The 72,089-nt window shown below is 41.0% G+C and overlaps 3 protein-coding genes across 14 annotated transcripts in view; 1 reads left to right on the forward strand and 2 right to left on the reverse strand.

Annotated features, from left to right (window-relative positions):
* The first annotated feature begins 1,204 nt into the window (after window positions 1-1,204).
* ZNF181 (zinc finger protein 181) lies at window positions 1,205-11,949 on the forward strand. 8 transcript variants are annotated; one of them, XM_086352020.1, is made up of 5 exons: window positions 1,205-1,463; window positions 2,332-2,407; window positions 8,270-8,390; window positions 8,649-8,747; window positions 9,734-11,949. In XM_086352020.1, the coding sequence occupies exons 2-5, from the start codon at window positions 2,399-2,401 to the stop codon at window positions 11,218-11,220; spliced, it is 1,716 nt and encodes a 571-aa protein (XP_086208146.1). In that variant the 5' UTR covers window positions 1,205-1,463; window positions 2,332-2,398; the 3' UTR covers window positions 11,221-11,949. The 8 variants fall into 8 exon arrangements, with proteins under 8 accessions (XP_086208146.1, XP_086208150.1, XP_086208148.1 ...); XM_086352024.1 differs by having other exon boundaries at window positions 10,027-11,949; XM_086352022.1 differs by having other exon boundaries at window positions 8,652-8,747.
* Window positions 11,950-13,594: 1,645 nt separating this feature from the next.
* ZNF599 (zinc finger protein 599) lies at window positions 13,595-42,139 on the reverse strand. 5 transcript variants are annotated; one of them, XM_086351976.1, is made up of 6 exons: window positions 41,646-42,139; window positions 39,340-39,466; window positions 37,808-37,903; window positions 27,660-29,247; window positions 24,146-24,229; window positions 13,595-15,086 (listed from the first exon to the last, which is right to left on the reverse strand). In XM_086351976.1, the coding sequence occupies exons 1-4, from the start codon at window positions 41,661-41,663 to the stop codon at window positions 27,722-27,724; spliced, it is 1,767 nt and encodes a 588-aa protein (XP_086208102.1). In that variant the 5' UTR covers window positions 41,664-42,139; the 3' UTR covers window positions 13,595-15,086; window positions 24,146-24,229; window positions 27,660-27,721. The 5 variants fall into 5 exon arrangements, with proteins under 5 accessions (XP_086208102.1, XP_086208100.1, XP_086208101.1 ...); XM_086351974.1 differs by lacking the exons at window positions 24,146-24,229; window positions 41,646-42,139 and adding an exon at window positions 40,282-40,462; XM_086351975.1 differs by lacking the exon at window positions 13,595-15,086 and having other exon boundaries at window positions 23,918-24,229.
* Window positions 42,140-62,978: 20,839 nt separating this feature from the next.
* The window catches only part of LOC147353629 (zinc finger protein 549-like), a 25,198-nt gene continuing 16,087 nt past the window's right edge, over window positions 62,979-72,089 (reverse strand). The window contains exons 5-6 of the mRNA XM_086352231.1: window positions 65,264-65,390; window positions 62,979-63,061 (exon numbers count right to left, since the gene is read on the reverse strand). Of these exons, the coding sequence (XP_086208357.1) occupies window positions 62,979-63,061; window positions 65,264-65,390 (210 nt within the window). The remainder of the gene's footprint in view (window positions 63,062-65,263; window positions 65,391-72,089) is intronic.

Raw genomic sequence — 72,089 nt, forward strand, 5'->3', positions numbered from 1 at the left:
AAGAGTCAGACACGACCGAAGTGACTTAAAACACATATCTTCAATATTGGTATTATCATATTATGAATCAACTGTGCCTACTGTGTTACAAAAATTTTTGGAAAATTGAGAACAAAAAATCCACTGGAAAGGGAATTATAAATGTTAGATAAATAATAAATCATTCAGACTGCAATACAGAGACAGAAAAATGGAAATTAGAGGAAAATAGAGTGGAAAAATCTACCTAACAACTAACTGGAATTCACAAGAAGAGGAGAAAGAATGGAGAAGAGCCCAATATATGGAGAAGGAAATTTTTCTGAGGACGGGAAGATGCCACTTAACAGATTAAATCTGCTCAACAATCCCAAGCAGGAGAAAAGGCAAAGAATTTCATAAAAAGCATGAGAAAATTCTCTCGTGCTATTTATAATTAAAAGAAAACAGGTAAAATGAATTTAATTAAAAAAGAAAATAAAGGCAACAACCCAAGTTAATACCAAGAGTAGAATGCTCTGGCCTTGATACATCTGTCCAGAGCCCGTGTGGGTGGGCTGGGCAAAGTCTCAAAGACAAAGGAGGGTCAGAGGAGTGGTTTTTCCCACGATTGAGGGTGTTTATCCTCAAAACCCTCACTTGAATCCGATAATCCTGAGTCCTTCGAGGACATGTAATGCACATCACCGCGGTAGTCAGTGTCCGAGCGACGACGTGACCCCACGAACTTCCGGGAAGTGCAATTGGTCCCCGTTCAGCTCATGTTGTGACAGCTCGGATACAGGGTATTTTAGGAAATACAGTCCTGGACAAGTGGAAGCTAAATACTCAAGAGCAGTACAAGCCGAGCAGAGTGGCAGCAAAGTTTTGAATGACAGATCTTCGGCTGGCAGAGGCCACTTCTTGTCCCGCACCAGCAAGTCTACCCTTGTTCAAGGAGGAAAACGTCTGTGCGAGCACAGAAATGACCCAAAAGACGTTTCACGGCCTCGTAATCTTCTGGGAAACATAGGTTCCTGGTTTGGGCTCTCATTATCTTCACAGCGCTTGTAGACGCTGCCGTTGGTTTCGGGAAGCGGAGTTCGCCACAGACGACTGTTGTCTGCATCCTTCCGAGGGGGTCGATCCCAGTGGAGTCTTTAGGCGGTGTAATTTCTCACAAAGCCCAGCCCGTGGTCTCGCGGTGCTCCGAGATCGCGCGACCGCTGAGCCTCCTGGGAAGTGTAGTTTTCCGGAAGGCAACCGTGCGACTCACCGGCAACTTTTCTCCTTGAAGCGGAGGAGTCTGAGAAGTGCCGTCCGGACCGGTGCTACGCCTGGGGCTGCCCGGCGTTTGTCTCCGACCCAGCAGCAGTATTCAAGGTCCTGGAATCGCGCAGGACTCTGGGCAGCACCGTTCCGGCGAGGCAAGCGGCCTTTGTTCGCTACAGCTACGCGGCGCGTCAGGTACGCGGAGGTGCCCGCAGTGGACGGCTTCGGTGCTGGTGAGGGTCTGCTGAGGGGTCAGGCAAGTGTGGGTGCGGGGAGGGTGGCGGGCGCTGGGTACGACCGCCATAACTTCTCAGGTCCCAGCGTCTACCCCGCGGTGTGAGCCCAGGCAGGCCCCTGGCTCCTCTGGGCCTCTGTCCTGCTTTGTAAAAGGGGAGTAAGGATGGCGCTTACCTCTAAGAGCTGTTGTAAAAAAGGAAATGGGAGAGTGAGTGTGCGTTATACGCACTGAAAGAAAAAAAAAATTGTGTAAACCCTAAATTGCTTCAGTGTTGCCGAGTTTCAGTTTTTCTCATCGTTTATCTAAAAAAGAAATCTGGAATAATGTGAATGCCCACCATGCATAGTGGTAAAGATCGAAAGAGCTCGTATTTAACATTATTATTACTGTTGTTTTATGAGTCGGTCATTTATATACGGGCTGCCCAGGTGGCTCAGCGGTAAAGAATCCACCTGCCAATGCAGGAAACGCAGGAGACACCCCCCGCCTAACTTCGATCCCTGGATAGAGAAGATCCCCTAGAGAAGGAAATGGCAACCTGCTCCAGTATTCTTGCCTGAAAATTTACATAGACAGAAGAGCCTGGCGGGCTACAGTCCATGGGGTCCCAGAGTTGGACACGACTGAGCGCGCACATACACACACACACTCACACTCTCATGTATATATGATAGTTGATGTACACGTAGATGCCACCTGGTTACCTCTTGCCAAGGAACACATTGTTAATTCAGGGAAAGGTTGGAACCCTAGAAAGTGATTCCCAGTGGGATCCTCCATGCAGGTGTGTCCTGAGCTGCAAGATTGCGAGATACACCTGATTTGTCATGACTGCTTTTTCCTGTTTTGATCTGCCTTTTCAGGCACTGCCCTTCTATAAGAAGAGAACCTGGAAAGAGGACTGTGTTGACTATTGGAAATTGCAAAGTCATGTTTCAGGTAAGTTGATTTGTCCCCAAATCTTCCTAAAACACCTACTTACCAGGACTCTTGAGTGTTTGCTTTGCCTCTCCTACCAGTTCCCACCTCACAAAGTTCACTTAGGGATTGGATCTTTGATTCCTTTCATTAAAACAAAGCATGGAGCCTGCAAAACTCCAAAGTATTTTCTCTCAGTGCTCTTCTTTTCTATCAGCTTTCTGCTAGAAGCCTCTGAAGAGTCTTGAGCAAAACTTTTTTAAAATTATGATTCAGAATTCAAGTTTGGAATTTTAGGTATTTACTTTATGGTTGTTTAAGTTGTATCATGTGGTGTCTATTAATGGTATATGTCAGTCTTTTCAGTTATTCAAGTCAAGAGATGTTTGGAGTCATCCTTGAGACCTCCCTTTCTCTTAAAATTCACATTCAGACACTGTAGTTAGATCTAAAATATACATAGTATATCTACACAATCTGACCATTGGTTACCACATCACTACCACTACCACTGCCTCCCTGGTCCAAGCCACTTAGGTTATTGCAGTTGTCACCTTGCTGGAATTCCTGCTTCTGCCCTTGACCCTCTTCAGTCTTCACAATACAGCTGTCACAGTGATCCTCTTGTTATATAAAATCCTGTCATTCCTCAGCTTAAAACTCTTTGGTGACCCTAACTCAGAAGTCAGAATTGTGTAGTGACAAAAAACTTTGCACAGTTAGGCTGTCTTATTACTTCCCTGATTTCATCTTCCATCTGTTTCTTTGTTTTCTGGGAGCTCCAGCCACACTGGCTACCTGCTTCCAGGCCTTGGAAGTTGCTGTACCATCTGCATGGAATATTCTTTACCTAGATATATACAAGCTTGCATTCTGACCTCCTTTGTATCTTTGCTTTGTAGTTACTTTCTCAGTAAAACTTCCCTGAACACCTATGTAAAATTGTAGTCACCTTCTCTTGACTAATTGTAGTCACCTTCTCTTGACTAATTGTAGTCACCTTCTCTCGACTATCACTTCTACTCCTCCATCATTGTGTTGTTTTTCATAGCACTCTCCTGATGGCTCAGCAGTAAAGAACCCACCTGCCAATGCAGGAGACACAGGAGTCATAGTTTGACCCCTGGGTTGGGAAGATTCCCTGGAGGAAATGGCAACCCACTCCAGTGTTTCTGCCTGGGAAATCCCATGGACAGAGGAGCCTGGTGGGCTATAGTCTATAGGGTCTCAAAGAATCAGACATGACTGAGCATGCATGCACACACATCACTCCTAGCTGATACACTCTGTGTTTGCTATATGCATATGCTCATTGTTTATCTCTTCCTACTGGAAAGGATATTTTTTGTTGACTGTTTTATCTTTAGTAGCCAGAGTGGTATCTGGTATAGCCAGATACTTGGTAAACAGTTGTTGAATGAAGGAGTGATGAGAAAATGATGGGAAAGAATCATGGAGTGGAAATGAAACCTGTATAGGAGAAGGTATGAGTGGCAGATATGCATGTTGGGAATGTTAGACAATTGGAATTGAAATAAGTCTTTTTTTTTTTTTTTAGGTAAAAGCTAAAGTGAACTAATTGCCAAAATTATTCATTGACTTATTTTCTAAACACTTAACAAATAACTGTTAGGAGATTCTTACATAGGTTTCTGTCATTGGTACACAAGATTTCATGATCTCATGCAGTACTGTCAAAGAGAACTTTCTATAGTGGGGGAAGTATCCTATTTGTGTCCTGTCCATTGTGGCAGCCACCAGCCCCTTATGACTGTTAAGCACTTGAATCATAACTGGAGTGACCAAGGAACTGAATTTTTATTTAAATTTAATTTTAATTAAATTTTATAGCCAAATACAGTGGCTACTATATTGAACAATACAGGACTGGTATAAAAGTAAATCATAAAAATTAAGGTATTTATTTAATATCTAAGTTCTAGGGACAGAGGTGAATTAGCATCCCAGGTTGCTGGGACACTGAAGGGGAAGAGAGAGTTGAAGCATCCCTTCCTGGAGTTGTCTAGGTGGCCCATAATACCAGGGAGGCAGAGGTGGAAGTGGAGTTATACCAAACTGAGAGAACACCTTGAGTATAGGTAGAGAGGCCTAAGAGAGCCTTTCAAGAAAATGCAAAAATTTTGTGCAGCAATGGTTTTCAAACAGGGTTGACTTTGTTCCCCTTAATCCCATTCATAAGACACATTTTCCGGAGAAGGCAATGGCACCCTACTCCAGTACTCTTGCCTGGAAAATCCCAGGGACAGGGGAGCCTGGTGGGCTGCCGTCTATGGGGTCGCACAGAGTCGGACACGACTGAAGCGACTTAGCAGCAGCAGCAGCAGCAGAGACATTTTCAGCTGTTAAAATGGGGTTAGGGAGTGGTTAAGGGGAGTTGCTACTAGTATCTGAAGGGTCGAGGCTAGGGATGCTATTCAACATGCTAAAATTCTCAGGACAGCCCCCACAGCAAAGAGTTGTTCAGCTTAAAATGTCAGTAGTGCCAAGACTGAGAAACTTTGATTTAAATAAAGATCAAAGAATATGCTAGAGTATGTGGGGTTTCTTCTTTGGACTATTAATATTATGATATTGATTAATATCAAAACTTAAAATATGAAATGTCTTTGCATTGGTAGAATAAAACATGGTGTTTTTTTTTTTTTTCTTTTTTAACTTTACAATATTGTATTGGTTTTGCCAAATATCAACATGAATCCACCACAGGTATACGTGTGTTCCCCATCCTGAACCCTCCTCCCTCCTCCCTCCCCGTACCATCCCTCTGGGTCGTCCCAGTGCACCAGCCCCAAGCATCCAGTATTGTGCATCGAACCTGGACTGGCAACTCGTTTCATATATGATATTATACATGTTTCAGTGCCATTCTCCCAAATCATCCCACCCTCTCCCTCTCCCACAGAGTCCAAAAGACTGTTCTATACATCAGTGTCTCTTTTGCTGTCTCGTATACAGGGTTATTGTTACCATCTTTCTAAATTCCATATATATGCATTAGTATACTGTATTGGTGTTTTTCTTTCTGGCTTACTTCACTCTGTATAATAGGCTCCAGTTTCATCCACCTCATTAGAACTGATTCAAATCTATTCTTTTTAATGGCTGAGTAATATTCCATTGTGTATATGTACCACAGCTTTCTTATCCATTCATCTGCTGATGGACATCTAGGTTGCTTCCAAAAACATGGTGTTTTATTCATTTAATATAGTGTTGACTTTTCAGTTTGGCTTATCAGGTAAGATTTGTAAAAGCTGATCATTTTAAAGATCACTGTGGAAAACAGGAAAAGATGGACATTTTCTCAGTTCATGTGATAAGGCTAGTATAACCCTCATACCTAGCTAAGAGCAAATACAGATGGGAAAAATAATTTCCCCTGGTACCAAAGGGAGACCTTCTCCCCTTTCCTTTTCTTAAGAGTGTTTCCTTGAGAAAAATATGTAACTCTGTATCCTTTCCCCTGTCCCTTTGAGATGTTTATAAATCTTTTCAAAACTAAATAAGCCTCTGCCAATTTTACAGAGCATTAAAGTCTTCTTAAGGGCATTGGTGGCACTAGTGGTAAACAACCTGCCTGCCAATGCAGGAGACATAAGAGATGTGGGTTCGATTCCTGAGTTGGGAAAATCCCCTGGGAGGAGGGCATGGCAACCCACTCAAGTATTCTTGCTTGGAGAATCCCATGGACAGAGAAACCTGGCAGGCTATGGTCCATAGGGTTGCACAGAGTTGGACATGACTGAAGCGACTTAGCATGCCTGTGCAAGGGCCTTGGAGACATCCCTTTGAAATCCATCAGCAGAGGAATGGATAAGAAAGCTGTGGTACATATACACAATGGAGTATTACTCAGCCATTAAAAAGAATACATTTGAATCAGTTCTAATGAGGTGGATGAAACTGGAGCCTATTATACAGAGTGAAGTAAGCCAGAAGGAAAAACATAAATACAGTATACTAACGCATATATATGGAATTTAGAAAGATGGTAACAATAACCCTGTGTACGAGACAGCAAAAGAGACACTGATGTATAGAACAGTCTTATGGACTCTGGGAGAGGGAGAGGGTGGGAAGATTTGGGAGAATGACATTGAAACATGTAAAATATCATGTAAGAAACGAGTTGCCAGTCCAGGTTCGACGCATGACACTGGATGCTTGGGGCTGGTGCACTGGGACGACCCAGAGGGATGGTATGGGGAGGGAGGAGGGAGGAGGGTTCAGGATGGGGAACACATGTATACCTGTGGCGGATTCATTTTGATATTTGGCAAAACTAATACAATTATGTAAAGTTTAAAAATAAAATAAAATTTAAAAAAAAAAAAAAAGAAATGAAAACATGAAGGAAGATGCACTTCTGTCTCCCTATCTGTATGGGAGTTTAGCCTAGACTTCTGGCTCCAGGTTCTAACTACCTGCTTGTCATAAAGATAATGAGTTTTAAATTTTTTCTTTGGCGTAAAGGCACCTAACACAGAGGGCTACCCCAATTACCAGGTGAATTTAGGATGAATTATGTGTTGCAATAGTTCATCCTAAATTCACATGTAATTGCAAAGTGATATCTCCAAGGCCCTTGTGCATGCATGCTAAGTCTCTTTAGTCATGTCCGACTCTGTACGACCCTGTAATGGATTGTATCTGACTGACTTTATAAAAGGGTGAGATGTCTTTCTGTCCTTGCAGTCTCATTAATTATTAGCTATTATTATTATGAAGTACATTACAGTCTGGTTTAATGCTTTCTCAGTAATAAAACTGTTCTCTTTTTACACGATAGAGAGGATTTTTCAGCTCAGTAGATTTGATTGGTTTTTAATTTCCCCAACACCAGACAAAGGTAAATTCTCTCTTTAAAACCAAACATCCAAATGAAGTAATATAGTATTGAATCTATAGTTGGAATGAAAAATTTACAGTAGCCAAACAATGTCTGTTTCACCAATGAAAGGTAGTAATAATGACATTTTAAATGCACTGAAGGAAATTCAACCAGCTCCATATTCTTGCCATGGACAGGAAAAAAAAAAAGGAAAGCCCTTGGACCGAGAAGCCTGGGGGGCTGCAGTCCATGGGAGTCACAAAAGGGTTGGACACAACTTAGGAGCTAAACAACAAATGTATATATGTTTTTTCACATATTTTAATTTGACTAGCCAATAAGTTATGATTGAACATTTAAACTTTTTCTAAAATTTTCCCACTTTAAATAATACCATGAATGAGTACTGTTGGCAAGAAATGTGTTTTCTTCATAGGATATTTTCCTTAGGATGTGTCTTATTTTTTCTTTGCTCTTCCTTTAAGGTTCTGTTCAAGGACTACCACAAGGCATGAAACCATCCTTCAGTCCTTTTGCTCAGGAGTCTCAAATTATTTTAATTATAGATTATAAGGGTTAATTATATACCATAAATGTTTTTGCTTTTTGTTTATAAAGTGGTTATATATATGATTATGTGTTTATCTTTAATATAAAGATGTCTTTTTTTGAGCGTATTGGATTCTTTTTTTTAAACTTAATTCATGTTTTATTACTTGGCACATAAGCTATGAAAAACAAAACTAAGCACTTGACTAAATGCTGTCAAATGTTGAATGCTGAATTTTAAAAATTTTATAATTCTGTTCCCTACTTTCCTGAAGCAGAGTTCTTATATTTGTCTCTTACCCTTATTGTATAACAGTGCCAAGCACATAGTTATCCAATTATTACTTAGATCAGATTCTTGATCATTGTGACAACTGCTGGAATCTTTTTCCCTTTCTTCCACACCAGGGTAATTTTACCCTTTAATCAGTGACAGAAGAGGCCTGGGCTATGGTTGAGCCTAAATGTGTTTGCTGTTTCAGGTGACATTTAGTGATGTGGCTATAGACTTCTCTCATGAAGAATGGAGATGGCTCAATTCTACTCAAAGGAATTTATACAAGGATGTGATGGTCCAGAATTATGAGAACCTGGTATCCCTAGGTAAGCATATCTTTTCCTCCCCCTCAATGGAGATCTTCCATCTGCCACTGTGAATTGCTAGAGATCCTCTTTAGTAAATGTCTGAATTTTTGTTTCACAGTCCTAAGGACATGTATAGTTTGTTGTGTCCTGCCTGAAGCTTATCATCCCATTTCAGTGAACATCCTTCAGATCTTTCTTTGGTCCCTTTTATGGTGATGGTCTCTCCATGTAGACCACAATTTAAACAGTGTTTTTTTCTAATATTTTCCCTGCAAGCAGGTCTTTCCATACCTAAGCCATATGTGATTGCTTTATTGGAGGATGGCAAAGAACCTTGTATGGTGGAGGAAAAGCTGTCAAAAGATACATTTCCAGGTAAGTCGTGGTGAATCAGGAAACAGAGATCTTTGGTTAAAGATGCTTGTGTAAAGTATAGAGGCATTTTAGTGTATTTTAGGGATACTGTTATCAGAGATTCCAGACGTAACAAAATCTTACGTTTTGAGGGATGCTTAGATTTCTAAATGACAATTCCTCTACCCTAAATTATTATCTTTCTGTATTACTCATCTGATCAAAAATGGAGGGTTTTGCCATCATTGTAATCCAAATTGTTATTTATTTGAAGTGAAATAAGGCAAATTATTCTTTTATATGTCCATGTAAGGAAAAATATACAAATGGTTTTAGGCTAAAAAAGCTGTCAACTAAATGGAAAATCACTTTACCCCTGAGGCAGAACTTCAAAGATCAAGAGTGAACATAAATGCTAAAGGAAGTAAGGGATATATAAGAAGGTTTCTAACAGTATTTTCTGTCAATAAATATTATGAGTTCACACAGATCCTACCTAAACTCACAAAGCTTAAATCTTTCTGAGCCATAAAGAGTATTTACATTATTTTGTTGTCATTGTAGCTATTTAGTGCAGTGCTGTACATTCTCCATATTAAGCATACTAATCTGACAGCAATTGAGATTAATCAAAGTTTGGAGAACCAAGGCTAAGATAAAATGTAGTCGTTCATATAAGTATAGACACAAAATGTTGGCTTGGGATCCAGAATGCCTTTTGCATTTTCTTTGATAGTTTCATTTTTTTTCCCCACAGACTGTCTATGTATTAATTCATTTCCCTTATTACACTCCGTTCTTGCCTCTGTGAGCTGTTTGTATTCTCTGTGCTCCATTTTAACTTTGTTCAGAAATCATTGAATATATGAGAGTTGTCAGAGCTATGTGTTTTCTTGGCACTGGGGAGAATGACTTTATTTTTTATCCAATTCTCCTGTTTCTAACATAGAAGTTTCCTTTCAAGAAGTTCAGATAAAGCAGTGTTTTGCTCTTTTGATATATTACAGATTGTAAAACAAGATGGGAAAACAAAGAATTATCAATGAAGGAGGATATTTATGATGAAGATTTACCCCAAATGGTATTAAAGGAAAAAACTATACAACAAAATCATGAATTTTCAAATTTTAACAAGGACTTGTATTATATCAAAAAGTTCGAGGGGAAGTATGAAAATCAAGTAGAGCATTTCAGACCAGTGACCCTCACCTTTAGAGAAAGTCCCATTGGGGAAAGTGTTTACAAATGTAATGCATTTAAAAGCATTTTCCATTTAAAGTCTGTTTTTTCTGAACCACAGAGAATTTCTGCTGAAGGGAAGTCACATAAATGTGATATACTTAAGAAGAGTTTACCAGCAAATTCAGTTATAAAAAATGAGAATATCAATGATGGAAAGAAACTTCTGAATTCTAATGAAAGTGTAGCAGCCTTCAGCCAAAGCAAATCTCTTACCCTTCACCAGACTTTGAATAAAGAGAAAATCTATACATGCACTGAATGTGGGAAAGCCTTTGGCAAACAATCAATCCTTAATCGGCACTGGAGAATTCATACAGGAGAGAAACCCTATGAATGTCATGAATGTGGGAAGACTTTTAGCCATGGCTCATCCCTTACTCGACATCAAATAAGTCACAGTGGAGAGAAACCTTACAAATGTATTGAATGTGGAAAAGCCTTTAGCCATGTCTCATCACTTACTAATCATCAAAGCACTCACACTGGAGAGAAACCATATGAATGTATGAACTGTGGAAAGGCGTTTAGTCGCGTTTCACATCTCATTGAACATCTGAGAATTCATACTCAAGAAAAACTCTATGAATGTCGAATATGTGGGAAGGCATTCATTCACAGGTCATCTCTCATTCACCATCAGAAAATTCATACTGGAGAGAAACCTTATGAATGTAGAGAATGTGGAAAAGCCTTTTGCTGTAGCTCACACCTTACTCGACATCAAAGAATTCATGCTATTGAGAAACAATTTGAATGTAACAAATGTCTGAAAGTCTTTAGCAGCCTCTCATTTCTTATTCAGCATCAGAGTATTCATACTGAAGAAAAGCCCTTTGAATGTCAAAAATGTGGGAAATCCTTTAACCAACCTGAATCATTGAATATGCATTTGAGAAACCACACTAGATTGAAACCATATGAATGCAGTATATGTGGGAAAGCCTTCAGTCACAGGTCATCTCTGTTTCAACATCACAGAATTCATACTGGAGAGAAACCCTATGAATGCATTAAATGTGGGAAGACCTTCAGCTGTAGTTCAAACCTTACTGTACATCAGAGAATTCATACTGGAGAAAAGCCATATAAATGTAATGAATGTGGGAAGGCATTTAGCAAAGGCTCAAATCTTACTGCCCATCAGCGAGTACATAATGGAGAGAAACCCAGTAATACAATAAGTGTGGAAAAGTCTTTAGGCCATATGAGTCACTGTGTGTATGAAAGATCACATAATAGAGAAACTGCATAAAGGCAGTGTTCATCATACTATACTGTAGCTGTAGATCTTCTTGGATTCAAAATCAGAAAGTCTATACTGGAGAAAATGTAATGAATATGGGAAAGTCTCTAGCAATGATATAAGCCTTATTGTTTATCACAATTCACACTGTAGAGAGACTATGATGGCAATAAGTGTGGGAAAGACTAGCCAGCGTTAATCCCTTAGTTGACATAAGTAAATCCACACTGGAGAAAAACCCTTTACATGTAACAAGTTGGGAAAGACATTAGGCAAACATGAATCTCTTAAGAAACATTACACACATACAGAAGAAAAGCAGTACGAATATAGAAATTTTGGGAAGTCCTTCAGTTAAAATACATCCTTCATTCTTTACATCAGAGAACTCACACTGAAGAGAAAGTTTATGTAAGGAATGTAGCAAAGTGTTAGTTCACTAAGCTTGCAGGCATCAGAAGATTAATGCTAGAACCACCTGAAGAATGTAGGAAGTATGTGTAAGTCTTTCTTTGCAATGATGCTAATTTGTAAACAGTTCTACAGGAGAGCAAACAAGCATAAATCAACATGCATATCATAAAGTAGCAGCATGCATTTTACTCCAGGTCCTACATAAAAAATAGCTAATGGGCATGTGAAGATATATAGTCACTCAGTGAATCCAGTAAATGTAATAAATGAACATTGCAATAGAAGTAAAAAGTGGTATGAATAAAATTTTTCATCTCTAATAAAGTGGTTTTGTATATGTTGAACTCCTTTGACACACTGATATTTCTTAAGAGTTTTCCACTATTTTTCTCTTGACAAATGAGGATCAGCTTTCCTGTATAGCCTTCGGTGGAAGACCAGCAAACCTAGAAAAAAGTGGCCTGATCTCTGTACTAAGAATGCGACTATTTTGGTGAGGTTAATATACAGTGCATTTCCTGTTGACTTAAATGATGCATTTTAATTTTTACATGTGCTGTGAGAACCCAACCAAGAAATTACATACAGTGAGGGATTAGAGCAGAGTGGATGTGCTTTTTAGTCCAAATCCTAAAGGATGAGTCCTAATTACAGTGACCATCCATAACCGCAGATTCTGCATCTGTAGATTCAACCACTCACAGTTGGAAGTGTTTTTTGAAAAGGTTTCATCTAAAAAGAAAACTTGGGACTTACCAGCTGTAGGCAATTATTTACATATCATTCACATTACGTTTACAACTATTGACATTGTATTGGCTTTTGTAGGGGCTCAGGGAATACATCATATTAGGTGATGATTTAAAAGTATACAGGAAGATGTGCCTAGGTTATAGCAACTATGCCATTTTATTTAAGGGACCTGGAGCACCTACAGGTTTTGGTATCTGTGGAGGTGAGGGAGTATGTTGGTCCTGGAGCCAGTCCCTTGCCGATAAAGGACAACTGTAGGTAAGGCACATGTGCTCTCAAGGATCATTCTAGGCAAAGCAGACCAGCAAGTTCTATCATGTTTGATGCAGCTGAAATGCATTATGTAGTGTCTAGTTTCTAGTTTTGTGGCTTAGGTATTATTACTGCTGGCAGCAATACTAATAAAGCATCAGTTATTTCCCCATCCCTTGATCATTGTTATGGAGGGTTGGAATTGAATAATCCAGAGCCATTCCCACAACTTCTGCAGCCTGTTCACCAATTTTGATAGCACTAGTATCCTGCATCATAGCTTCTGGAAATATTTAAGAGCATTTTTGTTTTTTACACTGAAGCTTGACAGATAAATATAGTTTCTAAGCAGGGTGGCTTCAAATATTCTAAATGGAATAGACTTACTGGCTTCACAATTTCTTGTGACTGGAGAGGTTATAGAGATCAGTGATGGATTTTATGGACACTGTTGGAAGTAAACGGCATTTAAATGCAATTTATGTTTCTGGTTTTATTCTCTATGGCATTTGATAGTTGTAAGTAACAAATTTTAAGAAAGGATATTATATCATTGATACAAGTCTGGTTTGGGATGAATGATAGGGTTTTCAACTTTAAATAAAATACTCACCTACTCTGGTATGTGCTACTTTAATGGAAAGCCAATAGGTGAAGGCACATTCCATATCAATTCTCAGCAGATATAGTGGGTTTGGAATGGGATTTTTAATATTAAGCAGAGATTTATATTTCCTCTGATTAGTTAATAAGATTTTGATATTCTATGGAATGTTGGATCTTTGAGAGGTTTATAATTAAAGGAGCACAGGATGGTATCAAACAAGGATAAGAACATTTATAATTATGGATGGACTGGCCCCTACATGTATATTTAGTTGTAAGATAGTGGCAGTAGCTTTTTGTTTCTCCCATGCTCTGCTCTATTCTCCCAAGTATTGATGCCAAAAAGATGAACCAGTCCTTTAATCTCCCAGATTTTATTTGCTTTCACTACATACAGGTTCATGCCATCTTACTTTGTTATAAGATTCATCCAGATACTCATACTTTTTCATTTAAAAAGCATGAGCATACATATCATAATATTTTGCAATTCTTAAAGTGCCTTCACAGTGATACTGAACAAGGAAAGGAAAGCCAGAGACTTAAAGATAGCGAAGGTTTTAAGGAAGCAATAAGAGTATATACCTTGTTACAATAAGATTTGAGCTGAGATCGTCCTGATGTTATAATATCACTAGTGGAGAATCATGCTCAGTCTTACTCAACCATTTCTTGAGCATCTACTGCAGTCAAGGTAAATAAGACATGTTCCATACAATTTAAGAGCTCAAAAGTGTGTGTGTATGAAGAGCATAGGCTCTGGAGTCATGTTACCTGGGTATAAATCCAAGTTGTGTGTATATTGACTTTGTACAGCCTTGGAAAATTTACCTTGCTGTGCCATCTGTAAAATTATTTTGTCTGTAAAATGATATCTCAGGATTATGATGAAGATTAAGTAGGTTAATTGGTATAAAATGCTTTGTACCTCAAAAGCATTTAAATATTAGCTATTGATTTCATCATTTTCTTCACATGACTGCATTATTCTGGTCTCAAATGTCACATCTTCTAGTGGGTTTTCATAATCACTTGTCACAACTTATTTATTGATTCACCTTTTGGTGGCTTTTACAAGACACTCCCATTTCCTTCCAACAAATCTTCCTTTGGTAACTGAACCATCTTGCAGGAGAATATATTTATTATCCAAAATACCCTGAGGAGACAAGAACACAGCATGGCTACAGGTAGTTGGGAGGGTATACTACACATGTGTTTTGGAGAAAGAGCAGAATGAAAGAGTCTTCAGATCCCTGTGTGGAGTAGAGTAAGGCTTTACCCAGTATCAGAAGCCTAAAGGACTTGAGCATGACCTCTCAGTACAAGGTCCTCTGGGTTGAGTGCAACTGCCCTCACTGTTCCTGAATGGAGGTTCAGTTCAGTTCAGCTCAGTCATGTCTGACTGTGACCCCATGGACTGCAGCACACTAGGCTTTCTTGTCCATCACCAACTCCCAGAGCTTGCTCAAACTCATGTCCATCGAGTCAGTGATGCCATCCAACCATCTCATCCTCTGTCATCCCCTTCTCCTGCCTTCAGTCTTTCCCAGCACCAGGGTCTTTTCCAATGAGTCAATTCTTTGCATCAGGTGGCCACAGTATTGGAGATTCAGCTTCAGCATCAGTCCTTGCAGTGGATATTTTGGACTGATTTCCCTTAGGATGGACAGGTTTGATCTTCTTGTAGTCCAAGGGACTCTCGAGAGTCTTCTCCAACACTACAGTTCAAAAGCATCAATTCTTTGGTGCTCAACTTTATGGTCCACTTGTCACATCCATACACGACTAGTGGAAAAACCATAGCTTTGACTAGATGGACCTTCCATGTTATTGAAGATCATTGATGCCTGGAAAGTGAGAGTAGTTTCAATAACCTTGGGCTTGTCAGATGTTGCTAGAGACACTTGTGCAGTCATTCATAAAGATCCTGAAAGAACTAAGGCACATATCACAGCACTTTGTGGGAGGCTAGCTTTGTGTTTGACACCAAAGAAGAGTCACACACTGTCTTTTAATTCTATGTCTATGTCTATGATTTCACTGATGAAAGACAATGACAAAGTTGTGTGGCTTGAGAGACACAGAAAGTAAGCTCTGGCATTAGAGATTAACCAGGAAAAAATATAATGGCAACAAACAACATTGTTATCAGCAGTGGTTAGTTTCATGGCTATGTATAGTGCACTGTATACCTGCACTGTATGCTAAGGACTTTGCAGCATTCAAGCAATTAAATTTCCCAGTTCTAGACCCAAATTTCCAAGTTTGAATCAGCCTATTGATACTGGCACTTGCTTTCCATTAATCTAAGGAAATTTACTTCTCAAGTTTTGACTTCTGCACCCAAACAGAAATAGTTTCCATTTTATCAGATGGTTTTGAGAATTTACGCATAAAGCAAACAATGGAGTGCCTGGCACATGTAAGTCATTCAGTGTGTTTTTCTTACTTTTATTAATCCTCCCACAGACTATTATATAAATATTATAATCATTTTTATGACACAGTCAGCAACCTGAGACTCAGGCAGTATTAGCAAATATCCCAGAGTCACACATCTCAGGAACATAGGCTGAATTTGTAGCTCTAGTGAAAGGCATGCAGTTACCTCCTTGGCAGTATTGTGTCTCAGAAGACCAAAATTCTTCTGGCAATCACACAGATCTTCTCATGCCTCCTTGAACAAAAAAATATTCCCTTAACCAAGTATTCCCTTTGATTCATTCAGCCTAGAATGTCTCCAATATATTCCAGCCAGAGAGACTAATGTCTACCTTACAAAGTTCATTGTAGTGTCTGACAACAATTCCTCAGACAATAATGAAGAAAATGAGGGGTAAAGAAGTTATAAGGCATTTGAAAATGATGAACAAATTGACAGAAGTTCCTCCGACCCAGTAATTAAATGTAAACGGATTAAACTCACCAGTCAAAAGACAGAGAGTGGGAGATTTCAATACCCTACTTTCAGTAATGGATCAATCAACCACACGGAAGATAAGTAAAGAAACAGAGGACTTGAACAAATCAATTTTAAAAATCTAACAGAGAAGTGACACTCTACCTGAAAACTGCAAAATATACATTCTTCTCAAATGAACATGAAACATTCTCCCTAAATTATTGTATCATCACACAAAGTAACTTAAGTGACTGCAACAGGATGAAATTAGAAATGAATAAGGAAAACTGGAAAAATCACAAATGGAAATTAAAGTGCACACTCTTAAACAACTGCTATGTCCTGAAAATTCATATGATGAAATCCTACTAGCCAATTGGATGGTGTTAGGAGGTGGGGCTTTGGGGAGGTGCTTAGGTCAGAGGGGTGGAACCCTCATGAATCAGATTAGTTCTCTTATAAATGAGATCTTACAGAAGATATTAAGAAGAGGTGGCAAGAGTACACTGAAGAACTGTACAAAAAAGGGTCTTAATGACCCAGATAACCATGATGATGTGATCACTCACCTAGAGGCAGACATCCTGGAACGTGAAGTCAAGTGGGCCTTAGGAAGAATCACTAAGAACAAAGCTAGTGGAGGTGATGGAATTCCAGCTGAGCTATTTCAAATCCTAAAAGATGATGCTGTTAAAGTGCTGCACTCAATATGCCAGCAAATTTGGAAAAGTCATCAGTGGCCACAGGACTGGAAAATGTTTCTTCATTCCAATCCAAAGAAGGGCAATGCCAAAGAATGTTCAAACTTACCACACAGTTGCACTCATTTCACATGCTAGCAAGGCAATGCTCAAAATCCTTCAAGCTACGCTTCAATGGTATGTGAACCGAGAACTTCCAGATGTACAAGCTGGATTTAGGAAAGGCAGAGGAACCAGAGATCAAATTGCCAACATCTGTTGCATCATAGAAAAAGCAAGAAAATTCCAGAAAAACATCTACTTCTGCTTCATTCAGTTTGTTGTGACTATGTAGATCACAACAGACTGAAGAAAATTCTTTAAGAGACAGGAATACCAGACCACCTTACCTGCCTCCTGAGAAATCTGTAAGCAGGTCAAGAAGCACAATTAGAAGCAACAATAAACTCATTCAAAATTGGGAAAAGTGTATGTCAAGGCTGCATATTGTCACTCTACTTATTTAACTTATATACAGAGTACATCATGCGAAATGCTGGGCTGGATGAAGCACAAGCTAGAATCAAGATTCCTGGGAGAAATATCAATAACCTCAGATATGCAGACAACACCACCCTAATGGCAGAAAGTGAAGAGGAACTAAAGAGCCTCTTGATGAAAGTGAAGTGTGTTAGTCATCCAGTCGTGTCCAACTCTTTGCAACCCCATGGACTGTACCCACCAGAATCCTCTGTCCATGGAATTTTCCAGACAAGAATACTGGAGTGGGTTGCCGTTTCCTTCTCCAGGGGATCTTCCCAACCCAGGGGTCAAACCTGGGCCTCCTGCACTGCAGATTCTTTACTGTCTGAGCCACCACAGAAGCCCGATGAAAATGAAAGAAGAGAGAGAAAAAGCTGGCTTAAAACTCAACATTAAAAAAACTAAGATCATGGTATCCAGTCCCATTACTCCATGACAAATAGATGGGGAAACAATGGAAACAGTGACAGACTTTATTTTCTTAGACTCCAAAATCACTGCAGATGGTGACTGCAGCCATGAAATTAAAAAATGTTTGCTCCTTGGAAGATAAGCTATGACAAACATAGTGTATTAAAAAGCAAAGATGTTACTTTGCCAACAAAAGTCTGTATAATCAAAGCTATGGTTTTTCCAGTAGTCATGTATGGATGTGAGAGTTGGACCGTACAGAAGGCTGAGCACTAAAGAATTGATACTTTCAAACTGGGGTGCTGGAAAAGACTCTTGAGAGTCCCTTGGACAGTAAGGATATCAAATCAGTCAGTCCTAAAGGAAATCAACCTTGAATATTCATTGGAAGGACTGATGCTGAAGCTGAAGTTCCAATTCTTTGGCCACCTGATGCATCGAGCTGACTCACTAGAAAAGACCCAGATGCTGCAAAAGATTGAGGCCAGGAGGAGAAGGGGGCAGCAGAAGATGAGATGATTGGATGGCATCACCAACTTAATGGACATGAATTTGAGCAAACTCCAGGAGTTAGTGAAAGACAGGGAAGCTTGGCGTGCTGCAACAATGCAGCGATGGAACAACAACTCTCTAGCCCATTTTGCCACTAGAGGACTATTGAGAAGTCTGCAACCAGAAAGAGAGTCTGACAGTCCGGGCACCCTGATCTCAGGCTTTCAGCATCAAGAACTGTGAAAAATAAATTTGCTTATAAGCTACCCAATCTTTTGTATTTTGTACAGCAGTTTGAGTGCACTAAGACAACAATCCATGGGTCAAAGAAGAAAGCAGAAATTAAATCAGAAAATACTTAAAGACGAATGAAAATGAAAACACAACATATCAACATTTAAGGTACAGAGCAAAAACAGTGCTAGGAGGGAAATTTGTAGCAGTAATCGCCTACATAAAAAAGCAATCAAAAATCAATAACCTAACTTCTGCCTTCAGGAACTATAAAAAAGACAAACTTTGGCCACCTCATGCGAAGAGTTGACTCATTGGAAAAGACTCTGATTCTGGGAAGGATTGGGGGCAGGAGGAGAAGGGGATGACAGAGGATGAGATGGCTGGATGGCATCACCTACTCGATGGATGTAAGTCTGGGTGAACTCCGGGAGTTGGTGATGGACAGGGAGGCCTGGCATGCTGCAATTCATGGGGTCACAAAGAGTCGGACACGACTGAGCGACTGAACTGAACTGAAACCAAAAGCTACAGAAGGAAGAAAATAACAAAAAATAGGGTGGAGATAAACCAAATAGAAAGTAGAAAAACAAAAGAGAAAATCAACAAAACCAAATATTGGCTCTTTGAAAAGTTCAACAAAACTGATAAACCTTTACCAAAACTGACAGAAAATACAAATAACTAAAATCAGAAATGAAAATGGAGATATTACCACCAACCTTACAGAGATAAAAAAGAATTATAGGACAAAATATGAACAATTATATACCAACATATTAGATAAATATGAAAAAATGGAAAAATTCCTCGCAAAAGAAATTAAACTGACTCAAGAAGAAATACAAGATTTCCACAGACCTATAAGAAGTAAAGAGATTGAATCATAATCAAAAACATCCTGACAAAGAAAGCTTTGAACCAGACTGCTACACCAGTGAATTCTACCAAGATTTAAATGAAGAATTAACACCAGTCCTTCTTAAACTTCAAAAAACAAAAACAAAACAAAACAAAAGAACTGAAGAAGGGAAACCCTCCTTAACTTGTTCTATGAGGCCAGTATTATTCTGATACCAAAGACAGATAAAGACATCACAGGGAAAGATAATTACAGATGAATATCCTTTATGAATACAGATGCAAAAATCCTCAACAAAATATTAGCAAATTAAATCCAATAACATATTAAAAGGTTTACTCACCATGAGCAAATGGAATTTACCTCAGCAATGCAAGGTGGTTCAACATAAGAAAATTAATCAATGTAATCCTTCCCATTAATAAAATGAATGGGAAAAAACCACTTACTCATCATGATTTATGTAGAGAAGACATCTGGAAAACCCAATAACCTTTCATGATGAAAATGCTCAGAAAATTCAAAATAGAGGAAAATTTCCTCAACATGATAAAGTTATTTGTGAAAAACCTACAGCTAAAAATCATACTCAAAGGTGAAAGACTGAAAGCTTTCCCCCTAAGACCAGAAAAACACAAGGAAAGATACCTGCTTTCACAGTTACTATTAAGCATTGTACTTGAAGTTCTACCCAGAGCTATAAGACAAGGGGGAAAAAAAGTCATCTAAAGTGGAAAGGAAGTTGTAAAATGATCTCTCTCTTTTTTTTCTTTTTGCAGATGACATGATCCTATACATTAAAAATCCCAAAGAATTCACAATGACTAATAAAGCTAATAAATGAATTCAACAAAGTTGCAGGGAAAACTAACACCCCAGAATCATTAGTGTATTTATAGAACAGCAATGAACAACCCCAAAAGAAAATTAGGAAGCTCCTTGTATTTTACAACCACCTACAAGAATAAGATACTTAGTAATAACTCTAACCAAGAAGGTAAAAGATTTGAATGCTGGGGAAAAAAAAAATAGTTGAATGAAAATAAAGACCTAAATAAATGGAAAGATGTCTCACGTTCAAAATAAAATAGGAAGTCTTAACATTGTTAAGATATCAATATTACCCAAAAGATAACACAGATTTAATGCAATTTTTATCAAAAGCCCATTTTTGCAGAAATGGGAAAGAATTCCCAAATTCATATGGAATTTCAAAGGGCCCCAAATAACTAAAAACAACCCTTTAAAAACATGTATACCCGTGGCAAATTCATGTTGATGTATGGCAAAACCAATACAATATTGTAAAGTAATTAGCCTCCAATTAAATAAATTTATATTAAAAAAAAAAAAAAAAAAACCTTCAAAACTTAACAGAATTCCCTGGTGATACAGTGGATAGGAAATCTGCCTGTCAATGCAGGGGACACTGGTTGGATCCCTGGTCTGGGAAGATTCCACATGACACAGAGAAACTAAGCCCCTGCAACCACAACTGCTGAGCCCACACTCTACAGTCCACATTCTACAGCCCACAAGCCGCAACTACTGAACTCACGTGCGCCACAACTACTGAGACCTGCGTGCTCTAGAGCCTGTGCTTCACAACAAGAGGAATCACCACAATGAGAAGCCTGTGCAGAGTAATGAAGAGTAGCCCCAACTCACCACAACTAGAGAAAGCCCATGCACAGCAATGAAGACCCAGAGCAACCAAAAATAAATAAATAAAAAGAAGTGATAACTCAGTACACATGAAAAAAAAAAAAGTCTGGCACTAACATAAGGACAGACATACAGACCAAAGAAATAGAAGAGACAGCCCAGAAATAAAACCTCATATATACAGTCAATTTTCAACACAGATGATAAGACCATTCAAGGGGAAAAGACAATCTTTGAATAAACTGCAGAAGAGGAAATACTATTTCATTCTATGGTGCCAGAATTGCCCTGACACCAAAATCAGACAAAGACACTACAAGGAAAAAAACAGAAACAAAAAACTATAGACCAATATCCCTTGTGAATATGGATGCAGACATACTCAGAATACTAGTGATAGACACTTCTCCAAAATATATATATAAACAACTAACCATGGAAAAATGGTTGGCATAATTAGTCATTGCTGCTGCTGCTGCTAAGTCGCTTCAGTCGTGTCCAACTCTGTGCAACCCCATAGATGGCAGCCCACCAGGCTCCCCTGTCCCTGGGATTCTCCAGGCAAGAACACTGGAGTGGGTTGCCATTTCCTTCTCCAGTGCGTGAAAGTGAAAAGTCAAAGTGAAGTCACTCAGTCGTGTCCTTTTACTCCTAGCAACCCCATGGACTGCAGCCTACCAGGCTCCTCCATCCATGGGATCTGCCAGGCAAGAGTACTGGAGTGGTTTGCCATTGCCTTCTCCGAATTAGTCATTAGGGAAGTGCAAATGAAACCCATAATAAATTGCTTCTTGGCTTTTTGACTAAGATTGAATACAAAACCACTACCAGGATGGCTATAGTAGAAAAAAGGGCACGGGAGGCAAACAAGTGTTGGTGAGGTTGTGGAGAAATTGAAACCCATTGCATTGCTTATGGGAATGTAAAATGGTAAAACCATCATGGGAAAAACTATGGTGGTTCCTCAAAAAGTTATATATAGAATATTTTCTGTCAATCCCAAATATATATTCAAAATACTTGAAAGCAGGACTCAATTGCTAAGGATTCAGATAATCATTCACAGATGTTTATACCAGTATTATCTGCAATAGCCATAAAGGCAGAAAACAACCCAAATTTTCATTAATAGATTAATGAATAAACAAAATATGGCATGTACATATAATGAAATATTTTTCAACCTTCAAAGGAATGGAATTCTAAACAGGCTACAATAGATGCACCTTGGAAACATTATGCTAAATGAGATTAAGCCGTACACAAAAAAGGCAAATATTGTATGATTCCATTTATATGAGATACCTAGAATAGGCAAATTCATAGAGAAATAAAGTAGAAATAGGTTACCAAGGACTTAGGGCAAGGTGGGAGTTACTGTTTAATTGATAGAGTTATTGTTTGGGATGATGAAAAGCTTCTGGAAATGGATAGTGCTAGTGGATGTACAACCTTGTGAATGTACTTAATACTATTAAATTGTATATTTTAAAATGGTTAAAAATCATAAAAATTTATTATATCCTGCAATAAAAAATGAAAGAAAAAACCCCAATATATAATACATAGTTAGCCTTTCTTATTCTTGTGAAATTAGATGCTACGTCTTTGATTCTAACAGAAGTATGGCAACAAGGAGAATCCTAAGCAAATTATCTAAATCCCATGTAAGATCATGTATATTTCAGGGTGATTTTCAGACTGCCACAAACCATAACTGCTAGCTTTTATCTCCAAAAGAGATACTTTTGGAACTGAGCTAACCTATCTCGATTAGGGCCCACTAGTAGACCAGTTAATGGAAATTACACAAAGTTTCTAAGTGCTCACGGATTACATTGAGAAAAATCTAACTTTCTGGAAGGGTGGCAGGTTCCAATTTGTAAAGAATTGCTTCATTGTTTATAATTTTATTTCTCCTTTAAATTTTTCTTTGTAAGAATAATAGTCTCATACAGGGATTACTCAATAATTAGTATTTATATGAGAAAATAATTAAGTTTACAATCATTTGTTGACCTTAGTTTGTTATATTATGTAATGGTTTAAATTTTGTAATTGATATGGAAAATTACAACCCATTTCCTGGTTGTAAATATTATGGGAATTAAGGCAATAAAATAAGACTCAAGACATAGACACCAGAAATGTTCAGAGAATATCTGAATTTTTAAATAAGTGAATGGATCAGTAGTTTACAATATGTGGCCCCTTGACCAGCAACTTCAGCATCACCTGGAAATCTATGAGAAAAAAAATTCTCAGGACCTGGCAGAGAGGAATATCTGAACAAAGTCCTGATAACTGGACAGACCGGGCTTTAGGGAGGGAAAGAAGGTCTGTTGGGTAGAGCTAGTTTAGGATGGCTGGGAGAGCATTCACAACAGAGAGGGGAGGAAATGGAGCCTAAGATATCTTTCTGGATATAATAGGGGTTTGGATTTCCTAAGAACAAACGGGCACCCTCCCAATGCCCTGGGGACAGACGGGTCATTAAAAAGGGAACAAATGCTGGGCATGGCTATGGTACACTGAAGAGTGGATTCCACCTCCAGGAGTTAGTGTTGCAGGCATCCAGCTTGTACTGCAAGGTCTTCCAGTTTCTCCACAGGAGCCCAGAACCAGAGATTTCAGAATCTGTGTAAAACTGCACAGATTTCCCATGGTGGAAACTGATTCATATTAAAACAAACAAACAAACATAAAAAACCCTTTGGGGAGCCTTAACCCACACCCCTAGGCCAGATGTAGACTCCCAGGTAGTACCTGGTTAAAGACAGAACTGACAGCTTGGTGCTACAGGCAATCCAGTTACACTTCCACATATCAGACCAACAGAAATAGAAGAAGGAAGGATAGAGATTATTATTTGTAATTGTACAGATAAGGTAACCTTGATAAAGTTTCATTTTATTAAAACATAAAAGCTGATCACAGTGATCACTTGAACACCTAGGAGACATGTATGAGGACAGACCCACAGGCACCAAAATGCAGAGAAATAAGAGAGATCTTGATGGCCCTTCTGAGGATTTCACCTTTCATAGGCATTGCCAGAGTTGTCAATTTATGTAACTTTTTTGGTAAGAATGTCAGTGTCCCTACTAAAATACTTACAGAAATACAAAAATATTTCCAAATCACAATGTCTGACATCCAATTAAAAATAAACAGTGACACACAGAAGCAGGAAAATATAACCTAAAATGAGAAGAAAAATCAATCACTTAAAACAAGGCACAGATGAAGCAATTATACCCTAATAAAAAAAATTTTTTTAAACAGGCACAAAACACAAAAAGATGCTCATCACTGCTAATTATTGGGCTTCCCTTGTGGCTCAGCTGGTAAAGAATCCATCTGCAATGAGGGAGACCTGGGTTTGATCCCTGGGTTGGGAAGATCCACTAGAAAAGGGAAAGTCTACCCACTCCAGTATTCTGGCCTAGAGAATTCCATGGACTGTATAGTCCATGGGGTAGTAAAGAGTCTGACATGACTGAGTGACTTTCACTTCACTTCACTGCTAATTATTAGAGAAATGCAAATAAAAAATACAATGTGGTAACATCTCACACCTGTCACAGTGGCTATCACTAAAATGTCAACAAATAATAAATGCTATATAGAAGAACAGATTTAAATGCTAATGAGACAGGCTTGCTTACAAGGCTGTTGGCAAATGAAGCTATATAATGCAAATGGCTTTCAAAGCCTGACTTTGAATTATTCAAGTATTACACACAATTGTGCTATTGTGTGAATGCCAAGGGCAACTAAGTACAAAACCCCTAGTGTTGTCAAGAGCCCCATGTCCAGACTTGAAAAGAAAAATCTGAACCATATGACAGTCCATTGTAGGTGGAATAAAAAAGTTTGAGTGATAGCAGAAACATTCTGGGACTTGTTCCACAACTGCTCATCCAAGAAACTGAATGCTATTTCCAGTGCAAAAACCTTGCCTCCAAGGTTTAATTAATTTTGGATAATGCCCCAATCCATTGCCATGAAGAAGTTGAAAATGCCCACTCCAACCTAGATGTTCTTTTCATGCCCCTAAATTCTATGTTATCCAACCATTCAATCAGAGCATAATAAAAGCACAACCTAAGGGAGCTTTTTAGCAAAACTCTCAACACCAACAAAGAAACCACGAGGATGGACTACTGGGTGTCTGTCAGTATATGCACTGTCACTGTGTTGGCACAACCTGGGATAATTAATAAGCAGACTACTATCATTAACTGTTGGGAAAATGTTTGGCTAGACTGCCTGAAATTTTTCAGACTTAAAGGTATTACAGAAAATATAAAGGACAGTGTCAAACACATAATGCATATCACAAAGCATATAAGTAAAAAAGACTTCAAATGATATGATGGAAGATGTGGAAGAAACTTTGGCAGAGAAGTAAGTAGAAACCACCAACTAAGACCTGGAAGAGAAGGCAAAACAAAACACCGTCCTCTCCTTTGGTTGTCCTGGGTCAATCCAAGGTCAAGAGATTTACCCACTTCAGTGCACTGCCCTATCACACATCCTGCAGTTCTATCAAAATTAGAGTCTTAATGTTAATATTTAATTAAGTTTAATCTTTTTTTCTGCTACTGCTAAGTTACTTCAGTCATGTCCGACTCTGTGCAACTCCATAGATGGCAGCCCACCAGGCTTCCCCACCCCTGGGATTCTCCAGGCAAGAACACTGGAGTGGGTTGCCATTTCCTTCTCCAATGCGTGAAAGTGAAGTCGCTCAGTCAGCAACCCCATGGACTACAGCCTTCCAGGCTCCTCCATCCATGGGATTTTCCAGGCAAGAGTACTGGAGTAGGGTGCCATTGCCTTCTCCAAATCTTTTTTTCTAGAACTTTATTTGCATGATCTACTGTACAACATAGTATACTATACAGTGTTTATGTGTTTACTGTGTAAGAGTACTGCATATATGTATTGTTTGTGTATGTTGGAGTGAAAAGAGTAAAAGCAGTACAGTAACAACAGAATATACAAAAATGATGTCATTGAAGTATTTTTAATACAATGAAATATTGGATGTAACTTCTCAGAAACATTTATTAAATAAGGTGTTCTAAAACAGAAAAAAAAAAAAAAAAAATTCCATAGAGGATTATGTATTGATCGGTTGACGAAAATGTGAACAGATGCTCACAGGTACCTAAATCTGTATTGCCACTAGATGCAATGGTTCAGTATTCACTAATTCAGTGTTTATGGTGAACTTATAGAGGAGAAATATCAATAACCTCAGAAATGCAGATGACACCACCCTTATGGCAGAAAGTGAAGAGGAACTAAAAAGCCTCTTGATGAAAGTGAAAGAGGAGAGTGAAAAAGTTGGCTTAAAGCTCAACATTCAGAAAACGAAGATCATGGCATCTGGTCCCATCACTTCATGGGAAATAGATGGGGAAACAGTGGAAACAGTATCAGAATTTATTTTTCTGGGCTCCAAAATCACGGCAGATGGTGATTGCAGCCACGAAATTAAAAGACGCTTACTCCTTGGAAGGAAAGTTATGACCAACCTAGATAGCATATTAAAAAGCAGAGACATTACTTTGCCAACAAATGTCCGTCTAGTCAAGGCTATGGTTTTTCTAGTAGTCATGTATGGATGTGAGAGTTGGACTGTGAAGAAAGCTGTGCACCGAAGAATTGATGCTTTTGAACTGTGGTGTTGAAGAAGTCCATTCTGAAGGAGATCAGCCCTGGGATTTCTTTGGAAGGAATGATGCTAAAGCTGAAACTCCAGTACTTTGGCCACCTCATGTGAAGAGTTGACTCATTGGAAAAGACTCTGATGCTGGGAGGGATTGGGGGCAGGAGGAGAAGGGGACGACAGAGGATGAGATGGCTGGATGGCATCATGGACTCGATGGACGTGAGTTTGAATGAACTCCGGGAGTTGGTGATGGGACAGGGAGGCCTGGCGTGCTGCAATTCATGGGGTCGCAGAGAGTCGGACACGACTGACCGACTGAACTGAACTGAACTATAGACTATAACTACCGTGAATAACAAGAACTGATTACATATGATGTATGTATATGTATTTCAAGACTCAGGCCTTATGCTCAATGGCAGACATGACATTGACATGTTACATGTCAATGTTTTGTAACAAATAACTTTCAATAAACGTTAGCAGAGCTAACATCCCAATGGTCCAACTCTCCTGACTGTGAATATAAAAAAATACATAAAGGGGATGAGGCCTTAGATCTCTCCCCTTTCAGCCCCTCCCCTGCCCCCACACAAATGACAAATTGTCATAAGCTCGGCAGGGAGATTGGAAAAAAGACACACATGCATTTCTCTTTCCTCTCTTCTACATCTCGTTAAATGCTCTTGAGATGGATTTATAATAAACATAGGAAGAACTGTTACTGACATTTTCCCCAAATGCATGACAACCACTGAGTCTCCCTTATGGATTCTCAGATGTAGTGTAAAGCTGTAGCCAGTGTCAATTTCTAGTATGACCCTTCAGATGACCTGCCATAGAAAGCTTTCACAGAGATGATAATTAGTGTTTCTCTTCTGACACTGAGTAAGATATTTCCCTGGCCAAAAGACCCCTGAATAGTTATATTCAAAAGGAAAGGTACTTCACCTGTATGAGTTCACCTAAATTGCCTGAAGTGAGCAAACTTGTACAAGGCCTTCCTCCATCTTCTAAACTCTGGTGTGAATCTTTTGATGGTGAGTGAAGGATGAACTGTGGCTGAAGGCCTTTCCACATTCACCACATTCAAAGGGTTTCTCTCCAGTGTGAGTTCTCACATGTTGAGTTAAGGCAAAGTTGTCACAAAAGGCCTTCTCGCATTCTTTGCACTCATAGGGCTTTTCTCCAGTGTGGATCCTATTATGCCGAACAAAATTTGCAGACTGGGTGAAGGCCTTTCCACATTCTCTGCATACATAAGGCTTTTCCCCGGTGTGAATCCTCATGTGTCGAGTAAAGGAAGAGCTATAGTAAAAGGCTTTTGTACATTCTTTACACTCCAAAGGTTTTTTCCCACTATGGGTCCTATTGTGTCTGATAAAAATATAATGGTGTGTAAAGGCCTTTCCACATTCACTGCATTCATAGGGTCTCTCACCAGTGTGAATCCTCACGTGTTGAATTAAGGAAGAGCTGTCACAAAACGATTTCCCACATTCTTTGCACTCAAAGGGCTTCTCTCCAGTATGTGCCCTCTTATGCCGGATGAAAGTAGATCTATGAGTAAAGGCTTTTCCACACTCACTGCACTCATAGGGTTTCTCTCCAGTGTGAATCCTCATATGTTGAGTGAAGGATGAGTTGAGGCAGAAAGCTTTTCCACATTCTTTGCACAAAAAGGGTTTTTCTCCCGTGTGGGTCATATTATGCTGGATAAAAGTGGACCGGCGAGTGAAGGCCTTTCCACATTTGCTGCACTCATAGAGTTTCTTTCCAGTGTGAATCCTCATGTGTTGAGTAAAGGAGGAGCTGTAGTAAAAGGCTTTCCCACATTCCTTGCACAAAAAGGGCTTTTCTCTAGTGTGAGTCATATTATGCTGGGTGAAAGAGGAGCGATGGGTGAAAGCTTTACCACATTCTTTGCACTCATAGGGTTTATCTCCACTATGAATACGCTGGTGCTCTGTGAGGTAAGACCTGCGTTTGAAGGCCTTCCCACACTCAATACACTTGTACGGCTTTTCCCCAGTATGAAACCTCATATGTCGAATGAAGTCTGCCATATAACGAGAGGCTTTCCCACATTCACTGCATTCATAAGGCTTCACTCCAGCGTGAATCTGTTGATGCCGAGTAAGGGCCCAATTCTTGCTAAAATCTTTTCCACATTCCTTGCACTTATAGAGGTTATTCCTTGCATCAACAACCAGGTCTCTTCCTGGTTCTTGGGAATCACATTCATGCAGAGCATCTTGTATACTGACTTGCTCCTGTAAAATCCCTAAACAAAGACTATCACCTGTCTCAAAGTCATCATGTTTATGGCTCAACTTCCTCAGGCATGTCTCCTTGTAGGGGTCTGCTCCTGGCCTCCAGTTCCCTTCTTGCATTTCTGACAGTTTTTCCTGATACCTTGCTTGCCCCAGCCAGGAATCCCTTGAGGTGCCATGTGTCACTTGTTCCTCAAAAGGGGCTTCCTCAGTGAGGGCCAGCTGAGAAGCAGTAAGCTCTGTGGTCTTGGGGTTTGCTTTTTCACCTGAAGGAAATCCAATATGACAAAAGTGCCTATTAGTGATGTCAACACAGAACAAAATAAGTGACCACTTTAGTGGAAGAATGAAGATGAAAATAAAGCTTCTACCATCTACGGCATTTTTACATCTCTTAAACCCTAGTTTAAAATCTCTTTCTTTACTAATCCTTGGGCTCTTGACATCTTTAAAAGGTAACCCAAGGAGAAAAGCGGCAGCAGGGAACAGAAAATCTGTAGTGGAGACTCCACCTCACTGTCCAGAGTGGGGAAGGGTGGGCAGAGTAATGATAATGACTGTATTCCAATATCTCATGCTGCTATGACAGCACAGAGAAGGTGAACCTAACTTGGCCCAGATGGCAGACAGAAAGAGGTCAGTGGAGGCTACAAGGACAAGGTGCTACATAAGTTTATTTCCAAAGGTGAGTAGGAATTCCCTGACAGAGGAATTAGGAGAAAAACTGTATTAGACAACTGAAAGTTCAAAGGGTCAGGGCCTTAAGAGAATGCTGAATGCCAGGCAAAAAGAAAAGAATGACAGGATGGTGGAGAGGGAGGCAGAAACAGAGGAGAAACAAAATCTTAGGATTCTGGACTGTGCAGAAGTTGTGGGGAGTCAGAGATAAGCAATTGGGTGGACATATTCAGTCTACTATACCTGAGTAAAGACTCAGTGAACAGACTGAAATGGATAACATTTAGATAACCAGAAAACATATCACATCAATAAAGATTTATTTGAAAAGAGATTCATAATATAAAGTTTCCAATTTCCCTCAAATTCATTATAAATTTAATACAACTTGGGATAAATCCCAATAGGGTTTTTCATGGTTACGGGCAAGCTGATTGTGGAATTTATATAAAAGAACAGAGACCAGGATATCTCTGAAGAAGAATAAAGCAAAAGGACTTGCTCTTTGAGGAATCAGGATGATAATAAAATCATATATAACAAAGTAGTGTGATGCAGCCTAGATATAACATAAGCTGTCAAAGTGTCAAAGGTAAAAACAGAGTTAGGAGCTCTGAAATGTGTATATGGAATTTGCTCAACACATGAGGATTCACACAATTTTGATATATGACAGAAGTAGCAGAGAGGCTAGTGGGAATAAGAAAAGACTATTTAATAAATGGATGTAGAAAAATCATTTGCCACAATGAAGGAAAATGAAGTTGTATTTCTACCTTGCACAAAGCAAAAAATTAATTCCAGATTGATTAAGACTTATTGTCAGAAGCTAAAGATTAAAAACATTTAGTAAATAGTGACAATGACTATCTTTTAGATCTTGGGGAAAAGGAAGAATTCAAAAACAAGATACAGAAGCATTCACTATAAAAGACCAATCAACATGACTAATGTTTTAAAAGTCAATCCAAGAAAAATGGCTATGTTAACATCAGACCTACATTAACACCAGATAACACAGATGACAGAACAAAGAAAATGGGACCAAAAGGGACTTTATATAATGACAAAAAGATCAAGCCACCAGGAAGACATAATAACCCTAAATCTGTATGTACCAAATATCAGAGCCTCAAAACATACAAACTAAAAACTGAGCTGAAAGGAGAAATACCCAAAATTACAATTACAGCTGAAGACTTCAACACTTCACACCCAAAATGAAAACTGAACCACGCTATGAACTGACATTTCACAGAAGCTATGTATTGACTAATCAACATATGAAGAGGTACTCATGGGCAAATTAAGACCACAACGAGAGACTATTTTATATTCATCTGATTGAAAACACCTTTCAAGTGTTGGAGATCCATGGAATTGTTCATACAGAGGAAGTGAAGTGTAAGTGGGTATAAATAATCATGTTAGAACACAACAGGGCATCATCTAGTAAAGTTCTCCTTTTGTTTAATTTATAATTCCCAAATTCCAGTCCTAGGCATATTCTAAGAGAAATTCCTACACTTGTTTGTGAGAATACACACATGTGAATTTTCATGGCTCCACTGTGTATGGGTACAAAAAATTAGAAACAAGAAAATTTCCATGAAAATGGATGAATACATGGTGTTATATAAACGACTATTGGAGAAAAAAAATGAGTGAACTATAGCTGTGTGCATGCTCAGTTACTAAGCTGTGTCTTGCCTCTTTGCAACACCATGGACCGTAGCCCGCCCGGCTCTTCTGTCCATGGGATTTCCCAGCTAAGAATACTGGAGTGGGTTGCCGTTTCCTTCTCCAGAGGATCTTCCTGACCCAGGCAAGGGATCTTCCAAACCTGTGTCTCCTGCACTGGCAAGCAGGTTCTTTACTGCTGAGCCATCAGGGAAACCGAACTATAGTTACATGCATCATGAATCTCAGTAATGTACTATTGAAAGAAAAGTACAAATCCTATAAGATAACATAAACAGATACTTTTATAATGTTCAAATAAAAAAGCAAAATATACACAGGAGTACAATGAAACAAATTTTTTTGAGAATGTCAGTTTTTCATGGCATTATAAAAATGATATGTATGTATCTTAAACTTATTTTTTAGCAATTTTTAATTGTGGTAAAATAAACATAACATAAAATGTACCATTTTGAGATGAAACAATCTTAAAAAGTAATGGATAGAATAATTAGATGAAGTAGATAAATTCCTTAAAAGACTCAAATTACCAAAACTGACACAAGAAAAAACAGACTATCTGAATAGCTCTTTATTTATTCAAAAGACAAATTCTGTGATGGACTGAATTTTTGTGTTCCCCAAAATTCATGTATTGAAGCCAATGTATTTGGAGGTAGGGCCTGGCCTTTACAGAAATAATTAAGGTTAAGTGAGGTCAAAAAAGTAGGGACCTGAGAGGATCAGATCCTTATAAGAGACACCAAAGACTTCTCCCTCTCTTCCCCACCATCACACACCACACTAAGGAAAGGCTGTGGTCCCTGTCTTCGTATACGAACACTAATCCCATCATGGGTGCTCCATTCTCATGACCTCATCTAAACCCAATCACCACCCAAAGGGCCAGGATCATCACACTGGGGCACTAGGGATTCAACATACAGATTTTGGGAGGACACAGGTGTTTAGTTCATAACAAGGTGACATGAGAAAAAGCACATGGCAAATGTTCTGTAAATTGTAGACCACTATCTCTTATCATTATTATAGTTGTGACATTGGTTAATCAGAATGTCAGCAATAACCTGTGAGAACATTTTTTTAGTACTCCAGTGCTGAGAAATACCACTACTGGGCCTCAAAGAGTAAAGGGGCAGATACCATCCGCTCACAAGAATGTGAAGCAATGAGGGATCTTACATATAGCTGGTGGGAATGTGACATGGTGCAGTCACTCTGAAACTGACTGGTAGTTTCTTTTAAAGCTAATCATATAACTACACCATGATCCAGCCAGTCTACTCATATGTATACTCCCAACAGAAATGTGTGCTTATCGGCAACAAAAAATATGGCTAAGAATATTCATAGCAGCATTCTCCATAATATTCTGAAAAGTCAAATGTCCATCAACAGGAACACAGGTTATGTGTAATCTATTAATTCACTGAGCTATTGCACAGTGAGAAACTAACTCCAAATAAAAGCAACCACATGGATAAATTCCAGAGCCATGATTATCAAAAGAAGACAGGCAGGGCCATATTGTGCACTGTGGGGTTCCATTTATAAACCTTCAAAACTAATCTATGGGACTTCCTTGGTGGTCTGTAGCTAAGACTCCAAGCTTGCAATGCAGGGGGCCTGGGTTCAACACCTGGTCAGGGGACTAGACCCCCTATGCTGCAACTAAGAGTTTGCATGGCATAACTAAGAGAGTCCACATACCACAACTAAGACCTGGTGCAGCCAAATAAATAAATAAATGAATATTTTAAAAAAAAACCTAAATCTATGGTGACAGAGTCTAAATACTGGTTAATTTTGTAGAAGGGAATATTAACAAGGAGGGAAGCACAAAAAGCCTGAGAGGTGCTGGAAACACTGCAGTTCTTGACACTTGCAGTGGATACGCTGGTTTATATATACGTAAAATTTCATAATGATGGACCTTTAAGATTTATACATTCACTATGTATAAATTACACCTCAATACAAAAATTCAAGGAAATATTGACTAGTAAAGGAGAGGTCTGTGTAAATGTCTCTTCTGAGAATGAGAAAAGTCCTCTAAAAAGCTTGGTTGTTCAGCTGAAATAGAGTCAACAACTTTTGGATGTTGTTGGAGAGCCAAGAGCATTTTTTTTTTTTAATGTTTCCCACAATTGCAAGAAACTTCAGCATGTTTTTTCTATTGAGCAGAGAGAAGATGGAGATATAGAAGAGGGAGGAAATAAATGAAGAAGCATGTTCTCTGATGCAGTGGGCAGACTCCTGTATGGTTTCCCATAATCCCTTCCTCATGGTGTTCCCGCAGTTTTGATACCCTCTGCCTGAATCCTGGGCTTCCCAGGTGGCACTAGTGGTAATGAACCCGCCTACCAATACAGAAGACATAAGAAACATGGATTCAGTCCTGAGTCAGGAAGATCCCCTGGAGAAGGAAATGGCAACCTGCTCCAATATTTTTGCCTGGAAAATCCCATGGACAGAGGGGCCTGGTGGGCTATAATCCATGGGGTCACAAAGAGCTGGACACAACTGAAGTAACTTAGCACGCACGCATGCTGAATCCTAGCAAAATTTACTTCTAAAGACTAGAATATAACAAAGGCAGTAGAATGTAAGATGTAACAGATAAAGTATATGTGTGGAACCTCTCTTGCTGGAATCTCTTACAAAATTACTTGATCGGAAGAAGTAAGCTGATGTGTTGTAAACTGTCTACAACTACAGCTTTGCAGGGTATCAAGCTAAGCTGTGCCTAGATTTCTGATCCACAGATGAGATAATAAGTGAGTGATATTTTAATATTAAATGAGTGATTTTTACTCACTCATTGTGATCTGGCAATAGATAACTAAGACACCTGAGAAGGTAGGTGAAGGTATGACCTAGACTCTGCTAGGGGGATTACCCATGGCCAGGGATGAGAACTCTTCTGTAGAGGTGAGAAGGAAGCTGCAGGGATAAGTCAGTAAGGATTAAAAAGCAAGAAAAACAAGGGAACCGCCTTTATTTTCTGAATGAACTGGGTCATATGTTGAGATCTCAATGACTGGGGAGGTGGTGATGTTTGGAATAAGGTAAAAGTGGACAGGGGAGTGGATGTGAGACATAGAGCTGATCATGGGGGGCCTATGTTAGCATCATGAGGCAAAAGATGATTGCAGCCTGGGCTAGGGTGATAATGATGGAACTCATGGAACTGGTGGAGGTGACAGATTCAGGAGAAACATATGATGAAATATGATCAAGATTCAGGAATGGCTGCCTCATGGGCATGATGAAGATTGAGGTGTTGTTCAAGTTTGTTTTTGGTTTTCTCAACTTCTTGAACAGCAAGACCATTGACTGAAATGGAGAGATGAGAGGAGTGGGCAAGATCTTGAGATCCTTCTTAGGCATGATGAGTATGAAGTGCCTTTGAAACCTCCAAGTGAAGATGTAGAACTGCAGAAAGGGGTGAAGATTTGAGACAGACTCAGTGGACTGAGGAGGGGCTGGCCAGAGATACTCACTGGCTGGCTGAGCAACCTGAGGGAACCCAAGAGGGGAGCGATCACAAATCTACATTGGTGCTAGCCACACATTTGATGTGGGGCTGACAAAGGCAAACACCCACTTAAGATTTTACAAGACAGGCGAGCAAGAGGATGACAAGGCTAGGGACTGCTTCTGAATGTCTCATTTACAAATGGAAGCATGGATGCCTGCAGGGATGTACAGTACAGATAAATGATTGAATAGAGGTGAAAAAGAGTGAGATGCAAATTAGAGTTGGAGATAGTAATCTGCAGAAAAATAAATGACTCTTTTCTGAATCCAGAAGGTAGTTTGAGATACCATTAGTCACTATTCATTATGAGTAATAATACATGAATATTGTTAAGTCACTTACTTTGGGTCAGGCAATGGAAGATGAATGGGAGTGACTATGTGAGCAAGTGGGTATGACTACTCCCCTTCTCTCCTATTCCTTTTGGCCAGTTGGATGATGTCAGGGCAATCTTACAGCCACATACTGACAACAGAATACCCCTGGTCCCTAAATAGATATGTGGTACAGAATTTGCCTACAGACTCACATTATGTGTGTATGTGCTCAGTCGCTCAATCATGTCTGACTCTTTGCAACCCTATGAACTATACTCCACCAGGTTCTTCTGCCCATGGAATTTTCCAGGCAAGAATACTGGAACAAGCTGTCATTTCCTACTCCAGGGAATCTTCCTAACCCGGGGATCAAACCCGCATCTCACGTGTCTTCTGCATTAGCACACAGATTCTTTACAACTGTGTCACTTGGGAATCCTGACCACATTACACTATGCTATGCTATGCTATGCTAAGTCACTTCAGTCGTATCCGACTCTGTGTGACCCCATAGATGGCAGCCACCAGGCTCCCCCGTCCCTGGGATTCTCCAGGCAAGAACACTGGAGTGGGTTGCCATTTCCTTCTCCAATGCATGAAGGTGAAAAGTGAAAGCATAATAATTTTTAGAAATACGATATTTAATATTTAGTACCTCACCTGATGCTTCATTGACTAAAGATATCTGGGTAGGAGTTTCAATTTCAATTGATAACTATTAAAATAAGACATCAGGTATATATCATATTGTACACAGTCTTTCATGACTTTATATGCCTTTGCCATCTAAACACAGAAAGGGAACTAAGAGATATTACAGACTCTCAGTGGAACAATTTCTGATTTCACTATAAAAACAGTTTTACAGCTTGAAAACATGATAAAGTTAAAATTACACCTTTATTGAGGTTGATGTGGCAATATGTATATATTGGATGCCTTACAAACCTGTACATCCTCTGACACAGCATTTCTACTATGAATTCAATTTCCCCCCTTCACCTCCCCAACCCTCCCATTTCCATTGAACTTAAGTCTTTGTACAACATGTAGTCACATGTTCTTTGTATTTAGATTTTCTGCTGTAGAACATAGTCTGCCGTCAGTCTGTGATGTGTTGGCCTAATTCACAGATTCAAGAAGCTATCCGCACACTTCACAGAATGGCAACCAACACAGAGAGGCGTTCAGTAAGTCATTGATGAAGGAAGATAATTTCTCATCTTTTCAGTCCACTGATGTCATAACACCTACAGTGAGCTTCAGGTGTGAAAATAACCTTACATTTTTGGATTAAACACACAGTATTCACGATGTACTATTTCTTTCAATACTGTTAGATTTAGTATTAGGATGTGCTTATATAGAAATGCCCTTTTTTCCCCATGTATTATCATTATCCATTTGACAGTGAGGTTGAGCAGCTTATCTTTTTATTCTCTCCTACAGTAGGGATTATTTGTTCTTTGAATATTTGGCAAAAGGCAAGATAAAACCATCTGGGCCTGAGGCTTTTTTTGAAGAAGAGATCTTTGAAAACTGCTTTAATGTCTTTGATGGCTACTTCTTTATTCAAGTTGTCTACTTTTCTTGCCCCAATTTGGGATTTTCCTACTTTTTCAGGTATTTATCCACTCTAGCTAAATTATCAAATATACTATATTAATTTTTAAAACACAGCACTGCTGTTCATTAAGTTATTTTCCTTTATATCATTTTTTATTTTTATATGCATCTTTGTTTTTTCAGTCTTGGCAGAAGTTTATTTCTCTACAATCCAGCTTTTACTTTTATTCATCTTTCTTTTTATTTTCTGTGGTAGTTTATTTTCTATTAGGTAGGGTAGAACCCAGGCAGGGACAAAGTGGCTTGTGTGGTCTGAGAAAATGGGAGTGAGTGGTCCTGGTTTTTACTGTGGTGACAGGATGGGCCTGGGATTGCATCTTGGAATGCCATGTAGGTGCCAAGGAAGGTGTAGACTTTTTTAAAAATCAGTTTGCCCACAGGTAGGGCAGAAAGGAAAGGTGGACATGGGAGCTGAAAGTTGCCAACAGTCAGACATCAAACAGACTCTTGTTCAGAACTCTCTGCTGCTGCTAAGTCGCTTCAGTCGTGTCCAACTCTGTGCGACCCCATAGACAGCAGCCCACCAGGCTCCCCTGTCCCTGCGATTCTCCAGGCAAGAATACATTATACCATGACACAAATGAGAAAAACAAGTCTTGCTGAGCCACCAAGATTTTGGAGTTTATCTCTTACAGCAGGCAGCATCCACTTAGCCTAACTTGTATGTCAAAGGCACAGGAAGATCATGCAACTTCCCCAGGGTCCTGATGCTTCTGAATGGCCAAGTATAGAGCCTGTCTCTTACTCAGGATAGCACATTTCAACCCCAGTAAAGGCAAAGAGCGTGATGGGATTGGGAAGACAGAGGAAACACAGTTAAAAGGACTCCATGATCACCCAAGACCCCCAGAAATCCACAGAAAGAAACTGTCCATGGAAAGGAGCACTGCCCACTCAATGGGGCTGACTGGCAGAATGCCAGTCACTCCCCGGCAGTCTGCCAGCTGCCATGCCACTCACCTGTACAGGTGTTTCTGGAGAGGCCTCTCTTTACTGTCCACAGTTCTGGCCCATACTCCAGTAGGTGAATCAGCTCTGCTTTGGGAACAGGATGCCCTGTACATGGAGAAATAAATGGGGCATGGGTATACAGGTAGAGACAAAAGGGAAAATCTCACGTATACAGGAGTGAACACCTTGAACATACCACTATGAAACCCCAAAGGGGACACCTCCTTCCAGAAGTCTTTCCCTAATTAAATTAGCAAGATTCAACCTTCCCATGCTTCAGAACTACTTAGACACACCTGGTTCTAAACACAGAACAAATTAAACCAAATCTCTGGGCATAAAGACAGTACTGGTTGTTTTCAAACCTCACCAGGTGATTCTGGTGCCCAAGGATGGCTGAAAACACTAGACTAAATCAACTGATAGTCAGTTGTCTGAGGAAGGCCATGACCTAAAACTGCTACCCATTCTGAAGAAAAATCCAGTTTGGGAAAGATAGGGCTGAATGTGGGGACTTGCCACCCTATTTGTTGCTACACCATCCTGTGGCCACTTCAGGGATGCTGGCCCGATGACCTGGACCAAAGAGAGAAAGCAGACAAACAGAGAATTGGATTGGGAGGTACGAACCCAGGAGCCAGCACCACCACAGGGCTTCTCATTAGGTGAAGTAATAAACTTTTTTCAGGGTGAAACTTGTATGATATGGTTTTCTGGCACATTACAGCCAAATATATTTTGCCAAATGTGAAGGTTTAAAGATAGGAGGATTCTGAAGAGAAGTCAATGACTTAGGCAGCAGGACCACAGAAACTCTGATTAGAAAATCCTGTACTGCAAGCTAGAGTGCACCCAGCTGTCACTTAGCAAATGTTCACTGAGGTCTGCTCTATATCTGGCACCAAGGTCAGTGAGGAGGCAGGGGAAAAGGTGAACCAGATCTTCTTTGTCTCTGCTGGACCTGAGCTCCCTGCCCACTCAGGGAGTTGGCTTATGTTTGTCCCTCCACTTGGAATACTATTCCCCAGATGCCTCCTTTCAATTACTATTCACAATTGTCACAAAACACTGTAATTACTTCACTGAAGACTGACCTCCTGGGAGAGACTATATGGACACGAAGCAAGGAAAGCCCAGTTAGAGGTAATCATTTCTGGATAAAGTGGCCAACTAAGCTTTAGATGGAAGAACATTTGGGATTTATTATTTTGTATAATTTTATTGTGAAATTTGTATATGATTATATTTGTATGTAATTTATATAATTTTGTACATTTATTATACATAACAAATACCTATATGACACTTTCTAAGTTCCCAGTTCTACTCTACACACTTTAAAGATATTAGTTCACTGGGGCTAAGTGAAAGGGTTACTACTAAAATGACAAAATAAAAATAATCATGAGGCGGTCAGACCAGAACAGGCTGAGGCTGGAGGGAGAAGCAAAGGCAGGTTCCTTAGGTCTTCTTAACCGATCATGCTCAGAGAGAGGGTGGAATGAAAGAGGCTTGGTACCACATGTGAGGTAAAGCCTTACCCAGTGAGACCAGGAGGCCACAAGTCTCCAGCATCACCTCCTGGTACAAGGTCCTCTGGGCCAGGTCTAGATGTCTCCATTCCTCCCCAGTGAATGTTATGGCCACATCTTCAAATGATATCAATGCCTGCAAAGTCAAACAGAGATGGTGGGGTGACTGTATAGCTATTAAATTAGAGCCTACTGCTTGGTTAGTGACAGAAACTCAGATAGACCCAAGGCCTGAATCCCTAAGTATCTCCTGAGAACCCAGCTCTGTGCTGGGTTCAAGAGGGAGGGAGGTAGTGCTGTAGACGGAATACAAATAGTGTGAGAGAGAAAAGCCACCTATATGGGAATCCACTGGAGACTGATGCAAAACAAAAGTAATCTTGTGTGGACTGTGAGTCCGTTGCTGTAATCCAAGCAAGGTTAAGAGCAGTGGCAGCTGAGCCTCACTGGTCTGCCCTCTATGCCTGCACCTCAGGGCTTTAGATGCTGTGTTAAAGCAACTAAAAGTATCTAGGTCTAAAAGTATCTAGAAGTCACCTAGACTTCTTGGGATTTAAATCCAACCTTTTGAACCAAAACATGCTAATTTCTTCGAGCCTCAGTTTCCACATCAATACAACAATAGTTCCAACTTCACCAGGTTCGCAGAGATTAAAGTGAAAATGTTCATAAAGCAAACAAATGCAGTGCCCAGCACTTGTCAGTGCTTAATGTGTATTTGTGAATTTCATTATTCCTCTCACAGCCCATAAGGTAAACACCATCACTGTCTCCATTTCACAATCAGCAAATGGGGGCTCAAAGTCAAGCTGCCCAGAGTAACATGTCTAATGAGAAGGGAAAAGATTTGAACCCAGGTCCCTGTGGTCCAGCCACGATAGAGGATTTAGATTTGATCTAGGTATCATGGCAGCTCCAGAAGGTAGAATCTTTCATTCATCAACCACTTACTGAACACTTGGTACAGGTCCTGCATTCTTCTAAGCCTGGGGACAGGAACTCCCACATACCTGACAAGGAACTAAATAAATAAGCAAGATAAAGTCATATGGCCTTAGGGGCTCCGAAATGAAGAAAAATAAGATGACTACAGAGATTACAGGAGACTTTAGATGGGGCAATCAGGAAAACCTCTCTGAGCAGATGTGGAACAAGGCTGGAATGAATTAGGGAGCAAGCCAGGAAAAATGGATAAACAAGCAAAGTTCTGAAGGTGATCAGAGCTTTGTTGACAGCAAACAAAGTGGTGTGCTGAAGAATAACTTAGGGCCTGTCCATGTGTTTACATCCCTTGAGACACAACATTCCTATGCACTGTCATTAATGAAAATTGTAATGGATTCATTTTTGAAATATAAGTAAATGTGTTAGGGAAATGTTACCGTCAGTGGCAAGCCAATGGACTTGTACCCAGATGGTACCTACAGAGAAATCCGGTGACAGGCTTGTCTTCTGCTCTGTCCAGGGAACTTCTACTCCTATTAGCTGCTGCTGCTGCTGCTAAGTCACTTCAGTCGTGTCCGACTCTGTGCGACCCCATAGACGGCAACCCACCAGGCTCCGCCGTCCCTGGGATTCTCCAGGCAAGAACACTGGAGTGGGTTGCCATTTCCTTCTCCAATGCATGAACGTGAAAAGTGAAAGTGAAGTCGCTCAGTTCTGACTCTCAGCGACCCCATGGACTGCAGCCTACCAGGCTCCTCCGTCCATGGGATTTTCCAGGCAGAAGTACTGGAGTGGGGTGCCATTGCCTTCTCCAATTAGAGGAGCAGCCAATTCCAGAAACACTGTTCCCACCCCACTTCTGCTCTCCAGGCTGTCTCCTCTGTCTCCCAGTTCACAGCTGCGCTGAGGCCGGAGGCAGGGACGTCTGAGGGTCAAACTCCACCTGGGGTGAGCCTGAGATAACAGCAGGACCAGGAGAGTCCTTCTCCGGAAATAATATCCAGAGTGATGCTCTCTGGGTTGTGCTGAGCACTCAAGGACACATGTCACAAGCATATCCTCTCCAGTTCCTCCGACCAAGAGACAAAAGTTGTTAACACTTCAATTTTAGACCCGAGGGAATAGAGGCCAAGGGCCGTGAATCCATAAGCTTAGAGCCAATTATGGGTGCCTCTCTTTACAACACTTGGCCTGGATTCAGAACCCTGGATTGGAACTGATGAGCACTGTCGTTCCCACACCCCATTCTCACCGAACCTCCAGATCCGAGCGTATTAAGACGGAAAGGTGGAGAGGCCCGGGATTCCCTATATCACAGAGTGGCACTATGCGGACCGCGACCCCAGCGCACTTGGGCAACCTCCACTCACCAGCGCCGGCGCCGCCATGGGACCCGTGGGCAGAGCGGGACGGCGGGAAGCGGTGACAAAAGCAGGTAGAGCGGGCTCAGCCGACCTGAGGCCAGCCCTGCACGGAAGTATCTGGGACCTGAAAGTCCGCGGTGTGGAATGCGTATAAGGCCCAGGGAGCCGCCTCTGGGAGCTGTGGGGACGGAGGGCTCGGAGCTCGAATGCTCGGCTGACAACCCGTTCCAAGCGGGGTCACTGTTCACACAAAAGTGTGGTGGTGGGTTCTTGTCTCCTCACGGCTCTTTGCTCGGTACAGAAGACCTTTTTCCGTGGAGCGGTCAATGTTTAATGTTCCAGGGAAGGAAACCCATAAAGCTAGACAGACCGCTTGTAAACGACATCCTAATACTAGACCAAGAAGTCCCGCCCAAGCTGCCACCAGCGCCCGCCTCCGCTTTACGTCATTGGCTCAGCGCCCAAGGCCGTCATTGGAGACACTGCCTTCTGGGTAATGTAGTTTCTGACTTCATCCTGGTGAACCAAGGAGCTCACTTCCGGTTTTCTATGGAAACTGTGTCTTAAGGTTCCATGGCATCTGGTCCTATCACTTCATGGCAAATAGAAGGGGAAAGAGGGGAAGCAGTGACAGACTTTATTTTCTCGGGCTCCAAAATCACTGCGGGTGGTGACTGCAGCCATGAAATTAAATAACACTTGCTCCTTGAAAGAAAAATTAAGACAAACTTGCTGCTGCTGCTGCTGCTGCGTCACTCCAGTCGTGTCCGACTCTATGAGACCCCACAGAGAGCAGTCCGCCAGGCTCCCCAGTCCTTGGGATTCTCCAGGCAAGAACACTGGAGTGGGTTGCCATTTCTTTCTCCAAAGCTGCTGCTGCTGCTAAGTCACTTCAGTTGTGTCCAACTCTGTGTGACCCCATAGACAGCAGCCCAACCAGGCTTCCCCGTCCCTGGGATTCTCAAGGCAAGAACACTGGAGTGGGTTTCCATTTCCTTCTCCACTGCATGAAAGTGAAGAGTGAAAGTGAAGTCGCTCAGTCGTGTCCGACTCTTAGCGACCCCACGGACTGTAGCCTACCAGGCTCCTCGGTCCACGGGATTTTCCAGGCAAGAATACTGGAGTGGGGTGCCATTTCCTTCTCCATCTCCAAATCTAGACAGCATATATAAAAAGTAGAGATATCATTTTGCCAACAAAGGTCCCTATAGTCAAAGCTATGTTTTTTCCAGTAGTCATGTATGGGATGTGAGCGTTGGACCATAAAGAAGGCCAAGCACCAAAGAATTGATGCTTTTGAACTGTGGTGTTGCGGAAGACTCTTGAGAGTCCTTTGGACTGCAAAGAGATCAAATCAACCCTGAATATTCATTGGAAGGACAGATGCTAAAGCTGAAGCTTCAGTACTTTGGCCACTGATGGGGAGAGCCAACTCATTGGAAAAGACCCTGATGCTAGGAAAGATTGAAGGCAGGAGGAGAAGGGGTTGACAGAGAACAAAATGGTGGGATGTCATCACCAACTCCACGGACATGAGTTTGAGCAAACTCTGGGAGACGGTGAAGGACAGGGAAGCCTGGCATGCTGCAATCCATGGGGTCACAAAGAGTCAGACATGACTGAGCCACTGAACAAGGTTCCAAAGGAGGGCACAGCCTCGCTTCCTCTTGAAGGCAAGGCACACTGATTTCCTTGGCCCTTCAGGCAGTGCCCCCCCCCCTTAAAGGGCTCTTACACATGCCCTATTCCTTGACCTTATGCAATGCACTCCTGCCCAGCATTTCACCTCTCTGAGCCAGGATTTATGATGAAAAGTGAAGATTCCCCTAATCCGTGGTTTCCAATTCATAGACCACATCAGCATTACCTGGAATTTGTTACATATCATCAGGCCCCACTTCAGAGCTACTGAATCACATACTCTTGAGTGAGGCCCACGTACCTGTGCCTAAGCCCTGCAAGAGGTTTTAATGCTCCAACACAGTTGAGAACCAGACTCTCCAGTGAATGAGACAAAATTACCTATGTCAGAAGAGATAACTAAAAAGTGCTTAGCACTAGACCTGGGACATAATAATAAATGTGTGCTAAACTGCTTCAGTCATGTCTGACTCTTTGAGACCCTTATGGACCCATAGCTTGCCAGACTCCTCTGTCCATAGGATTCTCCAAACAAGAATATTGGTGTGGGTTGCCATGCTCTCCTCCAGGGAATCTTCCCCACCCAGGGGTTGAACCTGTGTCTCTTACATCTACCTGCATTGGCAGGAGGGTTCTTTGTCATTAGTGCCACCTGGGAAGCCCAAAATGATAAGTACTTGAGAGCTTTTGTTGTCATTTTCAGTCACATTGACTTCACTTGATTTCTTCAGTAGATCAAGTTCTTTTCAACTTGGGTTTTTGGCACATCTAGTTCCTTCATCAGAAATGCTGCTTCCACACCTTGAACCTGATGGAACTATTCCATCCAGCTGGGGTCTGCATGATACCAGCTTCTGTTTACTCTGCTGTCCTTCCTGGCCTTATACCTTAATGCTCATTGTCCTACTTTTACCAAAAAGGACACTGAAAAGTGATATTATGAGGAAATAACAGATCAATATCCCTAACACTTACAGATAGAAAAATCTTCAACAAAATATTAGGAAACCATTCCTCCATCATTTCAATTTTTTAAAGGATTATATGTAATCGTGGATTTATCCCAGGAATGCAAGAATGGTTCAATATAAGAAAATCAAGTAATAGAACACATTAATAAAATTAAGAGAAAAAAGACATGATAATCTCAGTTGACAAAGAAAATGCATTTGATAAAGTCCAACACACTTTTATAATAACAATAATAGTAATAAAACATTCATAAAACTAGAAATAGAGAGCATTTTTCTCAGTGTGATAAACGGCATTCTTGAAAAAGCCACTGTTAAAATTATACTTGATAATGAAAGATTGAAAGCTTTCCCTGCAATATCAGGAACAAAACAAGAATACTTGCTCTAACCACTACCATTCCACACTGTACTAGAAGTTTCAGCCAGAGGCAAAAAGAAGAAGAAAGAAAAAGCATTACATTTGCAAAGGAAAAAGTAAAACTGCCTCTATTCACAGATGACATGATTCTGAGAGGATAACAGGTAGGAAGGCCAGGGGTCTCCAAACGGAGGAAATAGGCTGCAAGTGTCAGACATTTTTTTAAATCTCTCTCTTAAGCAGCAGGAGGAAACAAACTAGTGATATATTTTTTCCCTTCTCTATGCAAATTTTAAAAGAGGTTTCTCTTAAAATACTGTGTTGCCATAATGACACCTGGTTCCACCTGAACTTAACTTTTCTCAAATTTTGAGTGAACCAATATATTTTTCTTACGGAAATGTTTGTCTTAAGCTATGTTAATGTACTATGCATTTACCTCAGACTCTGTCTTCAAGTCCGTTCAGCCTAAAAGCTCAGATTTAGGCTCAGAACTGACTTGACAAACCAGTTTGTTATACTCAGACATTGTTCTCCTAATCTCTGTAAACGAAACTATTTATATGGTAATCTGCTTTTCTACAAGATTCAAGTCAATGTTTTACGGCCCGGGATGACTTATTGCCTGGTGCCAAGATTATCCCAAAATACATCTTGTGGGTGAGGGGCCTGATGCCATTCTCTGAGTTTTAAGACATTCCTTTCTTTCATTAACAGACTGCTAGTAAGAAGGCAATGGCACCCCATTCCAGTACCCTTGCCTGGAAAATCTCATGGACAGAGGAGTCTGGTAGGCTGCAGTCCATGGGGTCTCTAAGAGTCAGACACGACTGAGAGACTTCACTTTCACTTTTCACTTTCACGCATTGGAGAAGGAAATGGCAACCCACTCCAGTGTTCTTGCCTGGAGAATCCCAGGGACGGGGGAACCTGGTAGGCTGCCATCTATGGGGCTGCACAGAGTCGGACACAACTGAAGCGACTTAGCAGCAGTAACTATATAACATCCAGCGAAAGACTAGTAGGCGAGTATTCTTTCTGCCCCCTTCTGATGTCTATGTCAGAAACTTTCTCTATCCCCTTTATACTTTAATAAAACTTTATTACACAAAAGCTCTGAGCGATCAAGCCTTGTCTCTGGCCCCAGATTGAATTCTTTTCCAGAGGCCAAGAATCCCGGCATCTTTCGTGGTTCAGCAACAACCTTTCAATTCTAAATACAGAAAGTATCATAGAATCTACCAGAAAAACTACATGTATTCAGAAAAGTTTCAGGGAACAATAACAACATGCAAAAATCAGTACATTGATGGTGGGAATATAAAATGGATCTGCTTCTGTGAAAAAAGTTTGGTGGTTCCTCAAAAAGTTAGGTGTAGAACTATCACGTGGCATATGATTCCACAGCTGTGTAGATACTTTAGAGAATTGAAAACAAGTATTTCAACAAATACTTGCACATAATGTTAATAGCAACACTATTCTTGATAAACAAAAGTGGAAACAATTAAAATTTTTATCAATGGATGGATAAACAAATTGTGCTATAAACATACAATGGAATATTATTCAGCTATAAAAAGGAATAATACAAAGAATTCTACAATGTGGATCAACTTGGAAAACTATGAAAGGTTTATAAAGAAATAGAGAAAATGGTGAAGCCTAGATGAAGCATCCTTAGATATAATCACACAGCACAAGAGGGAAAAGGCTGAAAATTGAGACTTCATCCATTTTAAAGACATTTGTCCTGTGAAAGTATTTTGAACTGAGTGGAAATGAAGACGCAACATATCAAAATTTGTCAGAGGCAGATAAAACGGTATTTAAAGGATTCATGACATTGTATAGGAGACAGGGATCAAGACCATCTCCATGGAAAAGAAATGCAAAAAAAGCAAAATGGCTGTCTGGGGAGGCCTTACAAATAGCTGTGAAAAGAAGAGAAGTGAAAAGCAAAGGAGAAAAGGAAAGATATAAGCATCTGAATGCAGAGTTCCAAAGAATAGCAAGAAGAGATAAGAAAGCCTTCCTCAGTGATCAGTGCAAAGAAATAGAGGAAAACAACAGAATGGGAAAGACTAGGGATCTCGTCAAGAAAATTAGAGATACCAAGGGAACATTTCATGTAAAGATGGGCTTGATAAAGGATAGAAAGGACCTAACAGAAGCAGAAGATATTAAGAAGAGGTGGCAAGAATACACAGAAGACCTGTACAAAAAAGATCTTCAAGACCCAGATAATCACAATGGTGTAATCACTCACCTAGAGCCAGATATCCTAGAATGTGAAGTCAAGTGGGCCTTAAAAGCATCACTACAAACAAAGCTAGTGGAGATGATGGAATTGCAGTTGAGCTATTTCAAATCCTGAAAGATGATGCTGTGAAAGTGCTGCACTCAATATGCCAGCAAATTTGGAAAACTCAGCAGTGGCCACAAGACTGGAAAAGGTCAGTTTTCATTCTAATCCCAAAGAAAGGCAGTGACAAAGAATGCTCAAACTACCACACAATTGCACTCATCTCACATGCTAGTAAAGTAATGCTCAAATTTCTCCAAGCCAGGCTTCAGCAATATGTGAACCGTGAACTTCCAGATGTTCAAGCTGGTTTTAGAAAAGGCAGAGGAACCAGAAACCAAATTGCCAACATCTGCTGGATCATGGAAAAGGCAAGAGAATTCCAGAAAAACATCTATTTCTGCTTTATTGACTATGCCAAAGCCTTTGACTGTGTGGATCATAATAAACTGTGGAAAATTCTGAAAGAGATGGGAATACCAGACCACCTGACCTGACTCTTGAGAAATTTGTATGCAGATCAGGAAGCAACAGTTAGAACTGGACATGGAACAACAGACTGGAACATGGAACAACAGGTTCCAAATAGGACAAGGAGTACGTCAAGGCTGTATATTGTCACCCTGCTTATTTAACTTATATGCAGAGTACATCATGAGAAATGCTGGGCTGGAAGAAGCACAAGCTGGAATCAAGATTGCCGGGAGAAATATCAATAACCTCAGATATGCAGATGACACCACCCTTATGGCAGAAAGTGAAGAGGAACTAAAAAGCCTCTTGATGAAAGTGAAAGAGGAGAGGGAAAAAGTTGGCTTAAAGCTCAACATTCAGAAAACGAAGATCATGGCATCTGTCCATCACTTCATGGGAAATAGATGGGGAAACAGTGGAAACAGTATCAGACTTTATTTTCCTGGGCTCCAAAATCACTGCAGATAGTGACTGCAGCCATGAAATTAAAAGACGCTTACTCCTTGGAAGAAAAGTTATGACCAACCTAAATAGCATATTCAAAAGCAGAGACATTACTTTGCCAACAAAGGTCCGTCTGGTCAAGGCTATGGTTTTTCCAGTGGTCATGTATGGATGTGAGAGTTGGGCTGTGAAGAAAGCTGAGCGCCGAAGAATTGATGCTTTTGAACTGTGGTGTTGGAGAAGACTCTTGAGAGTCCCTTGGACTGCAAGGAGATCCAACCAGTCCATTCTGAAGGAGATCAGCCCTGGGTGTTCTTTGGAGGGAATGATGCTAAAGCTGAAGCTCCAGTACTTTGACCACCTCATGCAAAGAGTTGACTCATTGGAAAAGACTCTGATGCTGGGAGAGATTGGGGGCAGGAGGGAAGGGGACGACAGAGGATGAGATGGCTGGATGGTATCACTGACTCGATGGACATGAGTCTGGGTGAACTCCGGGAGTTTGTGATGGACAGGGAGGCCTGGTGTGCTGCAATTCATGGGGTCGCAAAGAGTCGGACACGACTGAGCAACTGAACTGAACTGAAAGAGTAATGTATAACATTAACACATTTAAAAAAAAAATGAAAGGTCTTAAATCATGGATCTTAGTCTTCATATTACAAAATCAGAAAAAGAAGAGAAACACAGAGAAACCAGGAAAAGGATATAATAAACATGAAGATGGAAACCAATGAAACAAATCAAAAAAGTAGGGAAAATCACTGAACCCAAAAGCCTTAAGATAAATAAAATATGATTAAGCTCTAGCCAAATTTTATCAAGAAATAGAGAATACACAAATTATGAAGTCAAGAACAATATAATAGCACTACAGATTGTATGTATATTAAATGTTAATGTGGGAATATAGTGAACTTTCCTTTATGGCATTAATTGAAAAACTTTAGGGAAATGGACAATTAAAAACACACACACACACACAAACCATGAAAGCTCAGTTAATAATAATAGTTAACCTATTTAGCCCCATTTCTATTATAGAAATTAAGTTTCTATTTAGAAACATTCTTACAAAGCAAATTGCAGGCTTAAATGGCTTCACTGAAGAAGTAATACCAATACTACAGAAACTTTTCCAAAAACTGGAAGAGTAGGGAATGTTTACTCAATATATTATGAGAACTTAGCATTATTTGATACCACAACCAGACTGAGGCATTACAAGAAAAATGCATATCAACATCCCTTATGAGCATACATGCAGAAATCCCAGTAAGATTTTAGCAAATCGAATCCAGCTATTTATGAAAAGGATTATGCGTCAAGACAAAGAAGAGTTTACTTCTGAAATGTAAGGTTTGCTTCTCCACTTTCACAGCACTCATTTCTCAACTCTTCAGTGTCAACTTCTTGATGCACAATAAGAGTGGAGGTCTGTATAAAGAATTCCCCTCACTATCCCCCTCATAAGTCCTTTATCCAATACAGATTCTCTAGTACTGACCAAGTGTAAAATTGTAGCTGAAGGCTTTTCCAAATTCACTTCACTTGTAATGCCTTTGCACAGCAGGAAAAGCTGCAGCACACCTGGTGCTGCTGTAAGGCTGCTCTCCTCCCCTCCAGCAGGTCATTCCCCTGTGAATGACTTGATGCTGGAGAAAGCCTGACATGACCAAGCAGTCCTTCCCAACCTTCCTGCATCTGAACAACTTCCCTGATGTGTTGTCTGTGTAGTTCTTTAAAAGGGAGGCTTTGCCCTCTCCCTTCTGGTGGACTTCTTTTTTAAAAGTATTCTTGTTTATTTACTTACTATTTTTGGCTGTACTGGGTCTTTGTTGCTGAGCGTGGATTTTCTCTAGTTGCAGTGAGCGGGGCTACTCTCTAGTTGTGGTGCCCAGGCTTCTCATTGTGGTGGCTTCTCTTATTGCAGAGCACAGGCTCTAGGCACATGGGCTGCAGTAGTTGCAGCATGCAGACTCTAGAGCACATGCTCAATAGTTGTAGTGCATGGGCTTAGCTGCTCCGCAGCGTGTGGAATCTTCCCAGACCAGGGATCAAACCCATGTTCCCTGCATTGGCAGGCAGATTCTTATCCAGCGTGCCACCAGGGAAGTCCTCTGATGGACTTCTTGACATTCTGCTGCATCTGTTGCTGGTGAGGGTTTGCACTAAATCAGAACACTCTCCACTTATCAGACCAGTGTGTGGTCTCTGCCCTGGGTGTGTGCTTTTGTATCCAGCCAGGTGCAAAATGTTTTTCAAGAGTAGGTCATGCATATACAGAGATAGGTCTGCTGAGTGGGATTCCTAACATGCGACACTCCTGCTGTGTTCAGACACTCCTCACTCTCCACTCCATGCCAAAACACTGAAAGCTGAGAAAAGGCTGGAGAAATTCTTGTTAACTTTGATGGGAGGAAACAGCCCATCACAAATGTATGCCTGACCCAAGAATGACTGCATGGGCTTGTTGGGAAGATGAAGGCATTGAGGTCAGAGTAAGGAAGGGATGCTGTGCACTAGTCAGCCTCTAGAGGTCATAGAATCTAGAGTTCAGCTTTAACAGTGCCACATCCTCACCAAAGTAAAGGATCTGAGGATGGAGCATGGAAGTGGATGGAAAGGCAGGGTCTTAACTTACTTCTCTGTGAATGTTTTTTTAGCAGGATCTTGGCAGCTGGTAACACACAAACCCTGTGCAGAACAATGTGTCCAAGCCCAGAAAAATCTGATTAGAGCTGAGTTGCTGGTATTCAAGGACTATTAATAGAAATGTGCATCATTCTTCAGTTGGTAAATCATGTCCTACTCTTTGCACCCCCATGGACTGAAGCATGCTAGGCTCCTCTGTCCTCCACTATCTCTTGGAGTTTGCTCAAATTCATGTCCACTGAGTCAGTGATGCTATCTAGCCATCTCATCCTCTGCTGCCCTCTTCTCCTTTTGTCTTCAGTGTTTCCCAGCAAAAGAGGTCTTTTCCACTTCTTCCCATCAGGTGGCTGAAGTATTGGAGCTTCTGCTTTAGCATCAGTCCTTCTAATGAATATTTAATTTCCTTTACTGGTTTGATCTCCTTGCAGTGCAAGGGACTCTCAAGAGTCTTCTCCAACACCACAGTTCGAAAGCATCATTTTTTGTGCGCTCAGCCTTCTTTACGCTCCAACTCTCACCTCCATACATGACTATTGGAAAAACTATAGCCTTGACTATACAGACCTTTGTTGGAAAAGTGATGTGATATCTCTGCTTTTTAATAAGCTGTCTAGGTTTATCATACATACAACACATTAATCGTAGGCTGATGTTGGAGAGTCCTGAGGAGTAAGTAGTGGAGAGAGTGAGACGTGGAGACTGCAACCAAGCATCCACAGCCCAGCATAGAAGTAACAAGTGGCCAAGTTTCAAGAATGGAGAAGGAATGATATAGAAGAGGTACGGCCATCAGCGTTGGAGCACAAACAATGGTGAACAGGGGACAGAGTTCTGGAGTGATGTGAACTTAGTCCTGATGTTATGCTGTCCCCCAGGTCCCACTTAGCAAGGCTGTACCCCCTCTGAGAACCTCTTCTCACAGTGGTAGTAATGTCTGCTCTGCTCAGGCACACAGAGCTCTTCCCTTGACTGCAGTTGGGGACCTAGAAGATGTGGCGAGTTCTAAGGGAAAGACATGGCAGGTGAAATTGCCCCTGTGAACTACTCTACCACAGACTACAGGAAAGAAAATCTAAATGAAACAAAACAAAACAAACAAATCTCTATGAGGAATGTCTTGTGGGAACAATCTAGTGGTCCCAGCCAAGCAGTATCTATGTCAATGCCTATAATTACTGTCACAGTCAGAACCCAGGAAATATCCACTGAAAAGTGGGGCTGAACCCAAATTACATAACTGTTCCAAAACTGAACAACCATCTGAGGAGGGAATGGGATCCACTGGGTTGATCTCAAGACTAATGACTCTTGGCCCCTTATCTGCAGGACTTCAGGATGGCAGTTTTGGGGCTGACAGAGGACTGGACTGCTTAAAGTAGTACATAGGCTTGCCCCTGGAATACTGGCACATATGCCAGAAAAGTGGGGAAGGAGGAGGTGCCCATGCTCCAGCTGTGGGAGAAGGGGACAGGCAGAAACCAGCTCAGGTCACCAGGGTAGATGTGAAGGTTTCACACAGTGAAGCTGTTAAGTGCAGAGTTGTCCAGCACCACTTCACAGTACAGGATTCTCAGCCTTATCAAGCTATCCCCACTGCCCCCAGGGAAAATGAAATGGCACTATCCTCAAAGGTCACACAGCCCTTTGTGTGGGAGCAATTGATTCCATGAGCAGCAGGTCACAGTCCATCCTCCCACACATCCATCCCGTGCTCAACCTCTTTCCCAACTTCCCAATTCAGAGGAGCTACCAGACACTCGTGATCACTCTCAACTCATATTCCAGTGACTGTTAACCCACAGTAGAGACAGACAGGCAGGCAGACAGACAGCAACAAAGCTCTGGGCCTGATAGGCAGGGTATTTTAAGATGTTACCTGGGGTTTGTTTTAATCAGGTGTGGCAAAATGACAGACATGGAGAAAACTTTCTTTGAAAGAGAAGTTTATGACTTACAGTTCCCAAGAGGAAGGAGCATGGCAAGCCATGCAGGGCCACATGGGGAGGCACCAGGGTTGGTCAAGAGGCAGAAAGAGTGAGGAGAAAACAGACCAGAGACCACTGTGGTTTTTGCAGGAGGGAGTGGGCTAAGTGGTGTCTAGTTGTCCAGCACTTGGCCCTGGGGCCACTGAGGACAGGGGGATAGTGTCTCAGGCTGCAGGAGCCTGATAAAAGGAGGTGGGGGTATGGACTTAGACTGTTGGTGTGCATATCAAGGAGTTGCTCACAGGTAACTTGTTTACTGCCTCTAGGAACTAGCTAGCTCTAGGAGGGGTAGTCTCTCCAGAATCAGCAAGGCCTCTAAGACATCAAAGCCTCATGAATACAGAAAATAAAAAAACATGATGAGTACAACCCCATCTCCTGGTGTCACTGAGAACATAACTCAGTCTTCTTCCTTGATCCCCAACACTAGGGCCCTGGAGTCACCAGTTAACACTTCCTCCCCACATGGATATCACTCTTAAGACTACACTTCTCTCACAACTCTAGAACCCCCATGAACCCCCAACACCACTGCTACCCAACTCCTGGCCCATACCCTAGCCTTCTCCATAGACTCCCCACAAGTCACTCTGCACATGGCATTCAGAGAGCATTTGGCAAATGTAACCAGGATCTCATCTGGCCCAGACCTTCTGTATTAGCTTCCTAGTGCTGCTGTAACAGAGTACCATACACTGAACAATAGAAATTTATTATCTCCCAGGTCCGCAGGTGAGAAGTCTGAAATCACAGAGTTGGCAGGACCATGCTCTCTGATGGCTCTAGGGGAGAATCCTTCCTTATTTGTCTAGCTTCTGGCTGTCCCTGGTATTCCTTGGCTTGTAGATGTATTTACAGCTCCAGTCACCTGGCCATCTTCTGTGTGTCTTCACATCATTTTCTCTTTGTGAGCATATGTCTCTGTGTCCATTTTCCCCCTTTTCTGAGGACACCAGTCATATTGGATTAAGATCCAGTCTGACAACCTCCTTTTAGCTTAATTACCTCTATAAAAAAAAGTAAGATCACATCCTGAGGTGCTGTATGTTAGCGCTTCAGCATATCTTTTAGAGGAGACATGATTAAACCTACTAGCAAGGGCAGCATTCAGTCCTGCTCTATTGGCTTCCCTCTAGGCTCTGTTCTTGATTTCATAACTGCAACCTCAGTCATAACTACACACAAATGTCTGATGTCCTCGATACTTTTCTCATCTGAGTTGCACAATCTGTCCCTTCATCACCGATGGTCACCAGGTTAAAAGCCCAGTATGTTCACAGAGGGGTGAATAAGCATCAGGCCAGGCCTTACTGTAGTCTTATTTCCATTCCTGCTAAACCCCAGCATCCAAAAATCCACTCTCCCTTGGGGGAAGGATGGTGGGAAGGGATAGTTAGGGAGTTTGGGATGGACATGTACATACTGCTATATTTAAAATGGATAATCAGCAGGGATTGACTGTATAATAACACAGGGAACTCTGCTCTATGTTATGTGGCAGGCTGGATGGGAGGGGAATTTGGGGGAGAATGGATACATGCATATGTATGGCTGAGTCCCTTTGTTTTCCACCTGAAACTATCACAACATTGCTAATGGGCTATACTCCAATATAAAATAAAAAGTTAAAAAAATGAAATAAAATCTACGTCCCCCTGGAATATTTGGCCACCTGCCAGACCCTGATCTTCCTACAAACACCCCTCAAGGCCACTATATTCCCTCTACTGTCCTTGTGATGCCCACCATCCTCACACATTGGCCCAGGCAAGATAAAACAGACCTCGGGTCCCACTCTCTCCTTTCTTTCCTTGCATTTTTGTTGCCACCATGACCAGAAAATTTCACCTCCTAAATCTAACCCACAGTTCCACACTCATCCATACACCAGATGCGATGTTTCAGATGCTTATAACCTGCAAGCCTCCCCAGCACACCCTAATTGTGTGTCTAGTTCTGCCTATTCATAACCTCCACTCAAGGGGTCTCTGAAACACCAGACTCAACATTGAACCATTTGGCTCCTTTAAAATTTTATTCTTTTTTTTTTAATTGGAGTATAATTACTTTATAATGTTATGTTAGGTTCTGCTGTACAACAACATGAATCAGTCATATATTTACATATATTCCCTCTCTCTTGAGTCTTCCTCTCAACCCCTCTAAAACTTTTTATTCTTGAAAATAGATCATGAAGAAGGGTTTCATAACTATAGGCAGGCCTATTGCCTAACAGACGATTCTGACGAGCCAAATGATTGAACACCTGAGAACATCACGTCAAACTGCCCTTAGGCCAAAGCTGAAGGGAACTGACATGATTTCAAGAAGGTGATGGCAGTTGACAAGACATTGTTCACCTCTAATTCTCAGGAATTTCACCCTGTTCCAGCCTCCCCTCTGGGTCTCAGAGAAGCCACACCCAGGTCCAAGTCTATGGGGTCGCACAGAGTCGGACATGACTGAAGCGACTTAGCAGCAGCAGCAGCAGACTGGTGACTCAGTCACCAGGGACTGCCCTCATCAAGACTTAATCACTTCATCACCTGCACCTGCCATCCACAGGTGAGCACAAATTAAGTGTACGTCTGGGGAGAGAAAAAGGGATTGCTGAGCACCTAGTCAGTTTCTAGCACGATCAATCAATTTGGCCACCAGATTATCTGTTATATTATTTCTCCCACGTGCTCAACACTCTCAACCTTTTTATGTGACAATCCCAAAGCCCATTCAATCACTGCCTCCATCAATGATAGAATTTCTGTTCCCAGCCTAACCTCAGACCTGGAGGCTTTCCTCCAGGTTCAGGGACACAATGAAAGGGACCTATTCAAATTGCTGACGAAATAACTGCTCATCTAACTTTCTAAACACATTGATAGTGTCTTTGGAGTAAGAGTATAGAATAAACTACTTCACATCACAAATGAGAAATTTAATGTAGAATTAACCTGCATAAAACAAACATTTTTTTTAAGGATCTTCTATTTAATGATGATGAAAAGTGATCCCAGGTGAAAGATCTGTGATGATAGAAGAAATGAGGCTTCAAAAGAGAGATGCATCTGTGGATTTAAAAAAAAGCTCATTATCTGTGTAAAACACGAATAATATTCCATTATGAAGTCAGAATGACAGCATTACCATGTGCAGCCTCAATAACATAAATATATACTCAACTGAAAACTAATATTAATATTTTATTTTTAATAACATGTACATACTGAGATGGGACAAACTGGTTGATGTTCTAAGTCTCTCAATATTGTGGAGGAGGGAGGTAAGGTGTTTGAAACTCTTTGTTCTGTTTTGTTAAATAAGTGTTTGTTAGCTTAATACTAGGAATCACAATATACAATTCAAACTAGAAGAAAGAAAATTTGGACTGTAAATAAGTAATCAGTCAAAATTTTTAAAAATGACCACTTAAAGAACAGTGAGTCAAAGAAATTTGCATAATAAAAGAATATAGTTAAAGTAAAATACATTAACATTAAGTGAATATACCAGAGATGTTCAAATTAGCTGTCACTATGCTATCCGGTCCCATCACTTCATGGGAAATAGATGGGGAAACAGTGGAAACAGTGTCAGACTTTATTTTTCTGGGCTCCAAAATCACTGCAGATGGTAACTGCAGCCATGAAATTAAAAGACGCTTACTCCTTGGAAGGAAAGTTATGACCAACCTAGAGAACATATTCAAAAGCAGAGACATTACTTTGCCAACAAAGGTCCATCTAGTCAAGGCTATGGTTTTTTCAGTGGTCATGTATGGATGTGAGAATTGGACTGTGAAGAAAGCTGAGCACCGAAGAATTGATGCTTTTGAACTGTGGTGTTGGAGAAGACTCTTGAGAGTCCCTTGTACTGCAAGGAGATCCAACCAGTCCATTCTGAAGGAGATCAGCCCTGGGATTTCTTTGGAAGGAATGATGCTAAAGCTGAAACTCCAGTACTTTGGCCACCTCATGTGAAGAGTTGACTCACTGGAAAAGACCCTGATGCTGGGAGGGATTGGGGGCAAGAGGAGAAGGGGACGACAGAGAATGAGATGGCTGGATGGCATCACTGACTCGATGGACATGAGTCTGAGTGAACTCTGGGAGTTGGTGATGGACAGGGAGGCCTGGCATGCTGCAATTCATGGGGTCGCAAAGAGTCGGACATGACTGAGCGACTGATCTGATCTGATCTGATGCTTCCCGGGTGGCTTGGATGGTAAAGAATCTGCCTGCAATGCAGGAGACCCAGGTTCAATCCCTGGATTGGGAAGTCCCCTTGGAAAAGGGAATGGCTATCCACTCCAGTAATCTTGCCTGGAGAATTCCATGGACAAAGGAGCCTGTTGGGCTATAGCCCATGGGATTGCAAAGAGTCAGACACAACTGAGCGAATCTCACTCACTCATCTGGGCTTTACAAATTAGCAGTCAGTGACCTTTATTGAGACCAAAATACCTTATATGAGGAATTTAATTTTCATTCAGATCAGATCAGATCAGTCATTCAGTCGTGTCCGACTCTGCGACCCCATGAATCGCAGCATGCCAGGCCTCCCTGTCCATCACCAACTCCCAGAGTTCACTCAGACTCACGTCCATCGAGTCAGTGATGCCATCCAGCCATCTCATTCTCTGTCATCCCCTTCTCCTCTTGCCCCCAATCCCTCCCAGCATCAGGGTCTTTTCCAGTGAGTCAACTCCTCGCATGAGGTGGCCAAAGTACTGGAGTTTCAGCTTTAGCATCATTCCTTCCAAAGAAATCCCGGGGCTGATCTCCTTCAGAATGGACTGGTTGGATCTCCCTGCAGTCCAAGGGACTCTCAAGAGTCTTCTCCAACACCACAGTTCATAAGCATCAATTCTTCGGCGCTCAGCCTTCTTCACAGTCCAACTCTTAGATCCATACATGACCACAGGAAAAACCATAGCCTTGACTAGACGAATCTTTGTTGGCAAAGTAATGTCTCTGCTTTTGAATATGCTATCTAGGTTGGTCATAACTTTCCTAGCACAACTAATTCCATGCCATCCTCAGTCACCACCAGTGGAAAGGAGCCAGACATTGAGCAGGGATGTCCTAGGTTTGGCTGGTGGGGTGCCAAGATCTTATATTGAAGGTCATGAGGGTCACGACCAAGGCCTAAAGCCAGCTGAGATGTCCATGGGAAACTGTAGTACATATGCTTTTATTCAGAAAATTACTAGGTCAGCAGCATTCTCTGGTGGGGGAGATGGGGGTTGGAAAAGGTGTATGATCATAATTACAAAAATATCTGCCCTTTTAAAAACATGTTCATATATCAAGCATACATACATGTACAGATGCTGTGTCCTTTAACCTACAAAGCAGTCTGGAGAGATGAATCTGCCCAGTTTACAGAGAAGGAGATCAAGGCCCAGAGATCCTTGTGTTGCCTTTGGTAATATTTGGTAAGTGGCTGGGAATGTGCCCCATGGAGCTGCAGTTCTGCCCAACACCCACACGATCTCCTTCCCAGTATCATCTAATCTGGGCTGAGCCAGGGTCCCTCTGTGTCAGAGAAATGAGGCCATAGAAAAATGAACTGCCTGAGTAACCCTCATGGAGACAGGGAAGAATCTCACCTTTTCCAAGCCCCAGAAACGGCAGCCTTTGGCTCCAGCAAATTACTGTGTACTGATCAAAAAATATAAACACATGAACAGGACACGCCCTGCAATCCCATGTATGCAGCGGCTTTTTCAGAGATGAGAAAAATCACCCCCTGGGGCTTACCCCCTTATCCCAACCATCCATATGTCCTGTTAGCTCTGCTTCCTAACATGACCCCGGTCATAGTCTACCCTCCAGCTTAACACTAGAGTCCTGGGTCAGTCCACTGTCAACACACTCCTGGATTATATGGCAGCTTCGCCACATCCCCTGTCTCAGTTCTTGACTCTACCGAGTACATTCCTCACACATTAGTAGTTGTTGTTGTTTAGTCACTTAGTCATGTCTGACTCTTACATGAACCCATGGACTGTAGCCTGCCAGGCTCTTCTATCCATGGGACTTCCACATCAAGAATACTTGAGTCGGTTGCCATTTCCTTCTCCAGGGGATCTTTCCAACCCAGGGATGGAACGTGTGTCTCCTGCATTGGCAGGCGGATTCTTTACTGCTGAGCCACCAGGGAAGCCCCTCACACTAGTTAGAGGGGGATTTAAAGACAAATCAGATTGTGTCTTTGTCCTAGTGAAACCCTCCCACAACCTCCGTAAGCAATTAGGATAAAATCTACACTTTTCACTTTGCCTTCAAAACTCTGTGCATCAATCTCTGCCTCCTACTCTAGCCTCATTGGCCCAGCCCTTGTGGCCTCAAGATCTTGGCCCATGCTATTTTCTTTCACAGGAATACTATTCCCTATCTTTTGGACCCAGCTTCAGTGCCTACTAAGAAGTCTGCATGAAACCATTCTTTAGTGTCTGCTTTCCTTATTGCACTTTACAATTTATTGACCCATGTTTACAGACAAGGATGCTAAGGCCTGGGGAGAAGAGACTTGTCCAAGTCTGGTGATGAGAATAACTTGGAAGTGCTAGCAGAGCAATCTATACACAGTATCCAGGCTCTTAGCCACCAGCAACTAGACTGCTCTTTCCTCTGTACATCTTCCTCCAAGACCCCAGTTTTGAGCCTACTCTTCTTTATGCCCTTGGAGGCCCTGGACAGGTTTCTACTGTAGCAGCAGAGTAGTTTTACAGTACCTGTTTTCATGCATGTTTTCAATGCTATACAGTGAGTTTTCCTCTTGCTCAAGAGCCCAGTCTTAGTCACCCATGTGTATTTACTCCCATGTGATGTGTCAAGGACACAGTGTGTGGTAATGTGGATGAAGGATGACTCATGACTCTTGCTCATCATACCAGCAAGAACACACCAGAGTCCTTTGAAGACAGATGTGAAGACTGAATGAGAGAACTGAATAATGGAGGAACCAACTCTAGAATATCCTTCCTCTGCTGGGCTGTACATCACTCCTGCTGAGGAAAATGGAGTCTCGTGCTTTTGTGGGGGCCCTGTTATAGCATTCTTGCCTTGAGAACCCCATGAACAGTATGAAAAGGCAAAAAGATAGGACACTGAAAGATGATCTCCCCAGGTTGGTAGATACCCAATATGCTGCAGGAGATCAGTGGAGAAATAACTCCAGAAAGAATGAAGAGACGGAGGCAAAGCAAAAACAACACCCAGTTGTGGATGTGACTGGTGATGGACATAAAGTCCAATGCTGTAAAGAGCAATATTGCATAGGAACCTGGAATGTTACGTCCATGAATCAAGGCAAACTGGAAGTGGTCAAACAGGAGATGGCAAGAGTGAACATAGGCATTTTAAGAATCAGTGAACTAAGATGGACTGGAATGGGTGAATTTAACTCAGATAACCATTATATCTACTACTGTGGGCAGGAGTCCCTTAGAAGATATGGAGTAGCCATCACAGTCAACAAAAGAGTCCAAAATGTAGCACTTGGATGCAATCTAAAAACAACAGAATGATCTCTGTTTCTAAGGCAAACAATTTAATATCACCAGTAATGCTGAAGAAGCTGAAGTTGAATGGTTCTATGAAGACCTAAAAGACCTTCTAGAACTAACACCCAAAAAATATGTCCTTTTCCTTATACGGGACTGGAATGCAAAAGTAGGAAGTCAAGAAATACCTGGAGTAACAGGCAAATTTGGCCTTGGAGTACAGAATGAAACAGGGCAAAGGCTAACAGAATTTTGCCAAGGGAACGCACTGGTCATAGCAAACACCCTCTTCCAACAACACAAGAGAAGACTCTACACATGGACATCACCAGATGGTCAACACTGAAATCAGATTGATTATATTCTTTGCAGCCAAAGATAGAGAAGCTCTATAGTCAGCAAAAGCAAGACTGGGAGCTGACTGTGGCTCAGATCATGAACTCCTTATTGCCAAATTCAGACTTAAATTGAAGAAAGTAAGGAAAACCACTAGACTATTCAGGTATGACCTAAATCAAATCCCTTATGATTATACAGTGGAAGTGACAAGTAGATTCAAGATCTGATAGAGTGCCTGAAGAACTATGGACAGAAGTTCATGACGTTGTTCAGGTGGCAGGGATCAAGACCATCCCCAAGAAAAAGAAATGTAAAAAGGCAAAATGGTTGTCTGAGGAGGCCTTACAAATAGCTATGAAAAGAAGAGAAGTTAAAGGCAAAGAAGAAAAGGAAAGATATACCCATTTGAATGCAGAGTTCCAAAGAATAGCAAGGAGAGATAAGAAAGCCTTCCTCAGTGATCAGTGCACAGAAATAGAGGAAAACAATAGAATGGGAAAGACTAGAGATGTCTTCAAGAAAATTAGAGATACCAAGGGAACTTTTCATGCAAAGATGGGCAAAATAAAGGACAGAAATGGTATGGACCTAAAAGAAGCAGAAGACATTAAGAAGAGGTGGCAAGAATACACAGAAAAACTATACAAAAAAGATCTTCATGACCCAGATGGTGTGATCACACACCTAGAGCCAGACATCCTGGAATGCGAAGTCAAGTGGGCCTTAGGAAGCATTACTAATAACAAAGCTAGTGGAGGTGATAGAATTCCAGTTGAGGTATTTCAAATCCTGAAAGATGATGCTGTGAAAGTGCTGCACTCAATATGCCAGCAAATTTGGAAAACGCAGCAGTGGCCACAGGACTGGAAAAGGTCAGTTTTCATCCCAATCGCAAAGGAAGGCAATGCCAAAGAATGCTCAAACTACTGCACAATTGCACTCATCTCACTTGCTAGTAAAGTAATGCTTAAAATTCTCTAAGCCAAGCTTCAACAGTAAGTGAACCATGAAATTCCAAATGTTCAAGCTGGATTTAGAAAAGACAGATTAACCTGAGATCAAATTGCCAACATCTGTTGGATCATCAAAAAAGCAAGAGAGTTTCAGAAAAACATCTACTTCTGCTTTATTGACTATGCCAAAACTTTCGACTGTGTGGATCACCACAAACTGTGGAATATTCTGAAAGAGATGGAAATACCAGACCACCTGACTTGCCTCCTGAGAAATCTGTATGCAGGTCAAGAAGCAATAGGTAGAACTGAATGTGGAACAACAGACTGTTCCAAATCGGGAAAGGAGAGTGTCAAGGCTGTATACTGTCACCCTGCTTATTTAACTTATATGCAGAGTACATCATGAGAAACACTGGGCTGGAAGAAGCAGAAGCTGGAATCAAGATTGCCGGGAGAAATATCAATAACCTCAGATATGCAGATGACACCACCCTTATGGCAGAAAGTGAAGAGGAACTAAAAAGCCTCTTGATGAAAGTAAAGAGGAGAGTGCAAAAGTTGGCTTAAAGCTCAACATTCAGAAAACGAAGATCATGGCATCTGGTCCCATCACTTCATGGGAAATAGATGGGGAAACAGTGGAAACAGTGTTAGACTTTATTTTCCTGGGCTCCAAAATCACTGTGGATGGTGATTGCAGCCATGAAATTAAAAGACTCTTACTCCTTGGAAGGAAAGTTATGGTCAACCTAGATAGCATATTCAAAAGCAGAGACATTACTTTTTCAACAAAGGTCTGTCTAGTCAAGGCTACGGTTTTTCCAGTGGTCATGTATGGATGTGAGAGTTGGACTGTGAAGAAAGCTGAGCGCCAAAGAATGGATGCTTTTGAACTGTGGTGTTGGAGAAGACTCTTGAGAGTCCCTTGGACTGCAAGGAGATCCAACCAGTCCATTCTACAGGAAATCAGTCCTGGGTGTTCACTGGAAGGACTGATGCTAAAGCTGAAACTCCAATACTTGGACCACCTCATGCAAAGAGTTGACTCATTGGAAAAGACCCTGATGCTGGGAGGGATTGGGGGCAGGAGGAGAAGAGGACAACAGAGGATGAGATGGCTGGATGGCATCACCGACTCGATAGACATAAATTTGAGTGAACTCCAGGAGTTGGTGATGGACAGGGAGGCCTGGCATGCTGCAATTCATGGGGTCGCAAAGAGTCAGACATGACTTAGCAACTGAACTGAACTGAACATAGTCAAAGGCTTTGGCATAGTCAATAAAGCAGAAACAGATGTTTTTCTGGAACTGTCTTGCTTTTTCAATAATCCAACGGATGTTGGCAATTTGATCTATGGTTCCTCTGCCTTTTCTAAATCCAGCTTGAACATCTGGATGTTTATGGTTCATGTACTGTTGAAGCCTGGCTTGGAGAATTTTGAGCATTACTTTACTAGCGTGTGAGATGAGTGCAACTGTGTGGTAGTTTGAGCATTCTTTGGCATTGCCTTTCTTTGGGATTGGAATGAAAATACAACCTAGTCCTCCTCAAGTAATAAGAGTGTAATAATAAGTGTGTAACAGGTCACAGGACTCCATGGCCGCCAGGCCCCCAGGCAGGTCACAATAAGAGGCTTCCCAGTGACCCTCTATAGACCCCCTCACCTGCTGACCATTGGTCACTCACCTGAACAGGAACTTAGGAGAAGCCTCTCTTCACCACGCATAGATTTTGCTCATTCTCCAGCAGATGGGTCAGTTCTGGTTTGGGAACAGGATACCCTGATCATGGAAAAACAGGACAGCAGTGTTCAAGTAAATGTACAAAACTGTTAGGCACTCAGTTGTGTCCAACTCTTTGTGAGCCCATGGACTGTAGCCTGCCAGGTTCCTCTGTCTATGGAATTCTCCAGGCCAGAATACTGTAATAGGTTGCCATTCCCTTCTCCAGGGGAAAGGTACAAATGGTCCTCTCTATTCAGTATGATATTCAAGGATGAGAGCTTGGAATGAGCTTGCTCCCACACATGTAAAGAAACTGCTGACTTGGAAACCAAGAGTACAAACACCATCCTTGGACCAAAATGCTGCAGAGGGTAGTGATAGCTATCTACCTAACACCCATTCCCCTTGATCTCCATCCCACAGGAGCCAATTCAAGAGGCCCCTTCACTTTACACACAGCCACAGGACCCCAGGAAGGTGACACCCTTTTCTTGGGAGTTATTTTCTCATTAACCTAAGTCAGTGTTCCAACCGCCCTGGGTATCAGAACCAACTGGGGATGCCTGGTTTTGATCATTAACCAAATGGAACCAAATTTCTGGGGAAGAAGCCTGGATGTGAATGTTTAAAAGCTCTCCAAGTGATTCAGGTACCTAGGGAGAACTGTAAAGCACTGTATAAGTCAACTGATGCCTGACTGTCTGACCGCTTTCAGTTTTATTTGGAAAATGTTGAAAGTTTTGCTATTAGGAAGTTATGATTTGTGATGGTGTAAAGTGAGGCAAAGGGACTCCGTATAAACCAGAAGACATTTGCATCAACAGTCTCAGGGCAGAAATTAATCCTTATACTATGAATCTCACAAAAAGCACGTTGAGTGAAAGACCCTGGACACAAAGCAATGCACACTGTGTGATTCCACTTATGTAATGATCCAGAACAGGTCAGTCCAACATCTTGGTGTGGAGGTCAGCAATGCCAAGTCTGACCCTAAAGAGTAGTGTCTTTGGTGGGAAACCAACTGAGAGACAGTGGGGAAAACCTGCTTTGGGGTGAAAAATACTCCACAACTTGATCTAGGTGGAAGTCATATGGGTGAGTATACAGAAAAATATATTAATACAATTGAGTTAGACACTGGAGATGATACATTTTCTTTAATATAATTATACCTCAATTAAATAAACATGTTCAAGTAATAATTCATGCTAAAAACTGTTACAGTTGTCTTTGGGTAACAGCTTCCTGAAGGGGAGGGAATTGGGTTCAGAGTGAGCAAAAGGTACTATGAGAATTAAGTTAGTGGGGTAGAGAGCATCTTTTCAGGGACAGGGCCTGACAAGTGTTGTGAGTGCTCAGGGAGCAGTAGTTGTGCCTACTATTAACAACTGCTTTTGTTAAAAAGTTGACCCATATTCTGTTTATGTCAATTGACTTCTTCAGAAGGGGAATCTTGTATCACGTGTAAATGGCAAAACTAGTCTTTTTAATGAATAGGTAGCATCAAAATATAACAATGAAAACAGAATAATGTTATGAGTTCCATAACTTTTGTGTCCTGCCAGGAATTTTGAGTCAGGGGTTGCTCCTTGTGTTAAAAGGAAAATTAGCCACAGTTAGAGGAGGCATCAAAGACTTCACACTCAGAGATATTGTATAACATCTCTTATATGTGGAATCTAAAAAGAAATGATACAAATGAACTTACTTACAAAACAGAAGGAGACTCACAGTCAGAAAATGAACTTATGGTTGCCATGGGGAAGGGATAGTTAGGGAGTTTGGGAAAGTCATGTACCTACTGCTATATTCAAAATAGATAACCAACAAGGACCTATTGTATAGCACATGGAACTCTACTCAATGTTATGTGCAGGCGTGGCTTGCCTGACTTGTGGACTCTTTGGAAATAGCCCCTCATCTCCAGACCCTGCTTACTGAGTTATGGGGACACCTAACCCAACAAAGCTTGACCATTCAGTTTTGTTCCAGTGAGAATCTGGAATAAGGGCCTCAGAGTGAGGCCAGCCTGGGCTAGGTATTGGAGTGAGGATGGGCTTGGTTTAGTCCTTTGTGGTGCCTGGCTAGACAAAAGGAGACCAGGAAAGAGGAGGTAGAACAGAAATGCAGCAGGAGTTATGGGTGGGAGGGAGGGAGGGTGGACTTCAGAGGCCTTGTCTACCAGACAGGACTGAAGTGAGAGGGTAAAATGAGGAAAGAGGCTGTGGGTTCCAAACACAGGAGGGAGGTGGGCCTTACCCAGTGAGACCAGGAGTCCACAAGTCTCCAGCATCACCTCCCAATACAGGGTCCTCTGTGCCAGATCCAATTGCCCCCACTCCTCCCAAGTGAAGGTCATGGCCAAATACTTGAAGAGCATCAGTATCTGGAAAGTCAAACACAGACAGCCACATTGACTTTGAAACTTTGGGATGAGATTAGAACCTATTTCTCGGTCACTGCTAAAGTTGCAGAGAGACTCAAGGCTTTAAACACCAAGCACACTAGTGAGCCAAGCTCTGCTCTGTGTTCAACGTGGAGGCAGAAGCTGCCTTTGGACGTAATGCAGATGCGTCAGAGAGAAAAGCCGTCCATGGGGGGAAGATGTTGGAGAACGACACAAGTTTCAGGCAAGTCCATAGGACTATAAGGGGCAGACAGCAAATGCTCTGGCATGTCAGAGCATGGGAAAATAAGATAAAAATTCCAGCAGTAACGGTGGCAGCAGCTGGGCCTCACTGGTCCTCACTGTGTGTCAGCACCATGCTGACGGCTTCACGTGCTGTGTTAAAGTATCTAAGGTCCCAGGTCTGGACCAAGATTCCTAGGTTTTAAGTCCAGCCTCTAGAAACAAAAGTTTGCCGATACATGATCTTGGGGAAAGAACTTCATTTCTTTGAGCCTCAACTTACCCATAAATATAGTAATAGTTCCCACTTCACAAGGCTGTTGTGAGAATTAAAGAAAAAATATTGCAAATGTAAACACTGGAGTGAATGGCTTATGTAAAGACTCAATATGTGTGTTTGTGTGTGTGTTGAAGAGTATGGAAGTTTCATTCTTCTTTTTTTTGTAATTAGTAATAATTATACTTCTTAGAACCATATCAGACTTACAGAAAAAGTCAGCAGATAATAGAAAATTCCCATATTTACCACCTCCCTCCCCAGTTTCCCCTATTATTGACATCTTACATTAGTTGGAACATTGGTTACAATTAATGAACCAATGTTGATATATTATTACTAACTAAAGTCCATAGTTCATTCTATCTTAGTATTTATCTAATGTCATTTTTCTGTTCTAGAACCCCATCCAAGATACCACACTGCATTAGTATCTCAGGCTCCTCTTGGTTGTGACAATTTCTCAGAAACTATGCTTGTTTTAGATGATCTTGAGAGTTTTGAGGAGTATTGGTCAGGTATGTTGTACGATGCCTCTCTACTGGAACTTAATTGTTTTTCTCATGATTGTGGGATTATTCTCATGGCCTTATGGATGGAGGGTGAAGATCGCAGAAGGATGCAAACTATCAACATGATTTATGACTGCCTGTTGAACTTGACTGATTACTTGGCTGAAGCAGTGTTTGTCAGGGTTCTCCACTGTAGTTACTGTTTTCCCTACTGTCCATACTGTACTCTCTAGGGAAGTTATATTCCCTCTCCTTTAGTGTAGAATATCTACCAAGATTTTTGAAATTCTTCAGCACTGAAGATTTGTCTTTTATTCCCCATTTATTAACTTATTCAATAATCTATTTATATAAATATATTAATATACCTTTGTACTTTGAGGTATAATTGTATGTATATTGTTGTTCATTGTTGTTCAGTTGCTAAATCATGTCCAACTCTTAGGAAGCCCATGGATTGCAGCATGACAGGCTTCTCTGTCCTTCACTATCTCCTGGAGTTTGCTCAAACTTATGTACATTAAGGCAGTGATGCCATCCAACCATCTCATACTCTGTCACCCCCTGCTCCTCCTGCTCTCAATCTTTCCCAACACTGGGGTCTTTTCCAATGAATAGGCTCTTCAGATCAGGTGGCCAAAGTACTGGAGCTTCAGCATCAGTCCTTCCAATGAATATTCAGGGTTGATTTCCTTTAGAATTGACTAGTTTGATCTCCTTGCAGTCCAAGGGACTCTTAACAGTTTTCTCCAACACCGCAGTTTGAAAGCATCAATTCTTTGGCACTCAGCCTTCTTTACAGTCCAATTCTCAAATCCATGTATGACTACTGGAAAAACAATAGCTTTGACTGTATGGGCCTTTGTCAGCAAGGTGATGCCTCTGCTTTTTATATACACTGTCTAGGTTTGTCATAGCTTTTCTTCCAAGGAGCAAGTGTCTTTAATTTAATGGCTGCAGTCACTGTCCACAGTGATTTTGGAGCCCAAGAAAATAAAGTCTGTCACTGTTTCCACTTTTCCCCCATCTATTTGCCATGAAGTGGTGGGACCAGATGCCATAATTTCAGGCTTTTGAATGTTGAGTTTTAAGCCAGATTTTTCACTCTCCTCTTTCACCCTCATCAAGAGGCTCTTTAGTTCCTCTTTGCTTTCTACCATTAGAGTGGTATCATATGCATATCTGAGGTTGTTGATATTTCTCCTGACAGTCTTGATTTTAGCCTGTGATTCATCCAGCCCAGCATTCCACATGATGTATTCTGCATATAAGTTAATAAGCATAGTGACAATATGCAGCCTTGACATACTCCCTTCCCAATTTAAAACCGGACTGAACCAGTCCATTGTTCCATGTCCGGTTCTAACTTTTGCTTCTTGACCTGCATACAGGTTTCTCAGGAGGCAGGTCAGGTGGTCTGGTAGTCCCATCTCTTTAAGAATTTTCTATAGTTTATTGTGATCTACACTGTCACAACAAACTGAATAAAGCAGAATTAAATGCTTTTCTGGAATTCTCTTGCTTTTTCTAAGATCCAACAGATGTTGGCAATTCGATCTCTGGTTCGTCTGCCTTTGCTAAATCCAGATTGTACATCTGGAAGTTCTTGGTTCATGTACTTCTGAAGCTTAGCTTGAAGGATTTTGAGCATTATCTTGCCAGCATGTGAGATAAGCACAACTGTACAGTAGTCTGAACATTCTTTGGTATTTCCCTTCTTTGGGATTGGAATGAAAACTGACCTCTTCCAGTCCTGGGGCCACTGCTGAGTTTTCCAAGTTTGCTGACATATTGAGTGCAGCACTTTAACAGCATTATCTTTTAGGATTTGAAATAGCTCAGCTGGAATTCCATCACCTCCACTAGCTTTGTTATTAGTGATGCTTCCTAAGGCCCACTTGACTTCACACTCCAGGATGTCTGGTTCTAGATGAGTGACCACACCATTGTGGTTATCCAGGTCATTAAGAAAGGCAAAGGAGAAAGAGAAAGATATACCCAACTGAATGCAGAGTTCCTGAGAACAGCAAGGAGAGATAAGAAAGCCTTCTTAAGTGAAAAATGCAAAGAAATAGAGGAAAATTTGATAAAATTATATATATATATATATATATATATATATATATATATATAATTGCTCAGATTGTTCCCTCTCTAGCTAATGGGAGCTTTTTCAGTTGGTTTCCTGTGTCTCTTTGATATGCTCCCATAATTATGGAGGTTTTTGGAGTACTTCCTTACTTTCTGGCACTACTAGGAGCTCCATGCATCTTGCCCCAGTCCTAGATTCAGCCATTTCTCCAAGAAGCCTTGATTCATTTTATTAGAGAATTGTATTAGAATCAAGATCTGGCTACTAGGTGTTCTAATTGTTACTGGGATGTCATTGCTTAGGCGCTCTCAGCTAACAAAACAACAAAATATGTGTACATACTAATCTGTATCTGTACACACCATCTATATCTATATTAAATTAAACACGAGTTCTTACTGATGTCTCCACTGTAATCCACTACCACACAGATCATGGATCATCCTAATCTCCTTCCTTTGTTCATCTGTAAATTCCTGCTGAAACAGTGACACTCCTGGCTCCTACCATTCAGCACCCATTTACTTAATAGCTCAATTCCAGTACATATATATATAGCAGTATTGGAAATGTTAACCTGTACTCCTGTGGGAACAACTCTATCACCTGAAGTGCGTATTTGCAGTTCATTTTGTCTTTACTCTTACAATCTCACTCATGTCCACACTTACTTAGATCAGCACCTTTCCCCCATTTCCTCCCATGAGGTTGTGTCATAATTCATAACATAGATTCTCTGATTGCACTCTGTATTATTTTCTGAGATCCCTCAATCTGCTAAATTGTTATTTTAGTTTGCACACATTAAGGTTTACTCTTTGTGCTGTACAGTTCTACAGGTTTTGACAAATATATGACAGTATAACAGAGAATAGATTCATAGCTATAAAAATCCCCTGTGCTTTATATATTCATCCCTCCCACCTTCCCCTCAACTCCCAGCAATCACTGACCTTACTGTATCTATATTTCTGTCTTTTACCAAATGTCACAGAATTAGAATCATAAAGTTGTCTTTTCAGAACAGCTTCTTCCACTTAGCAACCTGCATATAGGAAAATATTACATGGGCTTCCCTGGAGACCCAGGTTCAATCCCTGGGTCCAGAAGATTATCTGGAGAAAGAAATGGCAAACCAATCCAGTATTCCTTCCTGGAAAATCCATGGATGGAGGAACCTGGTGGGCTGCAGTCCATGGGGTCACAATTTTACAAAAAGAACAGAATTTAATGAGTCCCCATGTACGCATCACTCAGTTTCAACATTTATCCTAATTTTGGCTACCCTTGTTTCATCTGTCATCTCCATTTTCACCCTGGTTGGAGCAGTTTAAGGAAAATTGTATGCATCTCTATAAGTAAGAACATTTAAAAATACAACCACAATACCATTATTATACCTAAAAAATAAAAAAGATTCCTAATAAATACTCAGTCCATACTTAAAATTGCCTGATTATATCAAGGATGGGAATATATGGTCAATTTGTTCAGTTCATCATCCAAACAAGTCCAAAAATTACATTTAATCGTTATGCCTCTTAAATCTCTCTCAGGGAAAGAACACAAATCTTGTCATCATAAGAGACAGTAGATGTTATTTCGAGTAAAAGTGTAGCAAAACAAGCTGAATTTTGTTTTGTTTTGTCCTGGTGTTGCATTATTAGTGTATCATATTCACTCAACACTACAATCTGTGCAGAAAATATGCAAATAGCTTGGCTTACAGAAGCCATGCTCAAAGTGTGGTCCTGAGCCAAAAGCATCAGCATAACACAGGAACTTGTTTGAAATGTAATTTCTTGGTTCCCACCCCAGGCCTATTGAAGCAGAAACTTTGGTGATGGAGCTCAGCAATCTCTGTGTTAGCAAGCTCTCCAGGTGGTTCTTTAAAAAATAGTAATAATAAGCTTCAGGTGTACAGCATTATAATCCAATATCTGTACAAACTGCAAAGTGATCACCACCACAAGTCCAGTTGCCATTAATGACCATACAGCTGACTCTCTTTAATCATTTTGCCCATTTCACATCCCCATTCCCCTGTGCTAACTACTAATCTTATTTCTGCATTTGACTTTTATTTTGTTCATTTGCTTGTTTTTAGAGTCCACATACAAGTGAAATCATACAGTGATCTGATAAAGGGTTAACATCCAAAATATGTAAAGAATTCATACACGTCAACAACAGGAAAACAAACAACCCAATTAAAACATGGGCAGAGGATCTGAATATTCTTCTAAAAAGGACAAACAGATGGCCGACAGGCACATGAAAAGATGTACATCACTAATTATAAGGAAAACGTAAATTAAAAGCACAAGACATCATCTTACACTGTCGCTGCTGCTGCTGCTAAGTCGCTTCAGTCGTGTCTGACTCTGTGCAACCCCATAGACGGCAGCCCACCAGGCTCCCCCATCCCTGGGATTCTCTAGGCAAGAACACTGAAGTGGGTTTCCATTTCCTTCTCCAATGCATGAAAGTGAAAAGTGAAAGTGAAGTCACTCAGTCATGTCTGACTCTTAGCGACCCCATGGACTGTAGCCTACCAGGCTCCTCCGTCCATGGGATTTTCCAGGCAAGAGTACTGGAGTAGGGTGCCATTGCCTTCTCCACTTACACTGTTAGAATGGCTATTATTGAAAAGACAAGAAATAACAAATGTTAAAGAGGATGTGGAGAAAGGGAAATCCTTGTACACTGCTAGTGAGCCACTATGTAGCCACTATGGAAAACAGAAAAGGTTGTGGCCATGAGCTGTGAGCTATGCTGGGATTTGTGACCTCCAGAGGAGAGGATTTTGACCCCAGGCCAGAGACAAGGCTTGATCCTTGTGTAGCAAACTTTGTGTAGCAAAGTTTTATTAAAGTATAAAAGAGATAGAGAAAGCTTCTGACACAGACATCAGAAGGGGGCAGAAAAGATATCCCTTTGCTAGTTTTTAGCAAGACATTATATACCTGTTAGCAAGTTGCTAATCACATAAAAGAAATGCCTCAAGACTGAGAGAGTTGCACCACGCCCCTCTCCCACAACATGCATTTTGAGATAGAATGGCACAAGCAGAGTCATCTCCAGCCATAAAACAACTGACGTGAATCTTGCGTGAATCTTGAAGAAAGACAGATTTCCAAGCAAATACATAGTTTCATTAACATAACTTAAGAAAACATTTTGCTGAGCCATTATCAGCTCAAGGTTTACGAAAAAGGTTAGTCTTAGGCAGAACCGATCTGAAGAAAGGCAGATTCCAAAGCAAATACATAATTTCATTAACATAGCTTAAGAAAAACATTTCTGTAAGAAAAACACATTGGTTTGTTGAGCCAGTAGCCCCTCAAGGTTAAGCTCAGGCAGAATCACGTGTCGTTATGACAACACAGAATTAAAAGAAGCCTCCTTTAATTTTGTAGAGAGAAGAAAAAAAAAAAAAAATCAGCCACTTGCAGTTTATTTCCTCATGCCGCTTGGGGACCTTTGGCCTTCCTACCTGACTGTTAATCCTCTCAACAGTATGTGGATTCCCCTTAAAAACAAAGGTACCATATAACCCAGCTGTTCCACTTTTG

The sequence above is a fragment of the Bos grunniens genome, chromosome 18 (genome assembly GCF_055505025.1).
Source record: "Bos grunniens cultivar Pamir isolate PY7600 chromosome 18, Bosgru_T2T1.0, whole genome shotgun sequence".
NCBI lineage: Eukaryota > Metazoa > Chordata > Mammalia > Artiodactyla > Bovidae > Bos > Bos grunniens.

Excerpts from the sequence above, each read along its gene's own strand:
- ZNF599 (XM_086351974.1), bottom strand. The coding sequence starts at position 40,338 with ATGTGGGAGTTCCTGTCCCCAGGCTTAGAAGAATGCAGGACCTGTACC. Across the intron at positions 39,467-40,281 it reads GGACCTGTACCAAGTGTTCA|GCATTGATATCATTTGAAGA; the intron begins GTAAGTGGTTGA and ends TTGACTTTGCAG. Across the intron at positions 29,248-37,807 it reads CTCCAGAAACACCTGTACAG|GTGAAAAAGCAAACCCCAAG; the intron begins GTGAGTGGCATG and ends GATTTCCTTCAG.
- ZNF181 (XM_086352020.1), top strand. Across the intron at positions 8,391-8,648 it reads TGAGAACCTGGTATCCCTAG|CAGGTCTTTCCATACCTAAG; the intron begins GTAAGCATATCT and ends TTTCCCTGCAAG. Across the intron at positions 8,748-9,733 it reads GTCAAAAGATACATTTCCAG|ATTGTAAAACAAGATGGGAA; the intron begins GTAAGTCGTGGT and ends GATATATTACAG.